This window comes from Seriola lalandi, unplaced genomic scaffold (genome assembly GCF_002814215.2).
Source record: "Seriola lalandi dorsalis isolate HSWRI2012SDOR001 ecotype SW California unplaced genomic scaffold, Sedor1 jcf7180002054969, whole genome shotgun sequence".
Lineage (NCBI taxonomy): Eukaryota > Metazoa > Chordata > Actinopteri > Carangiformes > Carangidae > Seriola > Seriola lalandi.
The window spans coordinates 180,329-246,327 of NW_019525520.1; the positions used below are offsets into that span (position 1 = coordinate 180,329).

The window sequence follows — 65,999 nt, forward strand, 5'->3', positions numbered from 1 at the left end:
TCAAAGGGTGACCCATTTCTACCAGAGCTTTTATTTTGTTTGGTCTCTGCACAGATGTCACTGAGTGCAACGGAAATATACTGCGTGTGTGGAGCAGCGAAGATTAGCAACATTTATCACTGACCTCATTGATTTACATGAATGTAGAATAAGCAGTCATTTAAAAAAAAAACATGGTCCTTAATGTGTTAAGAGACTTTTTCACTGTGGATAGCAAAAGTTTACCGGGTGCAGTTATTACTGTGGAGTGGATCTGCTTCTGAAATGATGATAAATTGATGATTAATGATTTGATTTCTTGCATGAGGTTCAAACAAATGACAACAAATGACTTACAAAAACATCAGTGGCAAACCAGCTGCCTTTCCTTTGATGGTAAATCAATGTAAGTGAAAAAAAACAGTCAGTTTAACGCTTAACTGTTTCTATAGAGTTAAACATCAGCTCAGAGCACAAGCGATAACAGACGTCATATACTATAATGTCTTCTCTCTAAAGTAACAATTACATGTCTATTAAAAGTAATTTATCACTATATTCATATAATCAAAGCACTTCTGACTCCCGTCCCACTGCTCTCAAAATCCTAGATCTGCCTGCAGGAATAAAGATTTTTATTAGTAGTTTGAAAGAGCTCTCACAGCACGTGTCTTTGTAGGATACAGGTTAAAGTAATAAGTATTTTTAAGATGGTATCATTAATAACTGACAGCACTTTCATACTCTGCAATTTTATTACATATATTTTTTAACACTAACGCCAAACAAAGCTGACTGAAACTGAAGAATTAATTATTCAAAAATACTTCAGCTTTAAATATTTCCGGTTTGTTTCTGAAAGGTCGGGTTGTTCTTTAATCTCTTGATGTTTTACATGTATATATCTTATCTAATCACATCATGACACATTCCTGCACCGTAACTGATTTCAGCAATAATCACAGCAAAAGACCCAGAGCCAGAACCTTCAGTGGTTGTGTCTGAACAGTGACAGTGCTGAAGTAATGCTATCTACGTTTTTTGTTTGTTTGTTTGTTTGTTTTTTTTAATCAATGCAACCTAAGTAGCACTTTGTAACAAGCTACAGTATCTGATTATCTGATTATTAAAAATCTAAGTTTGTATAGATGCAGGGAATCGAAGGATAACATGTGATGTGAAATGTTCAGGTCATACGTAGTTTTTTCAGCCTCTTTCAGCTTGTTTTGGTTTTCTGGCTCACGACTTTTTACTGTTTTGGCTGAACGCTCTTATGAAGCTTGTTTAACCCACCGTACGCTACATGTCCAACACCACCAAGTTAGTGACTTAGCTTCTGAACACAGTGGAGAATTTAGCAGCTCAAGAGCCAGATGTTTCCCTCAGGAGTTAGTGAGACCAAAACAGAGCTGAAAGGGTTGTAAATATTGGACTTGAATTCACCAGGGGACCAGAAACACAACCCCACCTGCTAACGAGTTAACCATAACAACTTAATGAGGTGATAATGTGTCACTTGTCAGCTTGTTCTGCTGCCTCCAAGTGACCAAAATGAATAATAATAATGAAATATATATATAAATGCAGAGAACCCTCCCAATATGCTCCAAATCAAACTGCAACACACATCAATCTGTCAGGTTTGCTTCGTGATGTAAACACAGATTCAATTTCAAATGTTGTCACAGACGTTTTCAGATGGATTTATTGCTGAATGTGGTCTGTAGTTCTTTGAGGGTGAGGTAGCCCGTCTTACAGGGCTCAACGGGCATCGAGGAAGACCTGCACATGGAACCAGCCACGGGCCAGGCTGCGTAGCTTTCACCAGTAGCCGCCTCAGGTTCATCATCCACCTCCTGGCTGTCAGAGCGTATCTGAGTTAGACTGGGAGGATGAGGAGGGGGTGGAGGGGAGGAAGGAGGGCACGCCCAGGAAGAAAGATGCAGAGGGAGGATAAGAAGGGGTGAGCTCTGGCGGTCGTCTGACCCCTCCTCTACACGCACGCCCTTCTCATCTTCCTTGCCCTTCTCATCTTCCTGTCCGATGCCAAAGCCGGAGTCTGGGCTCTGCGGCTCCCTCTTCAGGCTCTCGTAGACTCGGAGGCCGGTGAAGGAGGGGCAGAGGGAGAAGTGGAGGTTGTCGTGCAGATTGTGGAAATCATCCTGATAGGTGAAGTAGGCAGGACCGGGGTCAGTTCGAGCCAAGCCGCTGGAGGCGTTGGACATGAAATAACCCAAGTTAGAGAAGCAGGATGAGGAGGAGGAGGAATTATCGACAACCCCGCTAGTGTCGGAGCCAGCGGTGGGGTAGCTCCGGGAGTGAAGCAGAGCGCAGGTGGAGCTGGTGGAGGGAGAGGTGGAAGGCACCACATCCCAGCTTTCACACAACTCCACCGGGGAGATGTGGTCGCACGGCTGAGCTGTGAAGAACGATTCAGAGGCCGACAGAGGATTCAGCCATTTCTAGGAAAAAAGAAGAAAGACATTTAGACAAGAAAACCACACCTGAGCAACGACACGACAGTCAAGAATGTCCTGATAACATACGTGAGTGTTTTGGGGAGTTTATCTGTCAGTGATGTTTCAAATACAAGCAACAGACAAACCACACAAGGAAACATGTTCTTTTGTGGTTTCAAATTTTGATTTCACTAATCTGGGACAAACTGTGGCTACAGCTCTTTCCTTTTTCCTGGTAATCAGGAACCCGAGCTGCGGACTGAAAATAGGCGAGGGTGTCATCAGCATCCTGCTTGTCGGGGTGAGGGAGACTTGCATTAGAAGATGATAGCAAAAGACTCATGATAATTTCAGTGTCTGTAAAGTTCAAAAGTGATTGGACCCTAGCCACGCTTCCTTAAAGGTTTAGATGAGAGGTTTAAAACATTTGCATGACTTTGCTCTAAATCTTTCAATGAGGTTGGGATCAAGGAACAGCTTTTTGACAGAAAGAGCTTTTCTTATTTTTTTAAATAAAAAGCATCATCAAAATGGAAGCAGCAGAGAGCGAGATATCCTAACCTTCATCTCTAATAAATGTCTCAAGCTCCAAAACACAAGCTTTCTTTTATAAATTTGCAGTCTACAAGCCCAAGACAAAAAACCCCTAATGACATCGTCTGGGTTATTTTCTCAGACTGGACAAACCAGAGCCACAGAAGACGTTATATGTGTTAGTGCTCGTCGACACCTTAAACTGACTTTTATAAGCATCTAATAGACCTGATTTTTTAAATGTAAGACAGGATAGGTTTATAGAATTACCACGGAGACAAGAGTGAATATAGAGAATAAGAGTGGTCCCAGCATTGAACCCCTCCCCCCACAATGAGATAAAAAAAAATCCCCGTGGAGACCCCCTGACAAACAATAGCGTCATCTGTTCGTGCAAGTGCTCGAAAATGCCATATGACCACAACTGTTAAGATCAACCACATGTTTACTACTGTAATGATCATCTCACCAACTTAATTCAAAGTGTGATGTTTCCCACACCCTCCTGTTGTCCTCGGGTCAGATGTAAACTGTTTTCAAATCAGAAATCTGGTTTCTCTCATGTAAATTCATGTAAACTGAAAATAACACGGATGGTTCCTTACTAAACTTTTTGAAAATTTGCTGATTGAGTTTTGGGTGTTTTATTCAAATTTATAGCATCTGTCGTTTTCTCGGGTCAAATTTGACGTGGCCACTACAACGGATCACACTACTGAATGGTTTCAAAACAGTATCCTGTACCTGTCTGTGATAATCCATCAACATATGTTCTTCTGATTGTAACCACAGTCAAAATAATTCAAAATTTAGTTTGTTTTAAATCAAAAACAAGGTATATTTTTATGTAAATGAGGTTTATTGACCATAAAATTTAAAAAGAAAGTGTAAAAGTCGCAGTAATGAAGTCGACTTAAAAGGTGTGATGCAATTATTGGGTAATAATTTTATACTTATACATATTTTATAAACGGTCAAACAACAGATCGGGTCAATTTTGAGACGGGAGGACAAAAGTTTCACAGTTTCACCCTAAAAACATATTTTCTTTGACACATCATAAAAAAACGGATCTATTTTTCCGCAGTTTTGGACGGAACTGACGATGATGACGTCCTGCTGATCAGAAAACACTTTTTATGACTCGTCCTGGAAGCCCTTGACAAACGAAGACTTGTTGTTGCCTTTATGACGGCCACATTTTGCAGCATTAACACTATGATACTGCTGCTCCTCGTCTCGCTGCAGTGCTGTTTACAGTCTCATCAGACTCCATGTTCAGTAACCAAAGACATTATTTAGCTCTGGTCAGTTCTGGTCAGTACTCGCTGTAACTGAATATTGATTGAACATTAACTACTTACTTTCATGTACAGTAACAGAGCAACAGAATACATGAAGAGATTCAAATAATAAATTTGAAGGGAACCTGTCATCACACCTGAATGTGGGAAGCCACGTGAATACCGCACAGTTATGTTACCTGTGTGTTTAAATAGTTCATGAAATTTTGTGGTAACAGCTGCAGTTTCTAAACCATGTGTCAAAATGTTCCATGTGGTAAAACGCAGTGCAGAATTTAAGGGCATCATGTTTGGCGAGAACGTGTGTTTTTACCTTCAGATTTCCTCCGTGGACAGGGTGGAGCGTGGGGAAGTATTTGGACGGGTTTGGTACTTCCTTCTTCTTCAGACGCCTGAAGCAGCACGAGAGAGCCGTTATGTCAGACATACTGCGTGAAAACACCTGATACACAAAAGCCAAAGAAGAGCGCACTGTATACTCACCGCCTGCACAGCCAACTCATGTAAAGGAGCAGCACTACAACAAAGAGCCCCGTGCTCAGCACCACTCCCTGCACCACCAGCAATGTGTGATCCAGAAACCAACCTGAAACAGAGAGATGACATCTCAATGTGTAAGATGCAGGTATTTCCCCCTACAAGAGCTGATGTTGACGCAACCCCAGAGTTTCTTTTTCCTGCCTGTGCTTCGTGAAGACCTTGAACCTGAGGTGACCACATTTCTGAGATGAAACAAAACGGGGACAATTTGAGTTCGACGGGCAATATATCATTAAAATATCCGATGTTTTTACCAGCCGACAGTCCTTGTTTCATGTATTTTGACCATGGTAATTGTTGTACTGTAATACACTATGGTGAAGGATGACTGATATAAAATGACAGCTCCCTACCTTTGAAGCAGTTGAGAAGTCTGATTGTCTATCTAGTCGTCAATTATTTAGTTCGTAAGAGTCCACAGATCAAAAGAATCAAAAGCATTTTAGTATTCCACGTTGTGAATATTGTCGTGTGAAGTTCAATACAGACAGTCAGGCAAATTCTTCTTCATTTCTTCCCAAATGAAAACAGTTTTGTCAAGTTCCCGCTGGTGGGCTTTAGGTATGTTTGTTTTTGTTAGTTTGCTGCCTGGTTATGAACTCCTGACCAATGAGTGAGCCAGCTAATCTCTTCTCTTCCTTGAGATAACAACAAAAAAAAAAAGAATTGGATAAATAATTTTGATGTACTTTTAGCATCATTTTTTGAAGCTGCTATGGCTAGCAGCTAGCCCCCTCTGTTCGCCAAAACAAGCGCAACATTAGTTTTAATTCACAGTTAAAAACGGGGACATTTCCAGGGTCTGGTCGCCCTACTTGAACCCGACTGGACGACTACATTTTCCAGCTGGTCCAGGATCATTTTGACCCAAGAAGAATTATCTATTTCAAAATGAGTGTCATCCCGGAATCCTTTGCAATTTTTGATGGTTTTTCTTGTCGTTACCTTGATCCTGTGATGCCACATCTGGCGCTCCCAACCAAGATGTTGTTGGACTCCAGTTGCTCCAGAGGCTGTCGCAGTGCTCGCCACTGGACTTGACTCTCGCCCTCACCTGGCTGTGCCCCTTTAGCTGCCAAGCAGGTATTCTTAGGTCTTTGGCTTGTGTAAACAAAGTACTGGCCTCCTGTAAAAGGATAAAAATTTGGCACAATTTGAAAACCTTATCTAAACCTATCCATCTCTTATCTTAACAACTACAGTGTCAAATAATATGTCAGAGTCATTCATCTCATGAATAGAGAGCACAGGTTCAGTAGCAGCTGAATTTGTATGACATATGTGTGAAACCAGACCCTGCCAAATAAACAACAACAACAACAACAACATTAAGACCAGACGTCAGTGGAAGGGAAGTGACTAATGTTAAACTTAAGAGGAGATGATGGTGACAGTACATTTCCACATGAACGTTTGTCACAAATGAGAAAAACAATAAAGAAGAAGAAGCTACAAGAATAGCGGCTGCAGGGATGTCAGTGTCGGTCGGTTGATCCACCGCTTTGACGTTCTGACTTTCATGATTCCCAGATGAGGAATATTCCTTTACTGCTCCATCTAACACCATCCACAAGTCAACCTTTTAATTTCTCCAACACTTTGTTGTATAAAATGTCTGTGCGTGTAGCCACTCACCTTCCATGTCTGTTTCTCTAGTTTGATCTGAATTTGGAAATCAAAGGTTACGATATAGTCAGAGAGAGGACTGCCCGGACTCCATGATATCCAGGTCTCATTAGCAGTGCTCCTGACATTGGGAACACCTGGAGGATTCAATTTGACTGTAGAAACACACACACACACACACACACGTGCGCGAAGACAAAAATAGCAAAATTATTAGTACTTTTGTTAAAAGTCTTTTAGTACCAGAGGTAGTAAGAAGTTACAGCTACTCACTGTGTTCACACGGTTCATAGTCGGTGAGGATCTCCAACAACTTGCCGTTACACTTCACGCTGATGTTGGGCATGACGTCATAAAAGTCAAATTCCTGGAGGGAGCCATTATGTCATTATGTAAGTAGTAAAACAGTGAGGACAGAGACTGCATGTGCAGAAGCAAGAACAAGTCTCATGGCAGATCTTATTAATGGATCACGGCTGAACAAAACCTTTAAAACATCAAACACTCGTTCAAAAGTGTTGTAAAGAAACTCTTGACATGTTCTTGTGAATAATATATGTATATATATTGTATGTTATTGTAAATAGTATTTCTAATTTATATTATTTATTCTGTATTCTGTTCCTATTCTTATTTTTTTTCCTTATTAAAAGTTTCCCCCGCGATTCGTTTGTGCTGCTGTGTCCATTTGAATTTCCTCTATGGGGGAGCAATAAAAGTACATCTTATCTAATCTAATCTTATTTTATTTTATCTAATTTTATTTTATCTTATCTTATCTAATCTAATCTCATCTCATCTCTTCTTATTTTATTTTATCTTATCTTATCTTATCTTATCTTATATCATCTCATCTCTTCTTATTTTATCTAATCTTGGTGACTTACTTGATTTTCGAAGACGAAACTGCAGCCTGGAGGAGAGGCTCCCTGTTGTCTCAGCTTGCAGCTTTGACTAGTTAAAAACCAAACAAACAAACCCCGGGACAAACAGGTTTATTTTCTCTTCATGGAATCTCCAAGAAAATGAAGCAAATACATGTTAAACAGCCAATAACAAATACAACATCTGTATATTATCTTACCCGATTAGTTCAGGAACTCTTCTGTTGCTCTCGACCTTCCAGATTTTCTTGACACCGTGGATCCAACAGTCCAGACCAGGAGCTGCAGCGGTGCTGTTCCACGTGCAGCTGACATTGTTGACAAAGTCGTTCACACAGGAAAGTCCTTGAGAACCTGAGACACAACGACAGTCAGACAGACAGACAGACAGACAGACAGACAGACAGACAGACAGACAGACAGACAGACAGACAGAGATAATGTTGGTCTCACTGGACTTCATGTAGGACATTCAGATGGACCCGCTGGACAAATAAATTCTTACCCTGAGACCCGTTCTGGGAGCGAGCTGCATGGGCCGAACACAGAGGCAGGATGAATAAGGTCCACAGCATCTCCACGGCCATGACCGCAATATGACTGAGAACAGAGAGGATCAATACATACTCTATATTAGATATGAGGTTAAATACATAAAATACATCGGAGTGGAATTTAAAAGCAAGAAATATAACAAAACTGTTGTAAAGTCATTTGATCCAAAAGCAGCATTTAAATGATATCCAAGTAAACCTGGGGAATACGTGTGAAGATCAGAAGCTTTCTAACCTTTGTCACATGTTTCTACCTCCATATTTTTTCTGAAATGAAGTTTCTGAACTGGTTTGTGAAACCGTACCAATCATCATCAGCACTAGAGATGAACACTTGTGAGAGTGAGAAAACAAGACCAGATCCACAGCGAGCGAACACTCATCTCGACGAGTAACTGAAAACACTGGCACCTGTACGACAGAGAATGTACCGACTGTGTGTCACAGTAAGAGCTTCCTGGTTGGCCGTACACATGACACTTATTTTATTTGACATTTATGTTTATTGTGGCTGACTCCAGTTGCAGTCTGAGCAAAAACAAGTGGTCACACATGACTGATAATAAAACTAAAGTGGAACTGATATCCAAAGTCCTCCTGTAGATAAATCAGGCCACAGATTACGATTATTTATGACCCAAAGAAGAGGAATTTTCCCATTAAGTCACACATGTTGTCCCCAGTTTGAGTCATCAGTCACTGCTGTTTTTTTTCCGCTTACAGCCTGAGCTGAGTAGGACTGCGAGCGCCTTTATGAAAGGTGCAGATGTGTCACTGTGACTGATATACATGGTATAAAATAATTCACAGTGGAAACAAAACCACTTGTTCCTAATAACAGCGGCTGCTCAGGAAACCTACACAACACCTGACGACTCAACAGCCAAAAGACGCTGTAAGAAATGATGCTGAAGGTGCAAACGTTCAAACACACCAATACACAGAGATAACTCATCACAAGAATACTGCGACAATATATTTAATATATACGATATAATGATAATAATAATATTTTATAGTCTTGTGTTGTTGTTTTTTTTTGTTGTTTTTTTTTTACATAAATAGTTAAAAAATAAAGAACAAATGAAAAGTGATACACCACCTGATCAGTGTTGGTCAGTGGAAGCAGCAGAAGCTCCCTGAGAGGAGACACATCGTTTCCTCCGCTGGTCAGATGAATTTATGATTTCCTTTTCTTCTGTCTCTGTCTTTCTATTCTACTATTTCACTCTCTCTCTCTCTCTCTCTCTTACTGTCACTCACACTCATCCCTCTCTCTCCTCATTCTCACCGCGCTCTCTTCTTTTAAATGCCCAGTGACATTTTCCACTTGTAACCACAGCCCATGTCTAAGGGCTTTACAGGAAGCCTGTCGACGCTTTGAGTGACACAGAGAGAGAGAGAGAGCGAGAGAGAGAGAGAGAGAGATGGGCTGGGGTGGGGGTGGGTTAACTGAGCGGGGGCCTCTCAGTTGTAGAGCACCGCCCTCCTGCGCACCACCAGTAGCAGCTACCTGGACCCTGTCACGACTTTTACCATAATAATTGTACTGAAAACAAGAAATACAAAGCAACACCACATCCTGTTTCAATCACAACGTTAAGTGGGTTGCATAAAGAGAAACTTGCACATTGTCCTATGAAGTGGTTTGTATCAACGAAACTCTGCTTAAACTGAAGATTCGGGGGATTAAAGAGGCTAAAGCTACCAGATTTAGAACCATGGGGGTTATTTAAGATGCAGACAAAACACACAAGAAAAAAGCTGTACAGCGCCAAAACCGCTGCTGTTACAGCCGCAACCACTGCACACACATCTGTATACTACTCAAGTGTTTCTATAGAGGGAAGAGGAGAGAAGGATCAAAGTTAAGCAGCAGCCTGTTCCTCGCTCAAAGGTCATTCAACATTTCATCTTCGTAAACCGCAGGCCTCAAATAAATGTCCTCTCATTGTCGGGGAGATTATCGGAGTTTTATTAAGCTTTTAACTGGAGTTCTATGTCTGTTTTCCTCTTGTATAATTTATCTGCTGTTTTGTCTTTGCTTTTATTTGGTGTGAAAAGTGCTATACAAATATATATATATATATATATGTATGTTAGCTTGTTTTCTAAAACCTCAAATTTAAAAACACAGCCATATAAGGAGACACGTTTCTAATACATATTCTCATTATATGAAAATCATTATGGAGATGGTGTTTTACAGATTTCTTTTTATCTCATCCTTTTCCTGAAAAAAAAAAAAAAAAAGATGTTCTCAGCTGCGTAAACATGTTGAGGTTGAAATCAGAGCCCAGTTGAGAAATTGTGGTCAGAGTGTTGCAAAATGTTTTAAAAACATCTTAGTAACTTTAATACAGTCCCTAGTGTGCTCTGTTCATCAGGATCTCCGCGAGGCAGCGACACACGAAACAAGACATGGAGGTTCTGCCTGGAGATTTGAATGAACTGAAATATTCCATTGTACAGAAACGCAAGTCAAACTAAATATGAAAAGTGCCGCAGACGAAGAGTAAACAGCAGTGAAACAGAGAAACATTTATATATTCACTCGGTTAAATTGAAACCTTTAAATGTTGAGTTCTGCAGAGTCGACTGAATTGATTATATCAGTGTAGGTCTTACGAACGCTCTGGTATCTGAGTGTTCATCTCAGTCTTCAGGTTCAATGAAAGACCATTGTGTAACACGCATCCATGCTGCAAATATAGGTCCACAAACCACAAAGCATTCACGCATACAACAACTGTTGCAACACAACATTTGAACTCAGAAGTCAGCAGGTGCCTGCAGTAGGTCAGAGGGTGATCTGATGCAGCCCCCTCGCTAGTTCCTGCAGCTCGTAAGGTGTCAGCATCACTTTACAGGAGAGACAACGGAAGGGGAGGGTAGACGCATGCAGAGGAGGTGTAGGAGGAACAACAGCGTTCAGCACTTGTCAAAAGGTCAAAGTCCGCCATGCCTGAGGCGGGAAGCTGCTAAGAAGACCATAATGATGCTCGCGCTCAGACGGCAACAAGAAAACAGTCTCCATCAACAGACCACAAAGACAAGGGGGGGGGGGTTTCAGTTGGTTAGAGGTGAGAACAATAACAAGGGAGGGTACACTCAGAGCAAAACCTGTGCCCTCTATAAAAAAAACATGATGTAAGTTGAATTTCATACAATAAATATAGTTCTATTTTTTCTGCTTAAAAAAGTTAAAACATCTGCTCTCTGTTTAACACTGTTCATCCACTCCCTGAATGCAGAAGTCAAGTGCTAAAATATGTTCAATTCCTGTAAGTACAGGCCAGAGCTGACTAAGCTCAGCATGTATATTATATATGCATATTAACATGATTCACACACAGTCCTGACACAAGGGCTTCCACTGTTGTGTGAAGAACCCCACCTAAGCGTCTACAGCGAGGCTAGCAGAGGCTGCACAGCAGAGCTTCAGCTACATGCTAATGTTAGCAGGCTGGCAGGCATATAGTTTACCATGTGCAATATATTAGTTTTGCATGTTAGCCCGCTAACATTTGTGTAATTGGCTCAAAATAGAAGAAAGTACTGGACAAAATGACATGACAGAAAACGAACAAACACGTGCTGCATATGCTACAGCTCGGCTGACCTTCCAGATCCCTCCCATCTACGCTTTGACTTCATTTTGATCATTTTGTTGTAAATAAACTTGTTTTCTTCGTTTAGTATACCCGTGTGTCCGACCATCTTCTTGTGCAGTCTAAGAGCCGGGCTGCAACAGTATGTATGCATGCATGTATGTAGATATATATATACATACATATACCACACCTCAGCTGGGATCTCATGACCCAGACAGTTGCATGCAACTTGAAACTGAGTCTTTTCCCCTTGTAGCGAAGAACTCATCAGATCACTACTACAGATACTCATACGGGTCTGACTTGACAGAAGAAGCAACAGCTTGTGACAAAAAGCAAGTTTCAGTGGTTTCTGTTGAAACCACCTCCATTCTGTTACCTTTACACATCACACGGAGAGACTATTGCCCTCTTTCAGCTGCTGCTGGTGTTCAGTGGTTTACATCCTTTAGTTTTAGGTTAAGGGACTTCTGTGTGTTAAACTTAAGACAGCACTCATCATGTCTAAGAGTTACGTGAATAAAATGAATAAAGTTTAATGATTGTTTTTGTTTTAGCTTCCTTTAGAAATTTTACAGCGTATTCATGAACACAGCATATTTTCACTGCTGCGCTGTAGCAGCCAAATGATTACAGCTTGGTTAAGCCTCAACCAAAGGGATATCACATATATATTTTGTCTAACCAATAATCTTTCTAGTGGTATTTCATCTCCAACATAATCGTCTTTTTGTTTGTTATTGTTAAGTGACAAGTGTAATAACATGCACGGTAGCGAATCACACTTTGTTTTTGCATTTTCAAAATAACCAAAAGTGTGAATCACAAGGTGCTGTATGTGTTGTGGTCTCAGGGAAGGAAGCAGGACCTCTTTTTGCGGTGCCCTTTTTTTTCCATTTCCGTCAGTGTCTTGTTGAGTTTCTGGTTCATGATGTTTTTCTCTGTCCACTGGACTGCAGATGACACAAACGGTGAAATATAAATGTAAAAACAAAACACATCAGAATGAACAGAACTGAAAGAAGAAAGACACATATAGAATGAGGAACAGGAAGAGAGAAAGCACTTATACCCATTTCATCTGTCTTGTGGCCGAACCAGAGATGGGCGTCGGTAGGCGAGTCACAGGGCGGCTGACGAAGGAGTCCTGGGCGAGAGATCTCCATGTCAGAGGAGCACCTGGAGATGGAAGGTGCAGAAGGTTGAATTAAAGGAGGTACAGAGATTAAGAGACTAAGAATTTACAACCATGCTGGATCTCTGAGGCTGGATTTAAGCACAGAAATACGTTGAGCTGAATGCTAACGCCAACAGCAGTCAAACACGCTCATACTGAAAACGCTAACATGCTGACAGCAGGTTTAATATTTACTATGTTGAACATCTTACTTTAGCTTGTTGCCTTGCTAGCATCTTGGTTTGGCAAGTTAGCATGTCAACATGCTAATTATAGTGCTAGATTAAGGTTGTTGAGTACTGACCAACCAGCCGACTGACTGGTTTAATATGAGGCCAATTTAAAGTGAGCAGATTTCTGAAATGAAAACCGGGGACATTTCCAGTTCAGTGTCAATATATCATTAAAATATGCAATGTTTTTATCTATGAAATAAAAAGGGGGACAGTCCTGGTTTCATGTTTTTTGACTGTGGTAACTGTTGAACTATAATAAACTAGTGAAGTTCGACTGATAAAATGACGACTCCCTACCTTTGAAGCAGTCATGAAATCCTATTGTCTGTCTATTCCTCAATCATTTATATTCCTTTGGTTTCGTAAGTGTCCACAGATCAAAAGAATCAAAAGCATTTTTCATAAAAGGTCGTGAATGTTGTCGTGTGAAGTCCATCGCAGAGAGTCGGGCGACTTCTTCTTTATGTCTTTTTCCAAGTTCTGACTGGGGGGGGGCTTTTGTTTTTCCTAGTGAGTGAGCTAGCCTCTTCTCTGCCTACAGACGATGTCAAAATAAAAGGAAAAACTGATTGGATAACCATATAACTGATGGTTTTAGCTTCACTCCTGATAGCAGCCAGCCACCTCTGTTAGCCAAAACAAGTGCAACACTACACGTCTGTTTTTTTAAGTTAAAACCGGGGAAATTTCTGGGACTATCCCTGGAAAACGGGGACATCTGGTCACCCTAGGCCAAATGCCATGGATAGCTTCACGGTTTTGATCTAGAATATTTGCAAACATTGCCACCATGAGCTACTAGTCAAATCAATCCATGTACGATCTGAGAGTGAGTTTGTTTTAGTGCGGGTGAATTACACTTTACACCTTTCTTCAACGGTTTCAGTGTCAGTCAGACAGACTGTCGTACTTGGCCTGCACAGCACACTCAGTGAGTGAGTTTAAGTTAGTGTGTCACACAGTGCAGCTGAATTATTCAGCAGGATAAGACGGATCGTGTTTCAGCCGCTCCCTTGATTTACTGTACCATCACGTCCGTGTGACCACCGCCGCTAAAATACTGTTAATGTCGCATCAGCAGTTTATTGAATAATAACTGGCATCACAGGAGCACGACTCTGGACTGTTCTTCTCCACGCCTCAGCGAGAAGCACCGTCCCATCTGTACATCATGCTCTTACTTTAAATGAGGTCATGAAAATCTATACACTGAAGAAAACTGTTGTATGGAACCAAAGTTTGCTGGTTAACTGGCAGTAATTTGCTTAAACAAAATACACACATTTGTTTAGGATTTATTACATCACACAAAAACAATATAATCAGAAATAGATGAGCTCTTGCTGCCTGGTCAGTAATCCAGCCTTTATATAAGTTGATCCTGAGTAAGTCTCACAACAAACAGCAGACATGAAATGAAATACTTTAGCCACAGCAGAAGCTACAGAAGCTTAGGAAGCTGGGAGTGTAAACACGACGTTGATGCACAGACCTGGAAATATGTTGGTGCGGAGACAGTGGCCCAAGCTGTGGCAGCTGTGGGGACACGAGGAGGCCGATCCAGGATCAACATAGTGAGGCAGCGACAGAGGCGGCACCAGAGGGTTTTGTCCTGCCCGCACCTACAACACAGCTTTGTTCAGGGGAAATCATAACCAACAAAAGGCTTGTTAAGTTTGAGCGGAAAAAAGAGAAAAAAAACCCCAAAACAATGCATGGTTCTCACCTGTGCCTTCGTCAGCCCTGCGTCTGTTTGGCCAGCTGAAGTCATGATGAGATATTAAACCACAGGAAGGGCGAGGCAAAACAAAAGGTGTTCAAGGTGTTAAATTTCTGAAGAATTTTACACAAGAAAGAGCACGACATCGGGTTTCACTTCTGGACACAAAAAATAAATACCTAGGTAACATTGTGGTGCACAAGAAAGACGCACGCACGCACGCACGCACGCACGCACGCACGCACACACAGCTCTATGTCATTCAATGCTTTACTGTTGTGGCTTCAATGACAAGGAAACTCTTTGAAGAGTTTATCAGATGATTTTTAGGCTGAAATCAGTTAAATCTCTTAAAACACAAACTTTTAATTAATTTAAGAAAGGATTCATGAGCGCAAGTTAAGTTAAATAAAAAAAGATATAGAGATAATGCAAGTTAATAACTCACAACTCCTCACATGTAATCTCTTAATTAGTCCAAATTGCTTTTACTTACTTTTCCAGCTTTACAAAGATTTAAAAAAAAAAACTAAACAAAAAAAAAACTAAAAAGAACCCCAAAAAACAAAAAGACAAAAAAAAATTCACAGAAAAAAAAACAAACAAATTTTTTCAGTTCTTTTATTCAACTTTATTTCACAATTTTATGCCATTTATTGTGTTTTCTGTTATAATACCACACACAAATGTCAACTGGCTAAAACAATATAAAACATAACTTCCACAATTTTTCATTATTTATATTATGTACATGCACTCATTTACTTAGAGGCAAAAAAATCTCAGGCCTTCGCTTACTCTCAAGTGCACTTTCATCTGCCGTCCTTGCTGGTTGAGAGGCCATTCCAATGAGGATCCTTCAGCTTCAGACTTAACAGGGTTTTTTTTTGGATTTATAGAAGTTTATATTCATTTTTATAGGAAATATGGGATAAAATGACTGAATGAATTGAGCCAAAACAAACACACAGCAACAGTTCTTCTTCTTCTTCTTATTATTATTATTTCTTTTTTACTATGCAACTTCTCCTGTATCTCGTAGCGGGGAAGCAGATGACGCCCGCTGCTGTTGAATGTGACTTAAGTTGATCACCGTGACGGACAAATTAGTTTCGTTCCCAGTTGGATTCACATAAAGAATCTCACCACTAGGTTAATCTTCGTTTCAGCCCAGTGAGGGATGAATGATGGAGGAACAAAGCCCCTTTCCTTTTAAGTGCCAGGATCGTCTTTTTCTTTTATTTGACGTGTTGATAAATTCTGTTGATACTATTCTTTTGGAAACTGATGCAACAGGAATGAAAGAAGGGATCTCCAGCACAAAGAAAGGAGCGACTTCCATTGTGCTTCTAACTGCTCTGTCCCAGTTTATTCCCGTATCCATGAAACACTATCTACAATATTTCCGGGGGGTTTGATGATTTGATAAAAAACTGGAAGTTTACGAATAGGCAAACACTGCTCCTCTGCCACGACCCACCAACATTACACAGAGAGTGGTTCTGACATGAAATCTTATTTCTACAGCGCTGTCCTTACATTAGCATGATTTTACAGAATTAATGGAGGCATGAGTGAGCTCAGCAGCACTCATGACAAAACTGGAGATATGGATTATACAAGAGTTACAAAGAGCAAAGGTCATGTTGACAGCAGAGTTCTAGGATCATCAGCTATGCATTAAAATGCATAAATATTTCTTGAAGACAGTAAAATTATGATCTTTTGTTGTTTTAAAAAACAAAAAAAAAAAAAAAAAAGAAAAAGAAAGGAAGGAAGAAATAAAACAGGCTCACTTGTCATCTGTGTAATAGTATAATAATACTCAAAACTGGATTCTTATTGGAGTGGTCCTTCAGGTGCCGCCTGCCTCCTGTTTGTAACCTCTGTCAGTTCAGGCTGCTCTGGCAGGATAAAGGCCAGACACTCCTCTCTATGTGGGGGCAAACTTCTTGGCCTGTGCCCTTACCCGCTTCTCATAGTCCATCCTGTTCTGACTGAAAGACAAAAACACAGAGCGATGAAGACATTTTAAACCCTGCTAACATTACTTACAATTTTCCTTAAAGGGTTCATTTTCACACATATATCACATCAGTGTATAAAGTAGTGCAAGAACCGGAAACAATTCTTTCTTCCTTCTTGTTATGACTTAACATTGGTTTCTAAAGGTCTGAGATAACTCAGAAAAGGCGTGACAGTTCCCTATCCTAATCTGAACTGACTTAAAGTATCTAAATCCTTCAAAGTAAAAGGCCTTTAATTTGTGCCAAAAAATACAATTTGTAGTTCGCAGCAAGAGCACACTACAACATTTCAGCTCAGTGGGTTTCAGTTGTTTTAATATATTTAGATATTGCTAAATAAAAAACAATTAATTCGAGCTTCAGCTGCAAATACACTCACCAGTAAATTGTGTAAGCCTCTGCTTGTGCTGGGTCCTGAATGTTAGGCTCATTCAGCAGCTCCTGGATCCCCAACAGGATCTGAGAACACAGTCGGTCATAGTGTTAATGTGACAGTTTATTGCTTCACATTCATTCCTTCACTGCAGTGGCTCCTTGATCCACGCAACTAAATATTTTACCTTCGGTCAGTGGACGGTGTGATAAGAGGATTACACTCACCAAGCAAACGGCCGTCATCAGATAAACCTTATGATAAATAAGTGAACCAACCACCTCCGCTGCTGATGACAGTGACTACGAGTGTGTTCGAACCTGTTTGATGGTGATGGCCGGCCTCCAGTCTTTGTCCTCCTCCAGGATGGACAGACACACAGTGCCTGATGGGTAGACATTCGGGTGGAATATTGGTGGCTCAAACTTGCCTGAGTGGAAAACAATAGAAAAGAAAGTCAGAATTTTAAAAGCTTGAAGAAAGATGAAACTAAATTAAATTGAAGATTTCAGTTACAAAAGAACAATGTAGTCATTGTAGAAAACCGTCATTACCTGAGGTTTTTCATTCAATATCTCTAAAACACAAGAGGATCTGTCAAAGTGCTGACACATCGTAAATCTGTCCATGAAAAAAACTGCAATTTTCCTCCTGTCTTCCTGCCGACATCTCTGATCAAATACTGTCTTTGTTCAGCTGCTCATCTGAATATCACTTCACTTCACTGAGAGGAACACTTCTGTCTTAGAGACTGAGCTCAATAATGAAGCTTTCATTAGAGAACGGAATAGTTACTGTGCCACCGTTCTCGACTCTATCTTCATTTCACTTTACCAAAACAGGCAAATGTTTATTTTCATGTAACTTTAGCTTGCAATACACAATATGTGTGTTTGAAACTGGTGGCACCGTCACACCAAGGGATTCTGGGACAGAGCCCTGGATGTAAAGCAACTGACAAAACAAACAGTTACACATTCTTAAGTCTGGGTGGACATGTAACGTTTTTGCTTGAATAGAAAACTTGTTTGGCATTAACCAGTTTTTATTTTACCATCACACACACACAAAAAAAAAACCAATGTCATCTTGTACTCAGTGTTCACTGTTCACACAAGCTGGTGGCTAAACCTGGTTTAATGACCTTGTTGCCAAAACACTTATTTCCTGTGTTTTTCCTCTATCATTCTGAATAGACAGCTGCATGCAAATTTCTGCCCTTCGATGTAAAATGAAACTAATTACTAAGTGCACAACCATACTCACATTTGGGTGGTGAGGAAGGGTAGTCATCTTTGAAAAGCATTCTGAGTTTGTAGAGTCCTCCCTCCCACAAGGTCTAATCAAAGAATAAGGAAATATTAAATGTTTTACTGATTTCACTGAGGAAAGACAAAAAGGGGTATTAAACAGAAACAAAAAAGGACTAATCTAAAGTAACAATAAAGGAATTTCAGTGTGGAGCCATACAAAAACTAAATATGTGGACATTAAGCAACAGTTAACACACTGAAAATGAAATGCACCTTGTGCCTTGTGGCAGCAAAGAAGAACTGATTTCTGGGAAAACTGCCATTTCATCCAGTTGTGAAACAATAAAGTTCATTAATAAATTGTTGTTGGTATCGTTGCATAGACTTGCATATTCCGATATACTGGTAGTTTAATACATATTAATACATTATAACTTATTAGGTTTATATTTTTGTGTTAATCTGAATTTGCAAAGTAACTAGTATCTACTTATCAAATATATGTAGTGGAATAAAAAAGTAATATTTTTCTCTGAAATGTGGCGGAGTACAACACAGGTAAAGTACAAATACCTTAAAATTGTAAACAAAAGTAAACCTTTGTTAAATTAGACTGTGTATGTAATGTGTAATGTAAAATGTAAGACTACCTATACATTTATAAAGGATTGACCTGTAATAATCTGAATTTACAGTAGTCATGAATGCCAGCAAGCAAACGGTGGATGAAAGGGTTAAGGTGCTAAAGTCAGCAAAGCAAAAAGGTTCACATAAAGATTATAGAGGATTATAGTTTGAATGCCAAAGATGTGTTGAAATTATTATCTACTGCCAGTCACACAAGCATAAAAACAGCTGGTCCACTTTGATATGCAACTGACTCTACGACAGAAGGTAACCTACTCCTTTCTTCCCTGGAATGGCACATTCCCAGTTCATCAGATTCATGGTCCCATCAGGATTCTTGGTAGGAACAGCAACAAAACCCTGCATGGTTCATAAGAGACGCAAAACATGAGCGTGAAACCTCTGTCCTAGTTGACTGCATGGTTATCTACTTTGGCCAATACGTCTATGAAATCTCAAGGATAAAAAAAAAAAGAGGGGGGGTTACAAAATGTTGATACTGTATAATAATCAGCTGTTGCTTACAAATGGGTGGTCTTTTCTCCAGGCTTTGCGCTCCTGGGACAGTCTGCTAAGAGCGATGCCAGACATTGTTGCTCATTAACGCCTCCCTGTGGAAAAACATCCCAAAACAAATTAATTATTCAATTCAAGCTGTCAACAATCTTAATGACATGGCCGCAATTTTCCTACTGAAAAAAACAAAACAAAAAAAAAAACAACACATGTTGACAATTTACTACTCGACATCCGACATTAATTGATGTTATTAGAGTCCAGTTGAAAGGATATGGTTCATTTAGCCTCTACAATGCACCGTACTGGACAGAATATACGACCCTAGCAAACCGCACACCAGCAACAGCTCACTCACACTAGCCTCAGTGTTAAATAACAGTCTTTTAGCTTAACTTACCTCTTATTTTATTTAGCTAAATATCAGAATTACGTCGGGTTGAGGACTAGCTTGTTTGCTACGCTAGCGCTAACGTTAACGTTACGACAAAACACACCCTTCGACGTTCAAAGACAAAACTACTGGGCCAGTTAGAGCGTAAAAGAGCGAACCGATTGAAGCTTCTACTTTATCAACATTCCCCAAACAGACTTATCGAAATATATTTGTGTTACTTTTCACGATTTACCACAGTTGTGTAAAACAATGTGACTCGTAATATCGTTTCGGCAGCTAGCCTATCGCCAAAAAGGACCCCAATTTGTTTATTTCGCAAGGACCTTCAGGCAGTTTACGGGACATCCGAGTGACATACGTCAGAGACGAGCGGCCATCTTTGTTGTGGCATTCGTGCTGGGAAGTTCAGGGCTTCGGGTGATGCAATCATTTTGATTCATGTCCTCTAAATGAATCAGCTTTCAATCCCGCCTTTTTTTTTTTCTTTTTTTTTTTAAATTTCATTTTCATTATTTTTTGCTCTTTCACATCAGCATGTCTGTTATTTATGATATATGTTTAGCTAATATTAGTATTATGCATGTGTAATAATTAAATGGACAGGACTTGTAATAATTACATTTTAAAGTCAGGTAAACTTACTGTCCAAAAAAAAAAAAATGTATTAGTAGTAGTTAAATTTTATTGATATAGTAAAACCTTTTTTCGCAAAATGAGCTTCACTTGTAATATTGAATGGGCGGCCTACCATTGTGTGTGATATGGGATTCACAAAAAAAAAATATATATATATCATATGCCCAAACTACTAACTCATGAGCCAAAAATAAATACTGTTGTCACATCTTGGCCAAACACCTGCACATGTTGATAAAGTGACACTTACACCGTTCAGTACTCTTATATCGCAGTTTGCTCTTTTCATGAATGTATATAATGTATTGACTTAAACAAAACATGCAGCGATTATTCTGATTATTGACAGTTTATATTATCGCACTATGCATATGATCAGCTGACTTGACGTTGTGTTTCCGTCGGTGAGGGTCAGAGGTCCAATATACACTAATGAGGCTGTTGTCGGTCACAGAGTAGGAGGTTTGATTTATGTGAAGTCATACACACCACTGCCGATACAGACACAGGCAGGAGCCTAAGCTCCAGAGGAACTGTTCAAAATGAGTTGTTCGTTCTGTTCTGCCCGGTCGTAACGCTCTTTCATTCAGGTCTCTGCATTTTTCTCTCTTCACCACAGTGGAACATAGCAACAGTGGACATCACAAACAACACTTTACATAACTAATAACTCACTATTGCTTGACAGTTTAAAGACGGCAGTGTCGTGATCGCTCATGATAAAAGAGGATGATGCGGGAGGGGAATAAGTGCACAGCTTCCAATGCAATCTCCTAAGCCACACTCAAAATGGGACCCCTGCTTAGTGATTCATAAATTCCTTATCACGTTAGTTCACATCAGTGCCCACATCAGGGTGAACACAGCACATAGTACGGTTGTTCGTTGTATTACCACGGCTTAACAAAACCTGAAATACATCAACTTTGTTTTGGAAATCGGGCATCTTGCCAGACACCTCGAATCCAGCACAGGAACAGGACTGAACTGGTTTTCATTTCCTCAACGTCAGCATTCAGAATTTTTTTTTTTTTTTTTTTTGTACTGTGTCTGTGTGGACCTTTTATTTGCTTCAATTTTTATTTTTTAATTTACTGTTACTTGTATTTTTGTTAATGCAACTTTGCAACATTTAAGACTGTTACAGAGTGAAAATAAAATCACTAAAGATTTAGACTTGTATCAAAATCAGCACGAGACTGAATCTCATGGGTTGTACGGGAAACTTGGTTGATCAATATTTCCTCCATCTACTGATTTTTCTTTTGCCCTTCTATCTTCCACAGGCTTCTGACAGAGTTAAATATTTACTCTTCTGGTTACTGAGTACAGGAGTTTTTCCTCCGTGCACAAGCTAAGTACATTTGAGAAAAGAAAGTGTGACAGTCGACTCGTTTTACAACATAAGAAAACAAGAACCTCAAGCATCTGTTTATTGTAACATTAATAGAAGAATACAGCATATCCACACGATATCCTCCTAGAAACAAAGTGCACTAGAATCAGACCCGTCCTGTCTTAACACATTTTTTGGAAAATAATCCAAAAAATTGTGCAACAATAGTCTCATACTTTCAAAAAAATATCTGCCAACAAACAAATATAGCCCTTCATGTTATTTTAAGACTGATGCATGTTTTTCTAAACTCTGCAACTTCCCACGTAATGAAAGTTTTAATCATTTGCATAATGAAGGGAAGGTTTTTATTAAAGGTTTCTGACAGCTGGCGAAACTTGCATCTGTTATGTTAATAATTAGGTTTCATAACCTCGCAGCATTTACACTAGTGCCTCCTCAGTATCTGTAGATTATGTGGCTTTAGTGTTTCCGTCTTGATGTGTCACTCTCATTGGCAGCAAACCCACAGCTTTCCCTCCCTCGTTTGTTTCTTTGTTCACACTTTCTTTCCATCTCCCTCTGAGATGATGTGCTCTGGACTTGCCCTTTTAAACCACTCAGACCAGGAGCCGTCGTAAACGCACACCTCGGGGTGGCCGAGCAGGTGAGCAGCCAGAGCGACGTGACATGCCGTGACACCGGACCCACAGGTGGCCCACAGCGGGCGCTGCGGGTCCACCCCGGCCTCTGTGAACAGCTTGGACAGGCCCTCGGCGTCCAGCTCCTTCCCAGAGGCGTCCATGAAAGAAGTGAATGGCATGTTGACAGCGCCGGGGAAATGTCCCGGCAGTGTGTCTGCGTGGGTGAGAAATATCAGAACATCATTCATTTAAGCCACTCAATGTTCACTTACTTCATTTCTTGCAGAGCTTTCAGCCACATCGCTTGACTTCCAACAAGGGGATAGTGTACTCATTCATGACTCATGACAACTACCCCATCTCCAGGAAACTGTATGCACTGATGAAGGCCATGAGATATGGCTGAAAACTCAGGAAGTAATCTAGTAAGTGGTCCTTGAGTAAAACATTTCTATTGCCCAACTACTGTGAGCTTGACAATAAACCTATCAGTTATTTATTATGTCAGTTTATCATTATAGACCTTAAAATGTCAACAATAACAAATAATTTTCCTTCATGAAAAAAACATGATTTTTCTTTAATTAATTGCTAAAACTATAATTTACATTGATGATTAATTTATCATTTTCTCATGCAACAGCCAACATTTTTTAAAGGTGCACTGATTACATGTTTTGCTGGAGAAAAATATCTTTATTATGTCAGTTTATTATCATAGACCATAAAATGTCAACAATAACATCAAATTATTGTATTTCATGAAATACACATGAAAGCAATCATGTGTTCTCTGTAGCTGTGGGAAAATAATTCATATATATATATATTTACATGTTTTGCTGGAGAAAATATCTTTATTATAGAAACTTTAAGCAAAAGTGTGATCCTCTGCTCAGTAAAAACAGAAACCGTACTGATCCCTCTCACCTTCTCTCGGTTCCGGCTCAGTCCCCCTGAACCTGCCTGCAGACCTGGCGTCCACAACCTGCACCTGCTCGGTTCTGACGTTCTCCAGCACGTCCTCGAAGCTCTTCACCCACGACTGGTTCAGAGTCGCCTTGAAGTCCCTGCGCTCCGGTGCGCGGTACTCGGACGTCAGCGGGTGACCGTCCGCCAGCCAGTTCCTCATGCCGCCGTCCAGCACCGACACCAGGCTGTGTCCGAACAGCTGGAACATCCACCACACGCGGGGCGCGCTGTACGACCCGAAGTCGCTGGTGTCGTACACGACTACGTGCGTGTCGTTCCCGATGCCCAGATCTCCGACGTACCGGGAGAAGTGGCCGGAAGTTGGCAGCATGTGATCAAACGCGGAGCTCCGGTCGCTGCACTCGTCTATGTCAAAGAACGAGGAGCCCGGGATGTGTCTCTGAGCGAACTCAGCTCTCGGGTCCCGTTTGGTTTTCGGTAGATACCATGAAGTGTCGAGGACACGAAGCTTCGGGCCGATGAGGTTGTTTCTGACGGCATCTGCCAACCACTGCCCGGACACCAGAGCTCGGGTCTGCGCCGCCATGACGAGGCGCTGTAATACCAGCTCCGGCCGCTAGAGGGAAACTGAGCTCTGCAGGTCAACATGGAGCTTAACTTTATTCAGGAAGCACAACAACAAAGTGCGAGATTCTCTCACTTAGTGTTTTTATTAAGAAACAATTATGAACATTAAAAAAAATATACTTCATTTAATTTAAATCACATGTCAAAACTCACTGAAGCTCATTTATTTAGCTACTAAAAGTGTTTCATAACACACAAGTTGCATAAAACTGGACTTACAAATCCAGCCAAGCCACGTTTTAAAAGTGACCATCTCCTAAAGCACCAGCAGGTTGTGCCCTTCCTCCGGAGGACAGTAGCAGGAGTGTTTTGACACCAGATTTTGTTCAGAATAAACAATTATTCTCATAAAACGGTGGAAAATCTCCTGATTATATAAATGTAAAAATATTAAAAAGCCTCAGACCTACTTCTATGTTGTTTGTACATTCAAATCGTCCTACAGGCATCCAGACATCATTGATTTATAAACCTATGCTCATTTCTGAGGTGGATCTCATCTCTCATTAAGGTTCAATCAGCCACATAAAAGTTCTCTTTTTTCCTAAGAGCGTTTGACCTGGGAGACGATGTGCTCTGGTGGGGCCTTGGTGAACCACTCGTACCAGGATCCATCATACACCGACGCCCCGGGGGCCCCACACAGGTGGGCGGCCAGCACCATGTGACAGGCGGTCACCCCCGAGCCACAGGAGCCACAGATTGGCTTGCTCAAGTCCACTTGTGACTTCTCAAAGAACTTCCTCAGCTCCTGTGGGGACAGCATCATGCCCTCGTCATCCAGAAACCTGAAGAACGGCATGCACCTGGAGCCGGGGATGTGACCCGGCTGGACACCTGCAGGACAGTTACAAATGAGGGGCCTTTTAAATGAAGTTGACACCATGTCTGGTTTACTGGCTGGATATCACTGAACTGACTAAACAATCAGTGCCGTCCGGTTGACTGTGTGAGCACCTGTGATAATATTACCTCTTACCTTTGAGTGTCACATCATTTGCTTAAACTCTGTAGTTACCTTCACAGAGGAGGTTGTGTTTTCACTTGTGTCTGTTTGTTTTTTTTCAGCAGGATTACACAAAAACATCCTGAACTGATTTACACTCAATCTGCGGGAGAGCTGGAGGAGTTTGAGGTCTGGTGTATGTTGTTTGACATGTTGACTTGGCGGAGGCGGACGTGTCTTTACATCACTGAGTTTAAGTGTCTGTTTGCTGCGGCAGAGTTTCCTTGTGTTTAGCAGCAGGTGTTGTTATGAGTCATGAGTCATCGGCCCTCTCTGTGTGTTGTCTATGAAAACTAACACATATGGATAAACATGAAGAACTCGTCTGAGCCACAAAGACATTTGTGCAGAAATCAGACACATTAACAGGCAAAGACTCTTAACTCTGGACACACAGCTCAGTATGTTCTTTTGATTCTCCTTGTTAATTGTGTTTGCATTATTATTATTATTATTATTATTATTATTATTATTATTATTATTATTATTATTATTATTATTATGATAAAAAGGACGATAAAATTCTCTATAGCAAAAAAAAACCAAACAAATAAGAATCTCTTCATAAATAAGAAGTGTGGCAGTTGTGAATATAAAATGAGATGTACCTTCTCTTGGTTCTGGCTCTTCCCCACGGAACCTCGCGTAAGGCCTGACGTCCACCACCTGGAAGCCCTGAGTCGCGATGTTTTCTGTCATGTCCTCGAATGACTTGACCCAGGAGCGGTTCATGGTGGCGGGGAAGTGGGCGCGCTCAGGCCGGGTGAGCTTCCCTGTGACTGGGTGACCCTCTCTCACCCAGTTCCTGAAACCCCCGTTCAGCACCGACACCTCCGGGTGGCCGAACAAGCGGAACATCCACCACACCCTGGTGCAGGAAAATGCCCCGAAGTCACTGGCGTCGTAGACAACCACGTGGCTGTCACCTCCGACCCCGAGACTCCCAACGTAGTCCGCGAACAGCTCCTCGGAGGGCAGCGTGTGGTCGAAGCTCGAGGTCCTGTCCGAGCACTCGTCGATGTCGAAGAAAGACGCTCCCGGGATGTGACACTGTGCAAACTCCTTCTTCCCGTCGCGTTTCATCATCGGCAGGTACCAGGACGTGTCCAGGATCCGCAGCCGAGGCCCGACGACATTCCGTCGGACCATGTCAGCGAGCCACTTCCCGGAGACCAGAGTCTGTTCTCCCATGTTTACACCTCAGAGAAGAGTCACTGTCCTCAACTGCTCCCTCCTTTACTTCCTGTCTTTTAAGAGTTGGTCAAATAAATAAATAAAATAATTGGTTAATTGGTCTCCTCCCACTGGTATGGAGTGTAGATGAATTTACTATCTACTATTTTTATACTTTATTTATTTATTTATTTATAGCATATTGTCAGCGCATTCGTTTATTTGCAATAAGAGTTCTCCACTCAAAGTTATCCATTTAAACCAATATTTATTTGCCATTAAAGAATCAGAATCAGCATGTACATGGATCTCCTCTGATCTGAAAACCACAGTCTGCAAGCAGTTAGCTGTGGCCAACGTCCCGGAGAAGAGTGTCTATCTTAGCAGTTACACAGAGTTTTGTATGTATTTTTGTAACTATTTGATTGGTGAAAAGGTTGGGGAGAAACCATGGTTTAGACTCAGCTCTCCCTTCGCTGGTGCACAGGCTGGTTCCAGCCTCTTGGCACAGTGCCTCCTTCTTCTGATCTGTCCTCACCTGGAGAAAAACCTACTCTCCCTTTTCCTGTAACCGCCTCTTCACCATGTTAGGAGTTGTTTCTTACTTTAAGCATCTGAGGCGTCACCTGTCATCCTGTTCTTCTGGTGTCTCCCTATGTGTGCGTGACTGCCTTGTGTTTCACCCTAGCGCCCCCTAACGCATAGCAACAGTAATCATCATAATACTAAACAACAATTAATAAACAAATAATAAACAACACTCTCTTAGCAATGTAACATAAATTTTAATATTTCTCACAATATATATATATGGGTATAAACTCAATACTGTATTGTGAAGAGCATCCTAACATGTCCTGGTTTCCCTGCCATGGAAAAGTTTATTTTATTTAGTATATTTGCCAGTAGCACACCTGACAGGCAGCAAGAAATATTAAGGCATGGGCATTACTGCTCGCCACACCTGTACGGCTCAAATTATGGTCAAAAGGATTTTGAACTTGCAAAGTGATGTTCATAAATAATTCCAAACGTAGTTGTAAATCAACCTCTGTAAACCTGTAAAATAAATCTGCATGAGTAATTCAAGTTTGAAGAGGTTTGTATTTGTTTAAAAAAAAAGATTATTTTTTTGTTGATTGAGTCGTTAAATCTCAATCATTCAATTTAATGTTACCTAAAACCAAGAAAAGCATTAATTTTTATAACCTTTGAGGACCTGCACCCAGAGGATGTTTGCCATCTCTGCTTTGAAAATGACCCGAACACCCTTGTGTTGTGTTGGACCTTTAAGCTCCAGATTCTTGCAGGTATTACAGGAGGTCCATGTCCCTCCTTATTTAGTATTAGCACCACCTAGTGGAGTGATCGTGCTCTACAGCTGATCTCCTGGCTGAGAATTTAAAAACTTGTATTTAACATTATGGAGCTGAACAGCAGAAACAGACAGATGCATGATGGGTTCAATAAAGACAAATAAAAAACACAAACACACTAAACTGAATATGTGTTCATTAAAATATAAAAGTATATAATATAATAATACAGTTAAAATATATTATATAATTGATTTTATGATACCAAACAAAACAAGTAGCAGTCTCAAAGGTATACAGTTGATTTGCCTGAACACAAGACACATTCTTCAGTTTATGTGGCTGCTGGTCTTTGAAGATACACGAGGTCCTTTAATATCTGTAAATTGAGGCCTTGATGCCGGGACGTACTTTTTTATTTCTTCTGGGAAATGTTATGTCTTTAATGGATGGAGACAGACAGACAGGAAGTGGAGAGACAGGAAAGAGCCCAGGAATGACATGAGGTAAATGGTCCAGGCGGCGGACGGAGTCGACACGTGGACTTTGCTGCTCAGGGCATTTGTGCTCATGTGGTATTAATCAAACTAACCATTTGCCCCCCCACCCCCCACATACCTTAAAAATATAGCAGACCAACTTCATTCATTACTTGCCAAGGGGATTGATACTCCGTGTTGTAATTATTATATTCTGGTGAAATATCTTTTCTGTTCAGACGAAGCTTGCAAACAAACAAATTGCTCTGTGTTGCTGCGTATCACCATATTAATCACCCTGGTCCTCATCAGCAAAACGAGCTATGATTGTTGCTTGTGTCCCTTCCCTGAATGTGATTATGGCAATCCAAAGAACACGTGAGCATCTAGGTCTGGTTGTGTCTCATTCTAAGAGGCTGTAAAGAGCTGATTGAATACTTACCTCTGTTGTTTAGTGCTTATGACGCTGTTCTATTGACCTGTATGATATCAGAGAGATTAGGGACATGGGTTTATTTGAGTAAAACCTAAATGTTGTATTTATGTTCTGTAATGATTGATCATATTCCACAACTTCAATATTCTGATAAAATGCATTTGTAGCATTTCTTTCCTTGGCAAACCTAAATTCAACTCGTGTGTATAATCCATCATAAATCTTGAACGCAACTATTCACATCAAATTTTATTTCACTTTCAAATAGCTCTGGTTATTCTGAGAAGGAAAATGTGCAATTCATCCATATTTGAAGCTAGACTTTGAGAGACAGGTCAATATAAGAAGTGCAAAGATTTAGTTTTTAGCCTGGGACTGAAAAGGTCAAGTAATAGTAACAGGTAAATACGTTAAGTACATTACCCAGAGGTCAAAGCAACATCCTGTAGTTTGTGTCTTGTTTTGTCTGACCGGCAGTCTAAACCAATCATTCAGTTTATTTTAATTAAGCATGAAAGGAGGAATCAGGTCTCAAAACAATAATAATGGATGAGTCTGAATGTTGCTTTAAAACATCAGGATGCTACAGGATCATATTGTCACCGTCTCTCACAGATTTTATTAAAGTTATCGTGGGTCGTCAGTCTCTGATCACTGAGCACATAAAAAACTTTTATTCTAAATATGATTCACTGCTCAGAAAGAGTTTATAACCACAAGGACAACAAGTGTAAGAAGGAGGGAGGGAGAGTCACTCGAGGCACCTGGTAGCTTTGGTGAAGTTAGACTATGGAACAGACATGTAATGGTTTACAAAACACATGAACAAACACGGAAGACAGAGGGCGAGAGAGAGAGAGAGAGAGAGAGAGAGAGAGAAAGGCAAGAAACTGAATTGCTTAATTGGAGTCACTGCCTCTTCATTACAGACAAACCCTTGGTGTTGTGGTCCAACCTGGTTTTCCTCCCACTGACTGTCCTTCCATCCTACCAACTGGCCAGATCTTTGAGAAATTTCCATATTGAGGTAAGCTGATTTTTTTTTTTCTGCAATAAAACAAACCTGTCAACATTGTAGAAAGTGAAAAAAAAAGTCATCTCCTGTCACTTTTATTGCTTTTTGGCAGTTTTTAAGGAGATTGTTTGTCTTGAGAATGTGAGTAGAAACAAGTTTATAGTTCCTCAAACACAAAAAAGTGTCTTTATAATTATTAAGAATAATGTTTTTACTGGATATTAAATTATTTTCTTTTTCACAAAAGATGCATTTTGTGGTGAAATCAGATGAAAACTAAACCTGAGCTCTATTAATATCACACATAATGAATCAATGTCCCGTTATGTGAATCCACCTCACTGTGGCAGAAAATAGTCTCATTGAAATCTGAACAGCAACTTCAAGTTTCTGGAAAATAATGTTGCTATTGGAGTTTTCAAAAAATATTCCTTAAATCTTTTTCAATGCTGAGCAGCACAAACAAAATCCCCTTCACCTCAAATCTAAAAAGCTCAGCAAACACAACCAAAAAACATCTGCATGGGGAGATACCATTGGAGCTAAACTGGAAAACATGTTTATATTTAAAGTTTAAAGTAAAAACAATTAATGAGAGAAAAGGTTCCAGTTTCTGAATATTGTTTGTGCTTTGTTAATCTTGCCTGTTTTAAGAGACCGATTTAAACAAGTTTAATGTCCATAACATCTGATCATCTTACAGAATATAAGACAAAAGTCCTGTAGTTTTGTGTTGAAAATGATTTCTAATAATATCTAAAATATGTCGTGGTAGAATTGGTAGCACTGCTTGTTGCCGACTTGTAATTGGGATATTGGTATCATGAGACCAGCATCCTCACAGAAACCGAATCCATCCTGAGCCAGAATAGAGACAGACAGCGTTGTGTGGACGACCTGAGCTGATGGGACAAATCAGGACAAATCTAATTTTCAAACAGTCATACAGCGAGGGATGCATTTCCATGACAACCAGCAAGATAAAAAAAAAAAAGCCAAGCTTTTGGGGGGAGTGGCAAAACGGGACTAACTGCTTCCACGTGTGAGCAGATGGGTTTTACTTATCAGCCATTACTAGGATCCAGCGGGTTATTGTCTCACACAGACATAAACCCATGTTCACCACATTAATACACAAAGAGACCTGTGTTGGCCTCTTTAGCCTCTTCACCATAATTCAAATAATTGACTTAAGCCACTGGCTCCACTAATGTGAGAAAGGTTGGACGTCATGTGAAGGAAACGTAAGCAGTATAATATATTGCACTGTACCAGTTTTTGTGTGTATGTACAGTAAGTCTGAGGTATAGTTTGTTAGGCTCTGTAAGGTGGACACAGGGGAGCTTTGGGCTAAATGCTGACATAGATTAGCATATTAGCATTCTAACATTTGCTAATTAGTACTAAACAAATGTCACTGGGTTTATATTAGCAATGTATTTACATTCATGCTATATTTGTTGACACATTTCACACACACACAAAAAAAGTTGTTTTGTTTCTGCTTGTGTGCAAATGTCATTTGTTTGTTGTGGCTAAATACATTTGTTTGCTTTGAGTATATACATATAAAATGTGCCAAGTATTTGTGGTTGCTGTGTATATATGTTATATTCATTTTCAACTAAATCAGTGTGCAGTTCCCCGGTGTCACCACTGATTCTTCCACTCGTTTTCTCCTTCTCCATCAAGCCTCCTCCATACCAACAGGATGACCCTTCTCGACTACCCTGTTCCAGAGTTGGATGTCACCTTGCAAGAAGTGGGGCGTGTCCTGCAGCTCACTCTAAGTCCTGACCATTACCCGGAGTTCAAAAGTGCGTTGGAACAGCAGAGGGAGCTCCTTCAAGAGGCCCAGCAGAAATTAGCAACCAGAGCTGCAGGCCAGGAGAACTGGGTGACAGAGCAGTTCAAGAGGGGTCTGCTGTCGTGTGCTGACCCCCTGCCCACCTCCACAGCCCTCCCTGTTGTTCTTCTTCCATCCAAAGCAAAGACATGTACCCAGCTGGGGAGGGCAGCCGCTCTACTCTGGGCAGCAGCAAAGCTGTACAGTGAGCCCTTGTTACTGGAGGGCGATGTGCCAATGGAGCGCACACAGCAATCTGAGGTTTTTGCTGCCAGCCGGATTCCTGGCACGAGTCACGATCAAATTAAAGTAAGATAACTGGCAGGACACATCTGGAGAGGGGTTTAAGTTTTCAGGCAGTAAATTCAAATATGTGAATCTTGTATCCAAGTACTGGATCCAAGTATGTTGAGCTATTTCTAATCTGTAGCTTTGTCTTTTCCAGGTCTACCCAGAAAGCCTGCATGCCATCATCACCTGTGTTGGAGGAGTGTTCCCTGTTGACATTTTGTGGCGTCCCAGCAGTGATGGGCCAGTTTCAGCTCGACCATTCATTGACATCTACAACCAGCTGACTCAGGTGATGGATCAACCGAGCGCAGGAAAACAGAATGATCCCTCCGCCATTTGCAGCCTCTCAGCTCTGCAGCGTAAAACCTGGGCTTCCATCAGGGAAGAGATCCTGGAGCACGGAGGGGAAGCAGCAGCGTCACTGGGGCTGATGGAGAGCGCTGTGCTAACACTCTGTATGGAAGACTTGAACGCACCTTCTGAACTGGCCGATATCCTCAATGCAGTGAGGCTGGGAGGAGGAGGAGACAATCCATGTCTGAGATACTATGATAAGGTACTGGAGGATTTTAAAACAGACACACACATGACTACATAATTCAGTTATACTCTCAGAGCAAAGCTTGCAATTACCATTTCTGTGTCGGCTCTTTAAAAGTGAATAAGGGTCAGAACAGTTAGTATGAAAGTGAACATTAACAAGGCAAGCGAAATAGCAATGCTTGCTGTGTTTCAGTGGATTGAAAAAATGTTTTCTGTTTTTTTGACAGGTGGTGAACCTGGTGGTGTTCAAGGACGGCACAGCTGGGATGGTGTTTGAGCACAGTGCTGTGGATGGGATGGTGGCTGGGCTTGTGACAGAGCGTGTGTACAACCTGTCTGAGACTGCTGACTTGAACCTAGTGTGTACTAAACCAGAAAATGTGAATGGCTTTGTCACAGTAAACAATGTTAATTCTGTTTGTCCATCTTCCCTAACATTCCCCTTGCAAGGAGTGAACACCCCCAAACCAAGCCCTGACTTAAAAACAACTCATCCAGTTCTCACTTTTGATGTGTCCTCCTATCCTGATGTCTTTTCTACTCTGAGAGGGCAGAGAGGCCTGTATGATGCCTGGATCAACTTCTCTTTGCAGCTCTCCCTGAGGCAGACTCTCGGGGAAGCCGCTGCCAGTCACATGCTTGTCACACCTACCCATATGCGCCACTACAAACATGGCCGATGTGATCCTACTTATTCACTCACCATGCATTCTCGCAAGTTAGTAGGTGCCTTGGCATCCTGTGTTGGCCCAGATAACAAAATCCAATACACTACCGACCTTCTACGCTTGTTCCATGTTGCATTCTTGGAGCATAAGAGCCTCATCAGAAACACCAAAAGTGGTCATGGTGTTGGTCCCCATCTAGCTGCCCTGCGTCGATCTTTGCCATCTGACAATCCACTGAAGAAGTTTCTGGACCCCTTTGGGTGTCCATCTGTGTACCTCACTGGCACAGATCTGATGGAGGGTGTAGAGTGTGGAGTAGGGAACGTTTACGCCCAAGATCAGCTGGCTGTAACCTACCTTGGAAAACGAGACAAGGTTCGCATCGTGCTAAATGGGAAAGGGAGCTTTGCTCTGACGCTGAAGAAGCTTCAAGAAAACCTGAAGATAAACCTGAAGTTAGTGATGCTATTAGCTGTTAGATATGCCATTGCAAACCAGATGGGAGCCCTGGAGTGTCTGCTCCAACAGGGTCAAACACAGAAAATTAATGGACAGACATATCACCCAAACAATGCTAAAAGCACAGTTGACTCCACCTCAGGCATGAGTCCAGACTATACTCTGTTGATTCACGGTGGAGCAGGAGAAGAGATGATGTTGAACACCCAAGTGATTGGGGTTATTGAGTTTGCCCTACAGACAGCCTTAACCCTCGGATGCCAAGTGCTTCAACAAGGCGGCAGGAGTCTGGACGCAGTTCAGAGGTCAGTGGAAGCTCTGGAGGACTGCTTCCTTTTCAATGCAGGTAAAGGCTCGGTACTCAACAAAGATGGCAAAAACGAATTGGAAGCAACCATTGTAGATGGCAATGCGATGAAGTCAGGATCTGTTGCTTGTGTGCAAACTGTAAAGAACCCAATAAAAGCAGCCAGGTGTGTCATGGAGAAAAGCTCACATTCACTCATTGTGGGAGATGGGGCTGAGGAGTTTCTGCAAGGGCTGGAGGAGAAGGAGAAGCCCGTTGGACATGAGTATTTCTACACTGATATACGTCACAGAGAGTTAACTGCAAAGCTCAGTGGTGGAAATAACTCAAAAAACAATCACCCTCAAACAGTCGGAGCTGTGGCCGTGGATCACTGGCATGGGTTGGCTGCCGCCTCCTCCACAGGTGGGTTAGTAGGAAAGCTGAAAGGGCGAGTTGGGGATACAGCAGTAGTCGGGGCAGGAATATATGCTGACGACAAATTAGCAATCACCTGCTCTGGAGATGGAGATGTATTTCTGAGGCACACAGTTGCCCAGAAAATAGCCAGTCTCTACCATCACAAAGGCTATAACCTTAGACAGGCATGTAGAGAAGTGATGGCTGAAAATCTGAATGGGATCTGTGCAGGTATCATTGCTTTGGACAATAAAGGTGAAGCCATCATCGAAACAAATGCTGGCGTGATGTTTGTGGCGTCAATGATAAGCGGTATTTCACGAGTAGAAGTCCTCAGGCCTCTGAAGAACTTCTCTAATGTGATCTGGGAAACAGATGAGCTGGTTGCTTACCTGAATCCCAACCCTTGGATCCCTGGGTCAACCATCCTGACAAGAAAAACTCTTAGCGGGGCAAGCAGCATCTTCCACTTGGCCACACCTGATTTTGTGGCTATGCTACAAGGCGCAAGAGCTGTGTCGAGCTTACTATGTGAGCGATTGGGAGTGCAGCGCTGTGCCATGGTTTTCAATCCAACCTCTGATCATCCCGCACAAATCCGACTGCTCCCACTTCATGGCTTAGAGCCAAAATGGCAGCCCCATCTTGCTGGCGAAGAGGAGTTCCATGCTTACGATCTCAGCTACTGCACCTCAAAAAGTGGCCCACGCTGGGATGACGAAGCACTGACCCAGGTTCAAGCCAAGATTAGAAGCAGACTGCCAACACCAAATGCACCCTCTTGCTATGACTTTTTTGGAGACCCTTCTAATGACAACCTGTTCAGCCGTATTGTACGTGGAGAGCAGCAACAGTGGAGAGTGTGGGAAGACAATGAACATGTTGCCTTCCTCACACCATACCCAAACACCCCTGGACTTACTGTCGTTGTGCCACGCAAACCACTGTCCAGTGACGTCTTCAAACTGGACGAGGCTGACTACAAAGCACTGATCTTAGCCACTCAAAAGGTTTCCCAGCTACTGGAAGAGGGGATGAGAGCCCGAGGTGTTGCACTGATCTTTGAGGGCTTTGAGATTGACTATGCTCATGCCAAGCTGATCCCTTTGTTACCTTCACCAGATGGCACCAAGCCTGCCGAGCTGCGACCAGAACGCTTCGAAAGCTACCCTGGATATGTGTCGTCGCTGGATGGACCAGCCGCTGATGCTGAGACCCTCAAAACAATCCACTCAAAGATCACCGATAGCAGGCCTCCACATTCATGGGAAGACCCTAAATCCCACTCCACACTCGCCATCAAGAGCCACTGGTATCGCAACATGTTCCAGATTCAAAACACACTTTTCCACAGCACAGTGGAATATTTCCACAACTCCTGCCAGTACTCCTACGCTCTGACCCCTCTGACCACAGACACCATCTCCTCGCCGATGGGCCTGGGATCCGACTCAGAGCCAGTTTCTGTTAACCTGCTGGGCCAGGACATCTACCTGGCCGACTCAATGCAGTTTGTTCTCGAATACTTCCTTCGCTTCCAGGAGAACCTGCCGGGGACCTACTACATATCTCCCAGCTTTAGAGGGGAAGATCCTGATGCCACACACTTGAACCAGTTCTACCATGTGGAGTGTGAACTGTTGGGTGACATGGACAAAGCCATTTCCACGGCTGAGGGATACCTGGCTCATCTCACCAAGTCCATGTTGAAGAAGCACTCAGACATAATTCTCAACACTGCTGGGACCCTCACGCATGTCACAGACATGCTGAGTAAGCTGGATGGGAAAACCGCACTACCAAGAGTCCCTCTAGACCAGGCCATTCCCATGATGCCCTCTGCTGACTGTGTGGAGTGGGTCCAAGATGGCCAGCCCCAGTTCGGCAGAAAGCTAACACGCAAAGGAGAGCGGGTCTTGATAGAGAAATACGGTGGTGCTGTTTGGCTGACTGAGATGGACCATCTGGGCGTTCCCTTCTACCAGGCGTATGTGGAGGGCACTGGGCAGAGCAAAGCCAAAGCTGCTGACCTTCTGCTGGGGCTGGGTGAGACTGTGGGTCTTGGAGAACGCCATTCCACCCCCGAGATGGTGCAGGAGGCCCTTAGACACCATGCAGTGCCTGAGCAGTCCTACAAATGGTACATTAACATTCGCCAAGTGAAACCACTCCTTACCAGTGGATGGGGGATCGGGACGGAGCGCTACTTGTGTTGGCTGCTTAAGCATGACGACATTAGAGACATACATATCATACCTAGGATGAAAGGAATGAAATACATGCCCTGATCATAAGTTCGTCTTGGATTTTTAGGCCATTAGATGCAATATACTTGTAATAATAGGGCCAAAGAGGAGAATAGAATATGGATTTTTACCATAAAAATGTCTCAATACTCCAGAGTTTGGGACTTTCATCCAGCTTTGGGTTTCTTTCTTATCTTTTCCTGCTGGCTCCATGGCCAGAGGAACCTTCCTACAGCCATTAGTCCCACCTGACCCTTGTACTGCAGAAAATAAAAATGTTTCTGAAAATTAAGTTTTTAGTTAAAATGAATCTTAAACAAAGTATTTAATTAGTTATTCTTTAAATGTTATCATGTTACACTGAATGTTGGCTTCCTTTGTTAGTGGTAAAACTACAGTATCACTGCAACTACCGAGTGAAAATAACTGAAGAGTTTAAGTTCAACTTGTATTGTTTCAGTATATTCATTCTGTGGAGAAAAACTGATAATTTTGTTACTTGGTATAAGTTGTATAAACACAGACAGGAGACAAATTAAAGGAAGAGTGTTTTAGTAAGATGTTGGGCCACCAAATATATCGCCAGAACATCTTCACTGCTCCTCGGCATTGATTTTACAAGAGTCTGAACACCATTCTCCCGAAAGATATTCCCTCATTTCATGTTCTAAAGATGGTGGTGGAGAGAACTGTCTTAACACATCAGTCCACAGTCTCAGATAGGTGTTCAATTAGGATTGAGATCTGGTGACTGTGAAGGCCACGGAACATGATTTACATCATTTTCACCCGTTGTGGACGGGGGCATTTTCTTCCTGTTTCACTAATTTTTTCAGGTTTTTCCTTTAATTTGTCACCTGTCTGTAAATTCTTCAGTAACTGTGAGGACAAACACATTTGTTAAAGTCCTAATTATTGGCCATAAATGTTGTATAATCAATTATACAAGCAAATTCTTTATATTGCTCTTTATAATGTCATTTTTGATTTTTAATTTTTGTCTTATTTCTATCACATTGTCTTTTTATGTAAAGGATTTTTGTTCAAGTCATATGGATCATGTACCTGTGTTGTTGTTCATGGAATAATAATGATTTCTAAATCTTAAGAAAATAATAACAGAGCAAATAAATACCAGTCACCAATCTGAATGGATTACTGATGTGGCCAATGGGATGTGTTCCTGTAGGAGTCTCTGATGATGTCATTGGTTCAAGGCCGTCAGAGAACCCTGGGCACAGGTACAAATATCACAAAGCTGAAGTGTGTGTGTGTGTGTAAATATAGAATCTTAACTTTAGATAATATTATAGCACAATCTGAGATTAAATGTGAGAGATTTAATGAGATTTAATGTGTCGCCACCAGATTTCAATAAAATCATTTTACAATGTGCATCATCAACTATTTAAAATGACAGCAGAGTGATTTGCTCTATGTCAGTCTTCTGGTTGAGCCACAACAACTTTGCCATACTGTTATACTAATAGGAAGGTAATTAATAAATGCTGAACATGAATATCAATATTTCACCAAATTGGTCAGTGAACTAGAGATGATGGCTTGGCAGCACATGTTGACCTTTAACCTCATGAACAAAGTAAGAAGCTGTGATGATCTGGTGATGAAATGGTTCTTTTATATCAAGGGTTATCAAAAAAGGTGTCAAATTAATGACATGTTTTGTGATTGATTAAACTAAATCAATTGCATATATCAGTATTTGCCTGAGAGGCATGTTAAGTAGTGCACCAAATAATAAATTTACAAATATAGATGCGTGGGCCATTTAGCCTAAGCTAAGCAGAAACCACTCAATATGACATTTTAACGGTAACACCAACTTTGTGGCAAAACTCAGGCTCAGTTGAGAAGTAGCTTAGATTGTAATCTACTGTAATGAGCTTGCTTTCCAGTTGAATATAAGCTACTAGAGTCATATACACAGGACAGGTGAGTTTTTTATCATGCATTAGTAGTGTCAGTTTCATCACTTTATCGATCTATCTGTCTATTGATTAATTGCAACAATCAGAATAAACTCATACATCATTAAAAACCAAACATGAAATAAAACTTAAATTCCTGATTACATCATCTACAGGGATTCAGATTTGGCAAGCAGCTAATTAGTATTATATCATATATAATTATAAATTAATTTTACATAATAACATTAATATTATATAATAATAGTATAAAGTAAACGTTAATATAAAATTAGCCGTCATTTATAAACGTACTGTAACGAAATAAATCATAACCCGGAAGTAGTGTGTGAGTAGTGGCATATTTGTTTCCGGTGTCACTGTCGAATCTGACCCCCGGCTTGTGCAGAGCTCTGCCTCTGTCTGAAGACAAAACTCTTTGGTCTAATTTTCTGAAACGTGAGTTTCTTCGTGTTTCTTCCGCTGCGTGTTCTCGTGTTTTCGCTGCCTCTACATATTCCACGATTTTATAATGAGTGTGTTTTGACTGTGAGGCCGGCTGAAGGTAAGGTCAGCGCTGCCTAGCCTAACAGCTAGTTCGTTAGCGTGTCAAGCTAACAAGCTAGTCATGAGATGTGTGACTTTGCGTTGAGCCAGCCATTTTCTAAAGACAAGGGGACCTCGGCAGCTCGCTGTGTTGATGTGTTGTCCTCTGCGGTGGCAGTGTTCATGTAACAGTCGTTGGACATTAGGCAAACAGCGAGTCTATTTGTATAAGTGGTTAAATTTACATGGTTGCTAACGTTAGCTAACAGTTCAGTCTGTAGGAGCTGACACTGCATCAGATAAGCAGTTTGTAAGTATTTGTACCTTACAACAGACTTAACTGGCGATGGAGCTGTATGTTTTCTCTTATTTCTACAAAGCAGAGAGGAGTTAGTTACTGAATGAAATATTTGTGACATTGCTCAGGGATGAAATGGGGGGGTAGAGTTAACTTGCTAACTTTGCATCAGTAAATAGAACCACAATCCAGAACAGGCTTATCACTATTAGCTTTCCTCTTGTATGGTTCCCCAAACTATTGCTCACTCTTTCAATGCAAACCCTCTTACTGTTACTTTAACTCATCCCTCAATTTCCTACCTGTTAGATTCACAGATGACCATGATGATGACCAGTTGAATTTTTGACCAATATCACCAGACTAATATTTCAGATATACTTCCACAGCCAGTTAACGTCAGTCCCTCCATCACACAACTTCTGCTTTCCCTTCCCCAGGTGCCAGGGTGTCCCCCCTCTCCATGTGTGATCCCTAATGGGCGGCTGGTCTCGCAGTGCCGTGCTGGAGCTGTACCGGGCGCTGCTCCGCGCAGGGCGTCACCTTCAGTACACCGACCGCAATTACTACCGCCGTGCCGTGGCTCGCGAGTTTCGCCGCTGCCAAGCCCTGTCAATACCCGCAGACAAGGAGGACGCACTGAAGAGGGGCCAGTTCTTCCTCAACAGCCAACTGGGTGGGCTTATGTAGGGGAAGGGGCCACAGGTCATCTGGAGGAGGGTTAAAGGTTGTCTGGAGGTTTATCTCCCAGGTGGGTTTACGAGAAGAAAATGCTCTGTATGTATGATGGAGGAGGGTTTTATTGTTCTAGGTAACAACTAAGATCATGTTGGGCGTGGTTAATCACTGATTTAAGAATTTAGTTACCCAACATATGACGTAGCCTTTTAGCTAAGAAATGGAACAAAGCCAAAACCTTTTCTGTCTCTATCTTCCTCATCTCTGACTCTCTTTGCTTATCTCCTCCTCAGTGGCAGGATGGCCGGGGTGAATGGAGACCGTAAAGGAAAGAAAGATGACAATGGGATTGGCACGGCCATCGACTTCATGCTTTCCAATGCCAAGCTGGTGCTGGGAGTGGGCGGAGCAGCCATGCTCGGCATCGCGACACTAGCTGTCAAAAGAGTGAGTCAGAAGACATTTATCTCTTAATTCTTTCCCTTAACCCTTGTTCCCATGTGTAACGATGGAAACGGACGCTCTTACATAAGCATCCGTACCAATGGGCTCACAATTGCTTGTTGTACAGATGTATGACCGTGCCATAAGCGCTCCCACCAGCCCCACCAAGATGGAGCAGACAGGAAAGAGAAGCTGGGAGGAGCCTGCCTGGATGGGTTCGTCACCTCGGGTACTGAACCATGACATGAAGTCCACAGTTAGCAGGTCGCTACAGTCTCTGCCCACTTCCGCACATGCTTTTGAACCAGGTGAGAAGAGCTCTTAAGTCAAAAGTCAAGTCAAATCTGTTCCGTCATTGTTTAAAGTTGCCAGTTTTGTGGCTTCCACTCTTCAGCCAGTGAAGATTTTTCTTTAATCTGTTGACAGTCAGCCTGTTTGGAGGATTGTTGCTGTTCCTTTACAGTGGGTGTTGTCTCTCTGTAGCGCCGTAGTTAGTCACCCAGCTTTTCTATATTAGTTTGACAGTGATGTAGTTGAACCTTCACGTTTTCAAAATGTCAAAATCTTCATTTATTCCTTGTAGAGTTTTGTGTTTTTTAGCGTCTAATATTTAAAGAGCACACCCGTCCTGCCTCCCCACCCTCTGCACCTTTACCCACTGGCTCCCATTTAAAAGTCATTATTTGAAATGGTGGAAGAGGAAGTTTCACACAATTCTGCACAGATGCATCTTCTAACTTTCATTTGCCTCCAATCTCTTTAGACTGTCTGCGGAGGGCCATGGGTCGAGCTGCCGTGGGAGGCAGTGGGGCCACTCAGTCCGACCTGCTGAAGGCCCGGATGCGTTTGTCCCTGCAGGAACATCTGTGGGAGTTCTACCAGAGTAATGTGAACATCCCGACCGAGGAGCAGGCCGTGGCCAGGAGGGCAGCGCTGGACATCTGTGCGGAGCTCAGAGTGTTTCTTCACGCCAAACTGCCCGACATGCCGCTCAGAGAGATGTACCTGAGCGGCAGTCTGTATGATGACCTGCAGGTAAGAGGTTTCACACCTTTAGTCCTGCTTTTTGACAAGAGTATTATAATTAAATAAGGTTACTTAAGGTTATTTTTTCCCCTTCTCCTTCTCTCAGGTGGTTACAGCAGACCACGCCCAGCTCATGGTGCCTCTTGTCTTGGAGAAGAACCTGTGGTCGTCCATCCCCGGGGAGGACACCATCATGAATGTCCCAGGTTTCTGGCTCGTCCGCAGGGAGAACTTGGAATATTTCCCGCGGAACAGCAGCTACTGGGACCGCTGCATGGTGGGAGGTTACCTCTCCCCTAAATCAGTCCTGGAGGTCTTTGACAAGCTTGTGGCCGGCTCCATCAACTGGCCGGCTATAGGGAGTGTCCTCGACTACATCATCCGTCCTGTGGTTCCCTCGGAAACGCTGACCCTGGAGGTACAGTACGAGACGGACAGGAGGCTGTACGTGGACTTCTTACCGTTACTTGTGATGGAGGACGGGACCTCGCTGATCGCTAAACCACATCGGCTTGCTGCGGAGCGCCACGAAAACCTGTGGCGGCAGAGCTTCCGCGTGGCTGAGACGGCGCGGCTCAGGGCTCTGGATCAGGAGGACGGAGGCTGCCGATGCGCCTGCCTAAAGGTGGCGAAGGCGGTGTGCAAGCTCAACCCTGCCCTTAACCGGCTCAACGCCAGCCAGCTCACCAACGCCATCTTGTTGCTGAGCGAAAAAGAAGGCGACTGGACCCAGGAAGCACTGGCTGACCGCTTCCTTCAGCTGCTACGAGCGCTAGTGGGACACCTAGAGGCCGGGAGGCTGCCGTGCGCCCTCAGCCCTAAAGTTAACTTATTCTGTGAGCTGACAGAACAGGAAGTGGACGAGCTGGGCTACACGCTCTACTGCGCCCTCTCAGATCCCGAGGGGCTGCTGAGAACTGCTGTGGCACAACCTTTCCACCCCTAAGGCCCTCGTCACCTCGCAGCAACAGGGCGGTGAAACGTCAAACACAGGTTCTGTGTCGGTGTCCTCGCACCAGAACGAGGTTCCAGTGGACGAAAAAAAAAAACAAACAAAAAAAAAACCATCTGCATGGAATCTTCCTCTCTCCTAAAAAACACGATCTGTTAATCAATACCTCTTCAAACATCTGTGAGGAAAATGTGAAACACACGGTAGCAGTTACTTAGTTACTTGATCAGTTTCTTAAAAATCTGTATGTGGTGTGATCATCCAAATATCTCGGTGTGAGATGGAGGTGAAGGGTCATCGGAGTTCACGGCTCTCACTGAAGCCATTGTATTAATGAAGCGACGGAGGGGCGGAGCTCTGGATCGATTGGTCCGCGTGAAAAATGGATAACGCCATACTTGAGCTCTTTTTAACCGGTTGGAGAGTTTTTCTGTTTTTTAGGAACAGCTGAGGTTACCGTGGTTACGGTGTTGACTGTTTTTAAGACGGGTCGGTGCCACTGTGTCGAGGGATAGTATGTAAAGCTGATTGTGTGTACGCCGACCCCCGAAGAAGCTAATAAATTGTCATGACTCAATGTTCTTTAGTTAAAAGAGACGAGCCAACTTTTCTTTGCTAGCAGACAAAATATTAAACACTGCAAAGTTTTGTTGAAGCTTTTGTAAAAAAACAAACAAAAGACAAAACTTCATTAATACAGTGGCCACATTCAAAGACGTATGCTTTACATGTTTCCAGTGATGTGAGAAACCAAACTTTAGGCTGTGTTTGGAATGTCTGCAGCTTGCATGTGTTCGCTACCTAATCTAATCAATCGAATGGGTGAATATAATCTATACTGACCCGTGCTTTGATGACTGTTTCTAATATTTCACTCCATTCAACAGTGAATCTGATATATGAAATTTAATGTACATCCGCGGACGGAATATAGTAGCATTTATGACGGAGGTGGATGCAGTTTCTGATTTGTTGGTGATTTCATGAAATCTGAACCAAAAGTAGTTACCACCATTTTATCATCCGGTGAAATGTTTCCATGTGACTGACTGTCTGTCTTGATACAGAGCCACTCTTTGTCTGTCTGTCTGCAGTCGGTTTCTTCTCCAGTCTTAACACTTGTTGCTTTGGTTGCACGGGGGCCGAGATGCTTTATCAATAAATCTTAAACCTCTGTCACGGGTTATTTTTGCACCGTCAAGCTGTTCTGCAGCGGTGTTCGAGTTTGACGCTCTTTAAGTGCTGTTGTCTACTGGTTTTTGCTTTAATTTAAATCACAGTTCAGATCCTCTTTGGTCTAGATCATTACAGTCACATGTAGACTGCTTCATATCGCGTACGCTTGCTTTAGGCTGGGTCTAGATCTTTGTAGCGGGGGTGTTCCCTTGGTTGGACGTTGTAGTTTCCAGAAACTGTTCCTCTACAGCGTCAGAGCAACAACTAATCTGCAGGAGGTCTCGTTGCGTTTGGTGAATTAGTCTCAGTATTAACTTCAGCTCTGGTCTCGGTTTCCGTTCGAGCATGGAGCCCGTTACCTCGGTAGTACTGTGTTTGTGTGCGCATACCTGTGCACGTTTTTTTAAGTCCACATTAAACCCTGATTAACTTAGAGGTACTGATCTGGCCCTGTCTGTCTTTGAGTAGCTAGCCAGACGTGGATTAGTGTGACGGTGCTGTCACTGCCACTGTACTGCAACTACAACCCACAGCCCTGATCAGCTGTTGTTATGTGACCTGTGGTGATTATAGCTACCACCAGGCTGTATATTAATAGATTACAGGTGCTAATCTCTGTAGAATATGATCTGATCAAGGGGGATCTACTCACAGATCCTCAGTTATATAAACAGCAGCTTTGATAGCCGAGGTTTTTCCGATGTTAGATTAGCCTGGTACTCAGTGGAGCTTCATTAATTTAAGCCGCACGGCTCCACATGTTGCGTCAGCTCACTCCTCAGTGGGCGGAGTAACTGTCGAGTTTATTGCATCTCTTCTCTAAATTAGCACTCGAAATACGTTGTCCAAAATAATCACATGGCTGCTTTTTTTTTTTTGTTGTTGTTCTCACTTTTAGCCTTAGACTGGAAAATAAAAAAAAATTTTAAAAATGCAGTGATATGGAGCGAGTGTCGCCTCAATCCCCGTCCCAGTTTGTACACTGTACAAAGTGGAGGGATCAGGGTTGTTTATACTTCTGTTGTGCATTCAGTTAAAATAATCATCCGGAGAAACAGGTGAATATTTTTGTATTTATTGTACATTTGTAACCAAAAAAAAAAAAAAGAAAAGAGCCGAATATTTATTTGCATCGATTCAGTTCTACGTGTGAAGTGTCACTCGTGCTTCATTAAGTGCTTTGTTCTGGACGTCCACAGTAGATCTTTGTGTGCATATGAAGCGTCTTCCTCCGCAGACCTAGTTTATGCTACAAATTACTGCTGTGACGAGGGGGAGTCACTGTGCCACATTTGTAATGTTATTGTAAAACCAGACCCAAAGTAGATCACTACCTCTACCTTGTGGAGTGCATACTAGCCATATGCTGTGTTGCATGCCGTGTATTTTATTTTATTTTTTTTCCCAGCTTTTCTTTTCTTTTGTTTTCAGTTCAGCTCTGGAGTTGAACAGTGCAGCACTTTGTATACTTCATTAAATGACATTCTGTATGGTTATATTTGACTGTTTCTTCTCCTCCCCTCTAACGAAGCAGGTAGTTTAAGAGCTTTCATGCTCTTAGGCCGGTTACAATCAAATAAACCCCCCCCCCCATTTAATATTTAATGAAACTTTCAGTCATTGTTAAGTTTTATTGAGTGAGATTTGGTAATAAAATTCACATAAGCGTGTTAAAACAAAACATCCTGAGACAAAAGCAGCTCCAGCTGAAATGTTGTTAATTCTAGTTTTACAGTTTGAAACGTGGAGCAGTTGCTAGAAATGAAGAAAAACACAAAATAAAAAAAAAAATCATTCAAATATTTGAGGTGCGTTTGTTCCCGTAGAGCTTCTAAATTACAAAAAACTTAAAACAGAACAAACCTCAAAATGCATAGGTCTGATTGAATCCTGTCAAATACAAAACATCTGGTTAAAGCTCAAATCAAAAAGCAGCTTCACAGACTCGTGAAGAACTGAAGTCCCTTTGTTCAGCGGCAGAACACGTGGTTATTAATGTAGGACTCATACTTTCTGGTGTCAACCTCATTGTTCTAAAGCAGATGTGAAAGAGTTATGTGGAAGCCAGGCCTCAGTGAAACACAACCACCATTACATCCTTGTGACTGTGGGATCTTTAAGGTGACGACACGTCACCGATAGAAACAGGCAGTGAAACCTGTTTCACACAATCGGCGCTCTGTCGCTACTTGGCCGGGGCGAACCCCACGCGATCAGCGTTCCTGTCAAACACAGTGTAGTACTTCCCGATGAAAACATCTCCCAGGATCCACAGGGGCCCGGCGGGAGGCGGGATATCCATGGCCAAGAAGCCGGACAGGCAGATGGATACGCTCATCATAGACTCCTGCAAGGAAACGACAAGAGATTCTCACCGTCAGCAAAACGCATCATGTCGTTTAACTTCTGCCCATCAGGACAGACAAGATAAACTCAATGAATAGAAAATACATGGTGCGGTTTCTATTTCCCAAAAAAATGAATGAAGATAGATTTTATTTTGTCAACAAATCCTATGGAAGTGCATTAATCTAAATATCCTGACTTCCTCCTTTCTCCGTCGTGCCTATTCTAGATTTACATCTTTAAAATAACGACTGAACCTAAACCTGCAGCGAATGTTACTCAGACGGGTAAACGGTGTATTTGTTTGACTATTTTCTCATGGATTTATTCCCATTGACTCAAACTATGTTCCAGTGCAGCGACGTGATTCATTCATGTGTTTTTGAACAGTAACAGATTTGATAATCCTCGAAGGATCGGCCTATTTCTACTTTTCAGGTGCTGGTTTCTCTTTTTTAAACTGGCAGCAACAAACATCAGTGAATCTACCTTTACGATATAATCCTCTCCGGTCAGGTTGAACATCTTCCCCCCGATGTTGAAGGAGATGACGGGGAGAGAGGGGATCTTGTTACAGTCGATGAAGTACTACGAGGGAGAGGAGGAAACGATCTCTCAAAACCAAAAACAAAACAAACTGTTTGGATTTGTATTTTTGAACTCTACCTCTCCCATCAGCAGGGGCAGAGCTCCGATGGCTTTCTGCAGCGCTCTGATCTCCTCTCGGGGACCTACAATCAGGGACGTTCCCGTGTCAACAATAGCCTGGCAACCGGCTTTGCAAAGAGTCAGCTGGTTGCCAACTGCAACTCTGCGGGGGCAGGTAACAGAGGGAGAGAGAGAGAGAGAGAGAGAGAGACCACAGATTTAAATATGTAACAGCTTGAGGTGAAATCCTGATCAAATTTGGCAACACACACACACACAGAACAGGAAGTGCGTCCGCCCACACTTCACTTTCACAGATCCCTGTTCCTCGTAACAACGAAGCCACGCGTGATTGTCCCTCACCCGTTCATCTCAATCTGCCAGTAGGCCTTGCGTGTGACGTTAACATAGTGCAGGTCTCCGGTGTAGTACTGCGGGTCGGTCCCGCCCAGCGTCAGCTCCCCTCCGACTGTCGCCGCCGGGTCTCTGAGAGAGACACGGAGGACAGAGGCGTTACAGTGGAAAACTTCAAAGCTGCTGAATTAACAAGTGGTTTAGTTCAGTGTTGTAGTGAAGGTCACCACGCCTGCGACCTTTGACCTTCAACCACCAAAATCTACCCAGTTTATCCTTGAGTCCAAGTGAATGTTTGTGCCAGATTTGAAGAAGCTCCATCAAGGCGTTACTGAGATATCGTGTCGACGAGAATGACACAGACAAACTGAAAACAATATGGCTGCTGCTCTGACTGTCGCCGGCGTGGAGGAAAAACAAATCCAGAGTCAGCAGTTAAACCAAGATGGAGGGCAGTGAACGTAGAGCTGGCTGAACACAGTTAGATTTGTATTATTTGCGTCCGTTCGTCGCTGCGTCGTCCGTCAGAAACCAACCTGCTTATGTAGAAGGAGAAGACGTTCTGGGGCAGCAGCTTGGCGGCCATGGCTGTGTCAAACACCGGGACGACACCAGCCACTGATATGGAGGGGTAGGCCATGCCCAGGACCCCGTCGAACCGCGCAACCGCAAATGTGATGCCGGGCTGCTTCACCGCTTCGGCGAACTGTTGCCCAGTAACAGACAGACCTGCGATCTGCGGGGAGATTGAGAAGGAGGCAGAGAGACATCAACACCGGAGAAAAACTAAAAAAAACTAAAACAAAGAAAAGAGTCTTTTAATGGAACGACAGGAAGGAATGCAGTTAAACAAAGAGCTTTGTGAGCGAGCGTCTCTCAGACTCACAGAGACAGTGTCCCCGCTGATGAAGCCGGACAGGCTGCCTCTGCCGTACTGGATGGAGAACTCTGTGCCGTTCTGAACGTACGTGCTCGACTTCTTGGAGTTGTAACGATGATGAATCCCTAACGAGACAGAGGACAGTCAATCCACGGGCCGAGGAAAAACAGAACATTTGGCTTGTTTAATATCAGAATCTCTGTGAAGTTGTCGGCAAATCAAGAGGACGACAGAATGATGCACAATCTCTACAAACAACAAAGCCTTTGGAAAATGTCTGTGTCCGAGTCTGAGAGCAGCAAATTATTTGTATCTACCTCGTGACAACAAGAGGCCGACTTTGTCCTTCAGTGTTTAAAAAAGGACAGTTCGGCCTTTAAATGCAATTAAAGTGAAAATCTGGGTTAACGTCCTTATTAAAAACACAATCTTTTGCACTTCTGTCCCACTCACAGTGTACTGCCGTGACACTGATGTGAGGACGTGTGCGGCTGAGTTAGTTATAGAGTCTCGTGAGGAAGATTTACTGAATGTCATGACAGTGACACAGAAATTAAACCTGCACTAAACTAGTATAACCTCCGCAAAGTCGTATCCCTCCGCCACTCAGACTATAGTTCCAGGTCACATCCGTGTTTATTCAGACTCGTATAAAATAAGTCTTGAGTAATGGCTGAAAAATCTTTGACCTTTCACCTTTGACTACCATAATCTAACCAGTTCATCCTTGAGTCCAAGTGAAGGTTTGTACTGAATTTAAAGAAAATTCCCTCGAGGTGTTGTGGAGATGTCGCATTCACAGGGTCAAAACTGCGGTTTGTGAGGTCATCACACCCTTGACCTTTGACCCCCAAAATCTAAATCAGTTCACCCTTGAGTCCTAGTGAATGTTTGTGCCAAATTTGAAGAAGTTCCATGTATGGGACAGACAGAAAACCTGAAAACAAGATGGCTGCTGCTCTGACTGTCGCAGGTGAGGAGGAAGAAAAATACAGAAAGATGTTTGTGTGAATACCGAGGGTGAAACAACCCAAAAGGTTTGTAATATTTTAGTCACACAAAGTGTTTTTTCCAGGAAGCAGTCCAGAGTATTTATGAATGAATAATAACCCCCCCCCCAAAAAAAAAAAAGCAAACTCACAGCAGGCCAGGTCCAGGAAGGAGCAGTGGATGGAGGGGACCCACAGGTTGGAGGAGCCGGTGTCAAACAGCACGGTGAACTCCTGAGGGGGGGTGCCGACGCTGATCACCCCGTAGTACTGAGCCTGAGACACAAACACAGACTGAACACGCAGCAGACTGACGCCTCCGCGGGAAGGCGCACAGGTACATCAACAGGTACATCAACAGGTACATCAACAGGTGCATTAAGGTACGTCAGCATGCGCAACAACAATTCAATACGACGGCACATTAGACGCAGCTGCTCAGGGTGTTATTGTGTTGAATAAGGAGCATTTCCTGTCCGTTCACGTTCCCTCAGCTGCAGGAAATCAAAAAACAAATGTGGAGAGATCAGGTCTTTCCGTTTCCATGCCAACCTTGTTCCTCTTTTATTTAAAGTATGAGCCATAAAAGAAAGAAAACTGATGTAAACACGGGATATCGTGGTCTAATATTTACCCCACTTCCTCCTTTGTCGCAGTTTCTGCTCAAATATTGAACTTTTGATATTTTACTGACCCACAAATAAACCCGCGTGCGCTACAAACTCTTAACGTCTTGTGTGCGATGGGCGTGTCACTTCTGGACCTGCTGTGTATGAAGAGGACAGTGACTGAAACGTGTAATGTGCAGGTGTGCAGGTGTGCGTACATCCATGAAGTTGGTCAGCCTCTCCACCGGCAGTGTCGGGGAGGGGGAGCTGTCCGGCGCCCCGCTGCTCTTCGCCAAAGCCCGGATCTCCTCCACCGACATCCCGCTGTCGCTCATCAGGCGTCGCAGGCTCCTGGTTTTATGAAGGGGAACTCTGCAATGACATGATTTGATTACATGTCACATGTATTGTGCGCGCGGACACGCCGCTTCCTGCTGCAGAGCGCGTGGCTCTTCTTACTTCATACAAGTTTTAGTAACTGAACTATAGTGTTAAACTGTGAACCTGCAGGTGAATGCATCGCACACTAATTGGAATCACGTGAGGCTAATTATAACAGTAGAGACACGAATAAGGAAGTTAAACTCGCGCGCATTAACCTGCATTTAACGCCGCTTCTCTTGGAGAGATGAATGTTCCCCCAAATGTGACATAGGTACAAGTGGACAAAGCATCAGCTGACACTGTGTTTACCTGATAATGGCGACGCTTTGTGTTATCAGCAGCGTCCCGATGATGTGAAGTATCTTCAGCCGCGCCATGTCTGTCCGAAAGGAGAAATTAAAAAATAAAAGAAAAAGATGTAAATACAAGCACTTCTGTTTTGTTTCCGATGTGAACTGGAGCTCACACGCAGATCTCTGTCTCTACTGACGCAGGGAGCAAAGCGAAAGCGCTTCGGCAATGTCCGCGTTCACTCGTTTTTCTCCGCCATGCCGCTCGGTGGTTGGAGGAGAATGATCGGTGGGGCGCTGTCATTGGTGGAGGAGGGTGTCCATCATCCCGCATCACAGACCTGGGCAGTAGGTTTGTGGAGGGTCACGAGTTGTAATGGGACTGAGGAGCAGGACATGTATCTGACCACAGAGTAAAGTTTACAGATTATAGATTGTAGATTATAGGTTATAGATTATAATGGTAATGCTCCTGATTGTCAGTATCCACCATGACTTTGTCTTTCAGTGTTTAAAGGACAGTTTGGCCTTTAAATGCAGTTAAAATCAAAAAATGGGCGAACCATCTATTTCAACGGGATCCAAAACTGCCCCTCCATCTTTCGCACTTCTGTCCCACTCACAGTGTACTGTCGTGACACTGATGCAGGACTGAGGACGTGTGCGGCTGAGTTAGTTATAGAGTCTCGTGAGGAAGATTTACTGAAGGTCAAGACAGTGACACAGAAATTAAACCTGTATTAAATTAGAATCACCTCCTCACGGTCGTATCCCTCCGCCACTCAGACTATAGTTCCAGGTCACATCCCTGTTTATCCAGAGTCGTATAAAACATGAACCGTGTGTGTGTGTGTGTGTGTGTGTGAGATTTTTGTCATAATTTCTGTGTGAAGTCTTGAGTAATGGTTAAAAAGTGTTTTCTGAGGTCACTGTGACCTTTGAAAACCAAAGTCTAATCATTTCGTCCTTGAGTCTGAGTGAATGTTTGTGTGACGTCTGAAGAGATTTCGCCTCCACGAGGCCAAAATCTTGTTTTGGTTAAATGGGGCACTTACTTCATCACGCTCCGGTCACTGCTCAGCCTGTGGAGACAGTTGTATTATGGCCTCCGTATCTCTACAGGGAGGTTTCACAAGTCTGAGAAAATAACATTTATAATAGTCAGACCATGAGTTTGACTCATACTAAAGGTCAATATGTCTCTGCTTCTACTTCTGTTCAGTTCTTTCTTTTTCAATTTCCAATTATTCTTCTTCATTCTTGATTCAATTTTAGAAAGTTGTCCCATGCTGGGTCCTGCTGCCTTTAAGGAGCTGCTGGTGCGTAGGAACTGTTAGCTTTAGACTGTTTCCTCATGTTTCAAGTGTTTATGCTAAGCTAAGCTAAGCTAACCAGCTGCTGGCTCCAGCTATCATTATGTATTTACCATACTGACTTGAGAGCATTGAGTGGATCTTTTAAAACCATCAGCCTCAGTAATGACTTCAGCTTCATGAATTATACTTCAGGAGTTTCAAATAATGTAAATAATGTGAAGTTTGAATAAAAACACAAGATGAATCATCTGAAGCCACCGTTCATCACGCCGCCCTCCCTGAGCGTGACAAGATCACAAAGACAGACTCTCACTTGACCCGTCGAACGAGTTTCAGATAAAATCCTCTACACACAGAAGAAACTCCTCTGACACACACACACACACACACACACACACACACACACACACACACCCTCCATCATCATCAATCAGACTTTGGGCTGTTGTTAATAAGAAGGGAAACCACTAAACTAAGAGCTGGATTCTGGATGAGGTTAGAGCTGGTTTAGTGTTGAGGTTGGTGTTTGACATCAGTGGTTAAGGTCAGAATAAGTCTCCGGGGCATAACTGTAGGTCAAAGCAACGTGTGTGTGTGTGTGTGTGTGTGTGTGTGTGTGTGTGTGTGTGTGTGTGTGTGTGTGTGTGTGTGTGCCGACATATTTCAGGTTCTTTCCACTTGTATTTTACAGTTTTGTGAAAAGTGCATCCACCCTTTGTTGTGACGCTGCAGGAAAGTCACACACGCCCCTTTTTAGGGCTTTTTCACAACAGATGACGGAGAGAATGAGACAGAGAGAGAGAGAGAGAGAGAGAGAGGGAGAGAGGGAGAGAGGGAGGAGTAGTTATCCGTGACATCTGTGACATGAAAGCAGCTCAGGTATGTAAACGCAACAGAGAAAACACTGAGCCGTTCCTTATACTGGATCCTCAGTCAGAGACCAAAACGGACTGAAACACAGAGGACTGATAACAACGGCTCCCACGCTGGAGGATGATGGTGAGAATCAGCTCTTCCTTCCTCTTGTATGTAAACGGTCAAATGTATATTTTATTACCTTTAAAGAAGAGTTAAGGCTCCTTTACCTAATATAGAAAAACTCACACTTACATTCAGGACGTTCCTGGTTTTGTCTAAGACTTTCAAAGATTCAGAAACGTGCTACGGCGCCTCTCTTATGACTATAATGAATTGGCTTCTTCAAGTTACACGTAGTTGAACATAAGCCGGTGAAGCAGAGACCTTACGTAACCGGAGCACCTAACACCTGACAACAACATGAGACCAGGTGAACACAGCTGCACATGTGGTTTGTTAGAGATGCTTAAAAAAAACCAGCACGGCTCAAACATCTGTCCAGCTGTTGTACTGATAGAGATGACTATGTGAGACGTTCTCATGAATAACTGCAGGTTGATTCACCTGTTTCCTTTAGCTGATGAGCAGCATCTCAGGTTAGAAACAGTCATGACGCAAGACCAGGTCCCAGAAACGGAAGCTATCTTTCATTTTTATCTTGATTCACCGGAGCTTTACCTGCTGTGACATGCTTTAAAAAAACTATTTTCTTTTTGAAATCCAGCAATAAACTTCGGCTCATGCAGCCGAGACGATGAGGCGGGTTCTGCTTCAGCTTCTACTCTTGAGGCTCTGTTTTGAAGAAGGTTTCAACACCGTGAGAATCTAGATTTAAGGGTGTGTGTGTGTGTGTGTGTGTGTGTGTGTGTGTGTGTGTGTTTTCCCACAGATCTCCACTACAGATCAGTTTTTGTTTTTACAGTAACTGTTGATTAGAGATGACAGCAGCTAGACGACAGATAACGAGCATTTTTCCGGTAACTTGGACGACACGATCACAGAGCGCACTTGTAGGAAATGAAAACCTGTAACGACTGGTTGTTTGGCAGCCTCAGACTTTCCTCTTATCCTGACAGTTAGTAATATTAGAGAGTTTAATGTGTCACTATTGCACCCCACAGCTGTCCAAACCCCCCAGGACAAAGTACATGATGCAGGACGCCCTCAACAGCTCCTACGACGTCCCTCAGCCCGCCTACGAAGACCCAGACGCAGCGAAGGTAAAACAAACAGACGGACACAAACTGATGGACGATAGACGCAGTTCTCGGTGCGTTGTTAGAAAAAGGTTGATTCTCTCTGATTCACTTTGTTTGCCAGCCTGCCGTCACGGATGGAAGCCAGAGGTCAGAGGTTAAAGTCAAGCCCGTGCCTCGTCCCAGGTCGAAATCAAAACCAGAAAACCAGAGCAACACCAACGTCGCTGCTGACTCCGGAGACGACACCAACAATAACAGCAATGCAGTGGTGAGCTGAGCGGTTTTAAACTCATAGCCGCACGTGTTCATCAGCATATATGAATTACTTTGCGTGTCCTTTTATCGGCAGAGTTTCCCGCCCAGTGAACGTCCAGCGGAGAGGCCTCATCCTGTTCGCCCCCCGCCTAGACCGCCAAAGTGTTTGACCTTCAGTAAACCCACAGCAGCTGTCGACGGAGGCAGTCAACGTATGGATTCAAACGCCGAGCCAACTGTGAAGGTATATATGATATTTTAAACAGAACAACAAGCTGCTCTGACCTCTGACCTCTGACCTCTACATGTGGTGTTTATGTTACATTACATTACATTTGGCAGATGCTTTGTCCAAAGTTCAGTTTGAGATGTTTTTTAAACACCTGTGTGTAAAAACCTGTTCTAGTGCCGCAGGACGCAGATTTATTACAGATATTACTCATCTCCAACCAATAGTTTGACATTTTTCTTGCCAAAAGGAATATTAACTTGTCAAAGCAGCAAAAGCCCAACTCCAGGCCTCTGCACACTCACCACACCTCACGCACCGGGACACCTGAACCGTGCCGTCATTGATGTTATTATTACACACCTGCTTTTCCTGCCTCTGAGCGGGAAATGTTGTTTTCACCATCAGCTTGTCATGTGACCAGGAAGGAGACTCAGGAAGTCCCTGTCTCTGGCCGAGAAATACAGTCGTGCAGTTTTTTTTTTCCTCTTTTCAAGTTTTTATGCTAAGCTAAGCTAACAATTATATATTATGATATTGAATGGACAGGTATGAAAGTGGTTTCGATCCTCTCGTCTAACTTTTGGCAAGAAAGAAAATACGCAAAACTTTTGACAGATTTAAAAAGGAAAGTCTTTCAGGTTCAAATTTATTGAACATTATTATTAATACTTTAAATATTTATTGAAATTAAACCCACAATATAAACATTTATTTACCTAAACTTTAACAACAGTGTTTGCTGTGTTTAATACAAGGGGTGTTGAGTGTATGGTTTTGTATTAACTAACTTTCCCCTCTGCTGCAGCCTCCAGCTGAGAACACACAAACTCCTCCTCCCCGTCCTCAGCGCCCCCCCCCCTCCGTCTACTGTGATAAACTGCAGTCTGCCATGCAATCTACGGTAAGAGCTCAGCTCACGTCACACAGTCATTTCTGAGCTTTAAGAACCTCTTAAACACAGGTGTGATGTTTTATCTTGCATAGAGCTGCACCGAGTCTCCACATCCCGCCACCAGCTCCACACAGCAGCCTGCGGTCTCTGTCTCTGTCCCTGAGGGAGAGCCGAGTCTCTGTGGGACTCACAATGAGACGGTAAACTGCAAGTCTTACAGTCCCTGACGTCATTTCTGTTAGAAACCTTTAGTTGTTATCATTATTCCGACTCATCACTCAACAGCATGAAAGCTCAGACACCTGTTGTGCGCACATTCAGTGGTTTGTTATCCTCGACTGCACGTGAATGTCTTTGATTTCCAGGCCACACACGGTCCAGACAGACCTGCGGTTCCGCCTCGGCTCTCTCAGTCCTCCCTCCCCCGCCCTGCGCCGGTGTGTGACGCCTCGCCTCGCCAGGTATGAGAGCCGCTGCTTTTGGACAGGTGTCCGTCAGCGCGGCGACAAAAAGGTGTAGAAAACACACGCGCGCACATCCACGCTGTCATGGAAAATCAGACACAAAAGAGTTCAGCCCTTTGTCCTGCGTGTTACGCTGTGCAGTCAGCATGAAACGCAGAGCTTTGGAAGCCCTCCACCACCACCACCCCCCCCCACCACCACCTGCAACAGCCTCATAGGAAAGTGAATCTGCCGCTGAGCTCTGACATTCCCATGAGAGCGGATGACAGTTAGTTTCCTGCTTCCTTCAGTGAGTCATGAGAAATGAGTTTAAAGTAATTTGATGCTTGGACACTCTGATCATCCACTCGATCAACACTTTGACAAATCTCCATGAAAGTCTCAGGCTTAAAATCCAGAGCACTTTTCATTGAACAGGTTTTTCTACTGAGCTTATGTGTGAATCAAATTTCATGGCAGTTTGTCCAGGAGTTATTTCAGATATTTCACCCACTTGCAGGGTGTCGCTCGAGGCAAAGTGAGTGGGATTCATTCTCTGGCCACCAGCCAGCATGCCGTACCCAGAGCCAAGCCACTAGCATGGATAAATATTTAGTATTTCCTCCACACTGCAAATAAGCTGCTAAAAATGAAAATTCCTTCATCCATTTCCTGCTTTCCTGTGATTCAAAACCATTCAGTTTATTAAAGGTTTTTCTTTGGAGGAAGGTTGCTGTTGTTTCTTTGTGCAGTTGAGTTGATAAAGAAAGTACATTTTCTTTGTTTATGACAGACGAGACCGCCGCCTCCTCCATTCAATCCTCCGCCACCGCCGTCAACGGGGACGCCGTCAGACTCGGTGTACTGGGAGATAGAGCATCGGCCCTACCTGGATATTCTGTCAAAGGATGAAGATAAGATGGTGAGAGAGAGAGAGAGAGATTTCTGCAGATTAAGGCCATAGGTTTTAATTCATTTCTGAACCGTTAATGTATTTCCATTCAACTCTACCAGACACAAGGGAAGACGATGCCTCGCTCTGGACTGCGCTTCCAGAGCAGCTGCTTCTCTTCATGCAGAGAGGACACAGACGTAAGGCCTTCCCTGTACTCAACAGTTTACCTGCCCCCTCCTCTCCTTATAATAAACTTTGATTTAGCACAATTTGAGTTACTGTGCTCCTACGTATCAAGAGGTTTGTTTCCACTCTCACAGGAGTAGTTCTCTTCATCACACTATTTTCTTTAGAGATAAACTGTGAACCTTCATCAACGACAATGATCTGTTTTCCTCAGGACTACTATGGGATGTTGAGGTGGTTGACAAGAGTGTCAAGTAAGCACAGATCTTGTTTTTGTGTGTGCAAGTTTTATACTTTTATGTAATGGATGACCAAAGATATAGGCCTGTATTCTTTTATTCTACAAGAAATGTGCAAAAAACAATGAAAATGTCATCCTCAGTGGAAAAGAGTTTTATGTAAATATACGGTATGTCATTTATTTTTGTGCCATCCTTCCAACAGGACCTGATTACATGACTCCGTCACTGTATGGCCTCAGTATAGAAGAAGAAACCAGGTAACACAGAAACTATCATGTGATTTAGTTCCTGTGAACTGGTGACGTGTCCTTTAAGTTTCATGTTTTAATATTTCTACAGATTTAAAGTATAAACAGTGTATGCATGTTGGCTTTAATGTGACAATGGAAGTTATATCAGAAGTCATATTAAATTCGAGCTCATGAGGTGGATAGAGAAGCAGATGCTCGTTAAGTCTCTCCTGTCTCCGTCCCTGTGCAGATTATTTAATCAGAGAGCCGTGGATGTGAGCAAGGCCCTGCGCCTCTTCAACGTCCTCATGATGAAGCGCAACGAAACCCTGCGGAACGTCATCACAGAGTTCAGCTCCATCTCCAGCAGCCTGGACAAGCTGCAGAAGAAGACCAAAAACATGGGCATCGCTGGGGGCACCACAGGCGCCGTGGGAGGGGTGACGGCAGTGGTGGGAATTGCCTTGGCTCCCATGACCATGGGGGCCTCGCTGATCGCTACGGTTGTCGGCGCTGGCATGGTGGCATCCGCCGGCGGTATGGGCGCCCACACCGCTAAGGCCAACAAGAAGATTGTGAATAGGATGAGAGTGGAGAAACTAGTATACGACTATAAGACGAATGTCGCCGACCTGGAACACTGTCTGAATTTTATCCTCTCTGTGATGAATGAGCTGCGAAGGCACGATATCGCCAGGTTACAGCAGGCAGGAGCCCAGACTCACGCACTGAAGATGGCACATCTGTCACAGTCCGTGTTCAGGAATGACACGGACAAAGGGAAAAGGAGGTCGTCTGCTCCACACGCAGGTGGGTTGTCATCTGAGAGACTGCTGCTGGCTTTTGTCAAGGAACTGGACCAGTATTTTACAGAGAAGGACGGTCAGAAGCTGAAGAAAACCAACAAGAGCAGGTTTTCAGGTCGGGTTCGCCTGCTGGCTGAAAATCTGCAGGAGGAACTAGAACACCTGAATCACATGTGGGAGAAGTTCAGTTGAACCAGAGAATTCTTAATGTGTGTGTGTGTGTGTGTGTGTGTGTGTGAGAGAGAGAGAACATTTTCATTGGTGCGATTAAATTCCTTATTTACATGTATTGTAATAAAAAATGTATATTTGTAAAACCTAATGTGTGATTTATTAAAGCCAACATTTAATGGTAGTTTAAGATTGTAGTTCGACTACAAAACATGACTGTGATAAATGAAACAGAAGAATTAATTAAACTCACAGTCAAAAGTTTTACTTAAAAAAAAAGAATTAATAAAAAATACTGTGTTACTTTTCAAAGTTTAGTCCCCTTATAAAAACGCAGTAGACAGGAATGTGAAGAACGAACAAACACTGGCGGAGTGATATTCTCGGCACCGCGGAAGGATACCGCCGGTCCTCGCTTTAAGTCTATATGTGCGCCGCGCCACAGCATGCGCCATTTTCCTTTCCGAGGAACAACAAACGGAGCATCATTGTCGGACATCGCTGAATTGGCCGAAATGGCAGTGTAAAGTGTGCAGCGACCCAGCAGCAGCCAACAAAACAGTGCATCCAGCCAGTGCACTGAGTCACTTCTAATTTAGAAACATGTCGTAAGTATTATTTTTATATCTTTCGGTCGATGACAGCTGTCAGGTCGAGGGTGGCCGCGCGCCTCAGCGGCCTCAGCACTATATAACATCTGAATATTTTCCGTTGAGATCAGTTTGACCGTTCAAAAATGAATTTGACATGTACTGTGTTGTCGAGTAGACGGATAAAATGACTTTATTAATTTACGTAAAACTTAACCTGTATTGTCACATTTTATACCGTTGGCTCAAATGGTGTCGACACTTTGAATATACGTTAAAAGTCCTCGACGGATTTTCTTTTTTAAAATCTAACTTCTGTTAAATGATCGCGACTGACTGAGCGCCAACGTGGCAGTCAGGAAATGGTTCTTTTCCTCTTTGTGTTCCAAAATGGCGGAAAGAGAACAAAAATGTGGCTGTTTTGTGTGTGTGTGTGTGTGGGTGGGTGAGGGGAGGGCGGCGGACTCTGTGACCCCGTCTAGTGTCGTCATACTGACGTCAGAGTCATAAGACTGGTAACGGGAAGGAAACACGTGATGTGCAGCAGGCGCACTGCAGGGATGGGGGCAGTGTTGTGCCAAAATGGGGAAGCATTTGTCTTGTGCACACATTTAGTTTTTAATTTGTGAATCAACAAATACTTTTGATTGCTTTAAATTAATTATAATATATTTCTACATTATCAGTGTTCATATTTTCACCACTAATGTCTAATTTTTCTCCCCTCCTGTCCTCAGGTCCTTTGTGGAATCCCTCAACACTGCTGCATTCGACAGCATAAAAGAACTCGACGCTCTCCTAGCATCGTCACGTACTCCGTTTGTGACCAACAACAGCCATTATGACCATGATGATGACAAACTCACAGTTTGGCCTGGAAGACATGGAGGCCCTTCTCTGGGGGCCTTCCTCTCCCATGGCTGACCCCATGGGCTCCCTACAGTTTCACCCTGACCAAGAAGAACATCAGGAAGGAGGAGGAACCTCGCGGGAGGGGGACACTTCGCCTGCGTCACCCCTCACCTCCTCGTCGCTGTCTTCTTCCTCTTCTCCTCCTCCCTTCTACTCTCCTCCTCCCTCGCCACCGGCCGTCCTCCTCCATGGGGACAAAGCCCGGAATGAGTCTGACCTGCTCTCCCTCCCCTGGTTGGGCCACCCCGATGAACTGAGATGTAGCCAGACACTCTCAGGTGACAGGAAAGGTAACCAAACATTGAAGTTAACACTCAAACATACTTGAGATACTTCCAGAGCGCCGTCTCGTAACCAGTAATGGTGTAACTGAATAATAAAGTGCCTCGTTTTCCTTCCGCAGAGGAAGCTTTGGGTGACCTGGACTGGATGGCTGAGAGGATGGATCTGAGCGAGTTTGACCTGGAGTCTCTGATTGGCTCATGCAGTCCTCCTGAAGAGTCCCCCAGCTCTACAGAAGATCTCCTGGCCTCATTAGATTGCCCCATGGAGCTCGACTCCCTCCCGTTGCCCACACTCTCCACTCCTGCACTCTCGAGTCTTCCCTTTGCCTCCCTTCAGAGCACCCCTCCCTCTCCCCCTCCCCTTCCCGCTGCCGGCGAAGATGCTTCAGTCATTACAGTGGATGACTGCGAATCCCACGCTGATGGGCAGGAGGCGCCCTCCCCTCCCCCATGTGTCCCAGAGCCACAAGAGGAGCTTGAAATCAAATCTGAGCCTTCATCTCCTGACCCGTCCTCCCCCTGGGTTGAATCTTCTTCCTCCCCAGTCTACACCTTGGACCTGGGCAGCGAGGTGGATGTGTCAGAGAGTGAGGTGAAGCCGGTGTTAGCCGCTGTGGTCCCTCAGGTGCCGAGGCTCGTGCTCTCCCTTTCACCAACCCGCATCGTCCTCGTGCTGGCTCCCAAAAATGAAGTGGGGATCACCACCGCCACCGTGGCCACCACTTCGGAGGTCATTCCCTCCTCCCCTCCTGCCCCCTCCCTGCAGAGGTCCTCTAGAAGCAGACCGTACCCTGAGCCCAAATGCAAAGCTAGCCCTCCCTCTCCCAGTGCCACCAGCGTCAAAGTCAAGTCCCTTCGGGGGGCGGCTGGTGACAACAGGGTAACTCTGAAGGCGCCAAAGGACAAGAAACTAAAGAAGATGGAGCAGAACAAGACGGCCGCCACGCGCTACAGGCAGAAGAAGAGGGCGGAGCAGGACGCGCTCACCACCGAGTACGCGCTGCTGGAGAGGAAGAATGTGGAGCTGACGGAGAAGGCTGAATCCATTGCCAGGGAGATCGAATACCTCAAAGAGCTGATGGATGAGGTCCACCTGGCCAGGATGAAAAAAGGTCTCGGTGCTGACCCCTAGTGGCTGGGAACAAACCTGCACTGCAGATTTTATTTTTAATGCACACATGTTTCAGTACGGTATATGTTCTGTCCACACAGCATGTCATGGAGCGCACAATCCAATAAAACTGATGTTTGTCACAATATCTCCTTTTTAACTATCTCACACTGGTATTATCAAATACAGAATAGTTCCGTCATGTTCAGATTAGTTCTATGGAAACAAGTATTTTCAATTCAGTATATCAACCTGTGTGCTGTTTGTTATATTTTCCTATATCTGGACCTCAGTAACTTACCGGTAAGTCTTTTTTAAAGTTTTAAAATGTGTATATTATAGTATAACCGAACCACTTGTATTATCATTCTCTTAATAAAGAGTCTTAAACCTAATGGCATTCATGTGTTGTGATTTACTTGTGGGGTAATGTTGGGAAAGAAATGAGGTCATCACTTAACACAATAGCATCAAACTAGAGAAGAGTCTGTGTATATATAATATATATATATATATCTATTGAAGGGAAATAAACCCTTTATAAAGTAAGCAAATTATTTTATGAACTTAAAACAATGATTAACAGCTATTCAACACTTTTTTTTGTAGCAGCTAAGAGTCTTTTTTTATTCTTCATTCAGGAATTTTCACCCACTTTTCCTGCGGATCACTTCACACTCAGAGATATTTTTAGAAATATTTTAAGGCTGTCTTGCACACACTCACATACCCACCGTTCTCCTGCTGCACAGTCTTAAAGCAGAGAGTCACTCACTATGTGATATGGTGTTTCTTTCTTTCTCTGAACAGGTTTTTACTGCGGCCAGAAAGCTCCGTTTCATCTTCATGTGTCCACAGCAAACGACTTACCCAGAGGTTTCTTTGCAGACTACATGTTGACCTTTGTGATGAGGTCGCATGTAAGGTTTCCATCTGATGACACTTCCATGTACTTTGTGCAACAACAACGCGCGTCTTTGCAAAGTCATGCAGGAGTCTCGTTTTGTCTTTCATCTCGTCTTGACAGTTTCCATCAGCTGCTGTTTCTTACTGACATTTCAGGCAGCGGAAATGTTCGAAACGGAAGTGTTGTGATGCCTCTTCACAGCCTCCCCTGGGTTGTTAGCTTCCTTTTCACATCCACAGTCAGCTGCTGAGAGGGAGCCTGAGCTTGTTGCTCTTGATCACAGAGTTTGAAGAGTCAGAGACGGTTTGTAATCACAGCTCTTGACCTTTGACCTTTGACCTGGCTCACAAGTCTGAATGAATGAAGTTCTGAGTGTTTTTCAAGTAGAAAAGTTGCTAAACTTTTGCAATTACTGTATATTTTTCTCTATTTTAATTAAATGTATGTCATTGTTTTGCTGCTGGGGCAGTATTTACTTCTTTCCACTCCAGAAATCAACAATATATTGAATTAGTCCCCGGGGGGGGGGGGGCAGCTGTACATGTATAGTAAACTTCAGTGAAGCAGAAGTTCACGACCTTTTTAGAGACTCTTTTCAGACTGTTCAGAATGAAACCTTGTCCCAAACACAAAGAGTCTTTATTCCCGGTCTGATGATACTCGACAATGAGCCTGTAGACGTCCACTTCTGCGTGGAGCCTCTTTCAAACAAACAAACAGGGCGGAGGATAATGGAGGCCGCCTGACCAGCGGCGTGCTGCACACACACATGGGGATTCAATCAACCGACAGTCATGTGAAGTTACAAAATGCAGTTTCGACGTATTAGCGGCAGCATTGGGGGACAGACACAGTATTTCCTGTTTCTGTGTACTCACAGGAATACACACTGTGTGTATTTGTCGTGTGTGAGAGTGGAAGAGCATACGAGAGAAGAGAGTGCTGACTGGTGCTGACCTAGGCACAGCTTGAATAATATTCCCAAGAACAAGTACGTTCAGCCCATAACTGGCCCTCGGTGTGCTCGCTGTAATTGGTCCAGGCTTTGGTCCAGAGAGCTCAGGGACAATCTATAGATGGAGGCGCGCCAGAGTCGAGAGGGTGAAACATTTCCTCCACAAAACCCTGGGCTGACTCTCTGTGGATGCTGCCCGTGTAAAAAACCCTCATTCTTCAAGGGAAACGTCTGATCTAAGACGGTTAGAGCTTCGTAATTTCAACATTGAAACGTTGAGGATTTTATTAAACATGCAGATTAATCCCATGATAATAAACATGAGGACACAGCTCAGGTTATGTAGAGTGGATTTACCTCCCACTATTCTACGGCCATCTAGCTGCTGTGTCGTTTTTTTACACAGTGACGTAAAGTATAAACCGTCACCTGATCAGATTTATCAGCCAAGACTGATAAAGGTTTCTTTTGTTTTTAAAAGGTCAAAGATCATGAGCACAATTAGATTTCAAAAGCACAAAAATGAGACAGAAATCTGAGAATGTGCAGCTCTAAAAAGATTTTTTTTTTCATTGAAGCTTGAAGTATTTGTCATAATGTAGCTGGAGATTTAAAAAATATTTTCTTTTCTTTAATTCTAATTATCCACAGTGTGTTGGCAGATGACTCTGCTTGCTGCAGTGCCACCTAGTGGCCATACTGCACAACTGCACGTCTGATAATAGTGTTTTTTTGTCTTGTAGGGTCGCACTGCAGTCACCAAAACAAGATGGTTTAAAGAATGAGAGGAAAAGCCAAAAATACACAACAATATATCCACATCTTTTATTGTTGTCTGGGGATGAACAAAGTACTGATGATGCGATGCACCAATGTACGAAGGACCACAAAGGAAGTAATGTCACTTTGGCTACAGTAAAGTGGTACACAGTGCAAAATGCCTCGCTAAAAGCCGACGACGTAACATGTTGTACACCGGAAATATACACTGCTCATACAATATATTCACAGATCGGAGCGGGACTGAGACTCCTGAATCGATATCTGAAACATCCTCATATCAAATTGTAAATAGTCATGCTTGTCACACTAAGTGTAGCGGGAGCCTACGTCACTAGATGGAGCACAGAGTCAGTAAAAGCAAAGAGGAAGCCGTGTCAGGGTTTCTTTTATAGGCTACATCGTCTGTATAAAATCTGATTTTACAGCATGGCAGTGGTAACGGTCACATATTATACAGCACAGACCACGTGTGTGAGGACGATGACGATGCACCTGAGGCTCTGAGCTTCAGCACATTCACCTTCCATACTGATGTGAACCTCGTCCACTTATTTTTTTTATTTCAAACCGGATGTGCTGAAGTTCAGAGCCTGAGGAACGAAAACTGTGCAACTGTCCAAATACTTGCGGCCTGGACTGCATGCTTTCATTTGAACCTTTCAGAGTGTGTGAATTCTCTTCTTTCCACTTTTAATTTTTTCTTTTCTTTTTTCTTTTTTGCAGTTGTAAAGGTAGAGGGTTGTGATGTCTTACCAGAAATTCACATAGATCTGCTCAAGCAAGAGTCAGAGCAATAAGAAGAAGTGAGGTTGCCTTCAACTCCATAGGCACTCATTTATCTGCATGCGGTGTCTTAACATGCCTCTGAGAGCTGAATATATATATATGTATATATATTCTATCTTTTTCAAAATATGACTTTAGATGGCGGGAGCGGGTGTCTCGATGATGTAGAAAAAGGTAGTAAAAGCCCTCTGTGAGCTCACACATGGTTTCATGAGGTTATGTTGTTTCTGTAGCATGCGAAAGCTTGATGTAGCCGACAGGACACCGGCCCGCCGCCGGGCTGCACTCCCACTCTCGCGCTTCGATGCTGAGGCACGTGGCTGAATCTACCTTGTGGATAAATGCACCGGATGCACGACCGCAGACGGCCCGAGCTGCTCCACAGGGATCCGAGACTGCACATGGTTTGATCACAGCCTTCAACTGTTTTTAGAGATTCTCTTGAGCATGAATGCCACAGCGAAAGTGGGATAAAAATATATATATTTACTGCTTTTTCTTTTTTGTTTCTTTTTTTAGCACAAGAGAACCAAAGTAACCAATTACAACCAAAGCGCAAAGACTGACTCTCTTCTAGTTCCAGCAAACTAAAGCAAATACTCGCAGAAAAGCTCCAGTTTGAGTGAATATGTGACTCACGTCAGCTTTAACCAGCCTTTCTGTAAATGAGCCAGATTTCGCCCCTGACTCCCTGAGCTAAACCCGATCAAATGTTAATGAGGAAAACGTTCATCTCGCTGTAAGGAGAGATCAGGAAGTTATACCGCGCTTCATGTCTGCAGGAAGTTCACAAAGGAGTGGAGACTCTCCCGGTCCTCTGGTTGGACGCACCTGGCTGCAGATGTTCAGGTATACATTATTATCTCCTGTCATTTGGCACGTGATGCAGAAAGGGGATGACTGGACTGTAAAAATCCCCCCAGACACCGATACAAGACACAGGTAGAGACATTCCTCTTAGTCCTCCACTAACCAAGAGCTACAGACATGACCCCCCCCCCCCCCCCCAATATTATCTCCTATCCAACTCGTAATACAAATCTTATCAGTGCAGTTTGAACATAGAGTTATAATGATGAGTAATTCTTTACTCTGCAGTGTTGAAACAGGGTCTCTTTAGCAGCAGTTGAAGCAAAAGCAGGATATTTCTCCTCCTCTCGGGTCTGATCAACTCTCAGTCTCTCAGACGCGTCGATCCGCTGCACCGTCCCTCCAGGTCCAGCTTCTGCTGATCGGAGATCAGTGACTTCGGTTCTTTTCATTTCCTAACAGAAGAGCTACTCGTGACGAGACTCCTGCTCCAAACCGTCTGTTTTCCCCCTAAAGCTCCTGGGAGTCGGACAGGGAGATCTGGATGAGGTTTAAGTTACATGAGGTGATGTTCGGGTCGGTTCTGGAGCGGCCGTCTCACTGCAGCTGGCATCCCCGACAGTCGTCCTCCGGCTCGGTGTTGTCGGAGGAGTAAGAGCTCTCCTCGCTCACTGCCAAACGCAACACGGTTATTAGACAGATGTAAGAGTACGTCACACACTGTGTGTATGTATGTAGGTTCAGATGTGAGTGTTTCAACTTGCAGCACAACAGTAATGAACTGTATAGATACAATAGTGTGACTTACACCACTCGGTCTGGATGGGGAGGAAGGCCTTGTCTCCGTTCTCCCGGATCATCTCCTCGATCTTATCCAGCAGGACCGACACGCTCCTGTCTTTTCCCGGGGTCTTACTGTCCAGGACGTGGTAATAGTTCCCGCAGTACTCCAGCAGTCTCTGCAGCTCCCTCCCGCCTCGAAGGATGTGCTCTTCGATGGGCGTGCGGCCCAGCCAGTCCCCGCAGCTGAAGAGCACCATGGTGTGGAGACACGCACCGTCGCCGAACAGAGTCTCTATGTGAGCCAGGAGCGTCCGCCTCTTCCGGGCCGTGAGGGACGAGACGACGGGGAGGACCAGCAGCAGGGTGTGCGGTCCGGGCCGCAGGAGCGCGGCTCCGCGCTGGGACTCCTGGCGGATGCGCTTCGGGGTTCGCCTCACAGAGAACCAGTCCCACCCCGGGGTGTCGACGATGGTGACCCGACGGCCAGACACGAGCGCCTGCCGCCTGAGGCACAGCTCCGTCTCCTGGCCGGACTCGAAGTACCGACGGCCCAGGATGGAGTTCCCCACCGAGCTCTTTCCAACGCCCTTCCAGCCCAGCAACAGCAACCTCAACTCTGTACACCC

The 65,999-nt window shown here is 43.3% G+C and overlaps 11 protein-coding genes and 1 long non-coding RNA gene across 16 annotated transcripts in view; 6 read left to right on the forward strand and 6 right to left on the reverse strand.

The window, feature by feature from the left end:
* Nucleotides 1-11: 11 nt before the first annotated feature.
* il2rb (interleukin 2 receptor, beta) lies at nt 12-9,233 on the reverse strand. Of its 2 annotated transcripts, none has more exons than XM_023395787.2 (10): nt 8,983-9,233; nt 7,832-7,926; nt 7,527-7,680; nt 7,330-7,396; nt 6,716-6,809; nt 6,452-6,597; nt 5,762-5,942; nt 4,760-4,862; nt 4,590-4,668; nt 12-2,441 (listed from the first exon to the last, which is right to left on the reverse strand). In XM_023395787.2, exons 2-10 carry the CDS (start codon nt 7,911-7,913, stop codon nt 1,674-1,676), a joined length of 1,674 nt encoding a protein of 557 aa, XP_023251555.1. In that variant the 5' UTR covers nt 7,914-7,926; nt 8,983-9,233; the 3' UTR covers nt 12-1,673. The 2 variants fall into 2 exon arrangements, with proteins under 2 accessions (XP_023251555.1, XP_023251556.1); XM_023395788.2 differs by having other exon boundaries at nt 7,527-7,671; nt 8,983-9,232.
* A 6,001-nt stretch (nt 9,234-15,234) lies between these two features.
* Nucleotides 15,235-20,122, reverse strand: LOC111646366 (SUMO-conjugating enzyme UBC9-like). The gene is made up of 7 exons (XM_023395844.2): nt 19,824-20,122; nt 19,433-19,518; nt 19,184-19,267; nt 18,294-18,366; nt 17,348-17,457; nt 17,034-17,113; nt 15,235-16,624 (listed from the first exon to the last, which is right to left on the reverse strand). Exons 2-7 carry the CDS (start codon nt 19,496-19,498, stop codon nt 16,561-16,563), a joined length of 477 nt encoding a protein of 158 aa, XP_023251612.1. The 5' UTR covers nt 19,499-19,518; nt 19,824-20,122; the 3' UTR covers nt 15,235-16,560.
* A 1,753-nt stretch (nt 20,123-21,875) lies between these two features.
* mpst (mercaptopyruvate sulfurtransferase) lies at nt 21,876-23,977 on the reverse strand. Its single transcript, XM_023395845.2, has 2 exons — nt 23,367-23,977; nt 21,876-22,650 (listed from the first exon to the last, which is right to left on the reverse strand). Exons 1-2 carry the CDS (start codon nt 23,953-23,955, stop codon nt 22,352-22,354), a joined length of 888 nt encoding a protein of 295 aa, XP_023251613.1. The 5' UTR covers nt 23,956-23,977; the 3' UTR covers nt 21,876-22,351.
* Nucleotides 23,978-24,139: 162 nt separating this feature from the next.
* On the reverse strand, nt 24,140-27,104 carry LOC111646368 (thiosulfate sulfurtransferase-like). The gene is made up of 2 exons (XM_023395846.2): nt 25,611-27,104; nt 24,140-24,833 (listed from the first exon to the last, which is right to left on the reverse strand). Exons 1-2 carry the CDS (start codon nt 26,191-26,193, stop codon nt 24,541-24,543), a joined length of 876 nt encoding a protein of 291 aa, XP_023251614.1. The 5' UTR covers nt 26,194-27,104; the 3' UTR covers nt 24,140-24,540.
* LOC147817372 (uncharacterized) lies at nt 24,820-25,466 on the forward strand. The gene is made up of 2 exons (XR_015436443.1): nt 24,820-24,945; nt 25,065-25,466. It is a non-coding gene; the product is annotated as an uncharacterized LOC147817372 (long non-coding RNA).
* A 2,278-nt stretch (nt 27,105-29,382) lies between the features above and the next one.
* On the forward strand, nt 29,383-37,597 carry LOC111646375 (uncharacterized). Its single transcript, XM_023395855.2, has 4 exons — nt 29,383-29,433; nt 31,114-31,576; nt 31,713-32,114; nt 32,329-37,597. The coding sequence occupies exons 2-4, from the start codon at nt 31,133-31,135 to the stop codon at nt 36,220-36,222; spliced, it is 4,740 nt and encodes a 1,579-aa protein (XP_023251623.1). The 5' UTR covers nt 29,383-29,433; nt 31,114-31,132; the 3' UTR covers nt 36,223-37,597.
* An 886-nt stretch (nt 37,598-38,483) lies between these two features.
* Nucleotides 38,484-39,966, forward strand: LOC147817373 (mitochondrial ribosome and complex I assembly factor AltMIEF1-like). The gene is made up of 3 exons (XM_087170939.1): nt 38,484-38,567; nt 39,393-39,703; nt 39,924-39,966. The coding sequence occupies exon 2, from the start codon at nt 39,430-39,432 to the stop codon at nt 39,640-39,642; it is 213 nt and encodes a 70-aa protein (XP_087027065.1). The 5' UTR covers nt 38,484-38,567; nt 39,393-39,429; the 3' UTR covers nt 39,643-39,703; nt 39,924-39,966.
* mief1 (mitochondrial elongation factor 1) lies at nt 39,931-44,724 on the forward strand. The gene is made up of 4 exons (XM_023395792.2): nt 39,931-40,077; nt 40,202-40,382; nt 40,838-41,109; nt 41,207-44,724. The coding sequence occupies exons 1-4, from the start codon at nt 39,931-39,933 to the stop codon at nt 42,044-42,046; spliced, it is 1,440 nt and encodes a 479-aa protein (XP_023251560.1). The 3' UTR covers nt 42,047-44,724.
* Nucleotides 44,725-44,845: 121 nt separating this feature from the next.
* napsa (napsin A aspartic peptidase) lies at nt 44,846-49,951 on the reverse strand. The gene is made up of 9 exons (XM_023395793.2): nt 49,747-49,951; nt 49,272-49,425; nt 48,598-48,721; nt 47,463-47,581; nt 47,113-47,312; nt 46,586-46,708; nt 46,241-46,385; nt 46,064-46,162; nt 44,846-45,575 (listed from the first exon to the last, which is right to left on the reverse strand). The coding sequence occupies exons 1-9, from the start codon at nt 49,812-49,814 to the stop codon at nt 45,414-45,416; spliced, it is 1,194 nt and encodes a 397-aa protein (XP_023251561.1). The 5' UTR covers nt 49,815-49,951; the 3' UTR covers nt 44,846-45,413.
* A 1,917-nt stretch (nt 49,952-51,868) lies between these two features.
* On the forward strand, nt 51,869-57,598 carry LOC111646319 (uncharacterized). Of its 4 annotated transcripts, XM_087170937.1 has the most exons (13): nt 51,870-52,042; nt 52,626-52,738; nt 53,023-53,121; nt 53,222-53,368; nt 53,450-53,599; nt 54,393-54,488; nt 54,572-54,679; nt 54,845-54,940; nt 55,716-55,844; nt 55,937-56,014; nt 56,218-56,257; nt 56,448-56,502; nt 56,726-57,598. In XM_087170937.1, exons 3-13 carry the CDS (start codon nt 53,050-53,052, stop codon nt 57,471-57,473), a joined length of 1,719 nt encoding a protein of 572 aa, XP_087027063.1. In that variant the 5' UTR covers nt 51,870-52,042; nt 52,626-52,738; nt 53,023-53,049; the 3' UTR covers nt 57,474-57,598. The 4 variants fall into 4 exon arrangements, with proteins under 4 accessions (XP_023251558.1, XP_087027063.1, XP_087027062.1 ...); XM_023395790.2 differs by lacking the exon at nt 52,626-52,738 and having other exon boundaries at nt 51,869-52,042; XM_087170936.1 differs by lacking the exons at nt 51,870-52,042; nt 52,626-52,738 and having other exon boundaries at nt 52,746-53,121.
* A 299-nt stretch (nt 57,599-57,897) lies between these two features.
* atf4b (activating transcription factor 4b) lies at nt 57,898-60,744 on the forward strand. Its single transcript, XM_023395838.2, has 3 exons — nt 57,898-58,060; nt 58,780-59,244; nt 59,358-60,744. Exons 2-3 carry the CDS (start codon nt 58,884-58,886, stop codon nt 60,368-60,370), a joined length of 1,374 nt encoding a protein of 457 aa, XP_023251606.1. The 5' UTR covers nt 57,898-58,060; nt 58,780-58,883; the 3' UTR covers nt 60,371-60,744.
* A 2,268-nt stretch (nt 60,745-63,012) lies between these two features.
* The window catches only part of LOC111646314 (GTPase IMAP family member 8), a 6,172-nt gene continuing 3,185 nt past the window's right edge, over nt 63,013-65,999 (reverse strand). Inside the window, 2 exon segments of the mRNA XM_087170918.1 lie at nt 63,013-65,261; nt 65,399-65,989. Of these exon segments, the coding sequence (XP_087027044.1) occupies nt 65,188-65,261; nt 65,399-65,989 (665 nt within the window). The 3' untranslated portion in view covers nt 63,013-65,187.

Bases quoted from the DNA above. Each gene is read 5' to 3' on its own strand.
- il2rb (XM_023395787.2), bottom strand. From the start codon at position 7,913: ATGGCCGTGGAGATGCTGTGGACCTTATTCATCCTGCCTCTGTGTTCG. The intron at 5,943-6,451 runs GTGAGTGGCTAC...ATCCTTTTACAG, and splicing joins TAGAGAAACAGACATGGAAG to GAGGCCAGTACTTTGTTTAC. The intron at 2,442-4,589 runs GTAAAAACACAC...CTTTTTTCCTAG, and splicing joins TCCACGGAGGAAATCTGAAG to AAATGGCTGAATCCTCTGTC.
- LOC111646366 (XM_023395844.2), bottom strand. From the start codon at position 19,498: ATGTCTGGCATCGCTCTTAGCAGACTGTCCCAGGAGCGCAAAGCCTGG. The intron at 19,268-19,432 runs GTAAGCAACAGC...TGAACCATGCAG, and splicing joins GGAGAAAAGACCACCCATTT to GGTTTTGTTGCTGTTCCTAC. The intron at 17,114-17,347 runs GTTCGAACACAC...CTGTGTTCTCAG, and splicing joins CGGCCATCACCATCAAACAG to ATCCTGTTGGGGATCCAGGA.
- mpst (XM_023395845.2), bottom strand. From the start codon at position 23,955: ATGGCGGCGCAGACCCGAGCTCTGGTGTCCGGGCAGTGGTTGGCAGAT. The intron at 22,651-23,366 runs GTGAGAGGGATC...TCACCCACGCAG, and splicing joins TGAGCCGGAACCGAGAGAAG to ACACACTGCCGGGACATTTC.
- LOC111646368 (XM_023395846.2), bottom strand. From the start codon at position 26,193: ATGGGAGAACAGACTCTGGTCTCCGGGAAGTGGCTCGCTGACATGGTC. The intron at 24,834-25,610 runs GTACATCTCATT...ACTGTCCTGCAG, and splicing joins AGAGCCAGAACCAAGAGAAG to GTGTCCAGCCGGGTCACATC.
- LOC111646375 (XM_023395855.2), top strand. From the start codon at position 31,133: ATGACCCTTCTCGACTACCCTGTTCCAGAGTTGGATGTCACCTTGCAA. The intron at 31,577-31,712 runs GTAAGATAACTG...TGTCTTTTCCAG, and splicing joins CGAGTCACGATCAAATTAAA to GTCTACCCAGAAAGCCTGCA. The intron at 32,115-32,328 runs GTACTGGAGGAT...TTTTTTTGACAG, and splicing joins GTCTGAGATACTATGATAAG to GTGGTGAACCTGGTGGTGTT.
- LOC147817373 (XM_087170939.1), top strand. From the start codon at position 39,430: ATGGGCGGCTGGTCTCGCAGTGCCGTGCTGGAGCTGTACCGGGCGCTG.
- mief1 (XM_023395792.2), top strand. From the start codon at position 39,931: ATGGCCGGGGTGAATGGAGACCGTAAAGGAAAGAAAGATGACAATGGG. The intron at 40,383-40,837 runs GTGAGAAGAGCT...CAATCTCTTTAG, and splicing joins CGCACATGCTTTTGAACCAG to ACTGTCTGCGGAGGGCCATG. The intron at 41,110-41,206 runs GTAAGAGGTTTC...TCCTTCTCTCAG, and splicing joins GTCTGTATGATGACCTGCAG to GTGGTTACAGCAGACCACGC.
- napsa (XM_023395793.2), bottom strand. From the start codon at position 49,814: ATGGCGCGGCTGAAGATACTTCACATCATCGGGACGCTGCTGATAACA. The intron at 49,426-49,746 runs GTAAACACAGTG...ATGTCATTGCAG, and splicing joins CAAAGCGTCGCCATTATCAG to AGTTCCCCTTCATAAAACCA. The intron at 46,709-47,112 runs GTTGGTTTCTGA...TGTCTCTCTCAG, and splicing joins TTCTCCTTCTACATAAGCAG to AGACCCGGCGGCGACAGTCG.
- LOC111646319 (XM_087170936.1), top strand. From the start codon at position 52,999: ATGTGTCACTATTGCACCCCACAGCTGTCCAAACCCCCCAGGACAAAG. The intron at 53,122-53,221 runs GTAAAACAAACA...TTTGTTTGCCAG, and splicing joins AAGACCCAGACGCAGCGAAG to CCTGCCGTCACGGATGGAAG. The intron at 53,600-54,392 runs GTATATATGATA...CCTCTGCTGCAG, and splicing joins ACGCCGAGCCAACTGTGAAG to CCTCCAGCTGAGAACACACA.
- atf4b (XM_023395838.2), top strand. From the start codon at position 58,884: ATGACCATGATGATGACAAACTCACAGTTTGGCCTGGAAGACATGGAG. The intron at 59,245-59,357 runs GTAACCAAACAT...TTCCTTCCGCAG, and splicing joins ACTCTCAGGTGACAGGAAAG to AGGAAGCTTTGGGTGACCTG.